Raw genomic sequence first — 55,989 nt, forward strand, 5'->3', positions numbered from 1 at the left:
AGAGGGAGCCCATGCTTTGGGCCCATTGGCCCCTAAAGTCAAAGGTGGGGAAGTGGGCTTGGCCTTCAGGGTCAAGGACCCTTCATCAGTCTGTCACCTCTCCTCCTAACAAGTGCCATGGACTCTCCAGCATCAGCCAATCACCCTCCGGAAGGAGGGAGAAGAACCCCTCCATGTCCTGGGTTCCAGGGGTAGAACTGTCACTCATATCTGGTCTATGGTTGTGGCATGGTTTTCATCCAGGAGCCAAGGCCTACCTGGTGGTATCTGTCCTCCTGCCAAAGCTTTGGCTCAAGTCCCAATCCACCTGGACTCGGGGGACTTTGGGCTGTGTGTTTGTATATTTGCATTTGGTTGTTAGAAGACATAATACAAATATTAACAATCTACTTATTAAGCTCTTACTACGTGCCAGTCTTTATGTTAGATGTTCCACGTGCACCATCTCACTGAATCCTCATTTACAGATGAGGAAACAGGCTCAGAGAGGTTAGGTTACTGATTCAAGGTCATACAGTTGAAAAACATCAGAGTCTAGATGTACAGATCTCCTGAAGCTAAGACTGTGCTCTTACCCACTAAGCTATGCACCTCCCACCTGAATGGACGTGAGGTCCCCTTCCTGACACTCAGTAAGCAAAGTGAGTTGAGGTCTGTGTGGAAAGTCAAGGAGTGGTCACTCTTAGGCCTCAGATCTACCTGTCCACTCATGATCTCCTGTCTACATGAGACTGTCCAGAGAGTCTCCCAGGAAAGCTGGAGCAGAGCCCAGGGCTACCCAGACAACGCAAGGAGGCCACCAAATCTCTACTGAGTCAGCAAACCCCATCTTTAGGCCCCAGCATGCGCTCACTATGAGAACTCCCCTAACGCCCCTTTTTAGCCCTTGCCCTCTCCATCAGAGTAACCCTCCAACCCCTTTGTTCTCTGTTACCTCTCCTACCTCCAGAATGTTCTCTGCAGCACCCCTAGGCTCTCTTCCTCCTGTAGGCCCAGACTTGTAAGGTTAGACTGCTCCAGCCTGAAAATCTCCCATTTGGGCTTCTCTTTGGGGGCCCAGCTTCAGACACATCTCTGCATCTCGCTTGTATTCTATAAATCAAATGAAGACCTGAGTCTCCTCTTGGCTCCTCTGGACCCCCTCCTCCCGCAACTTCCCCCTGCTCGCCAGCTGCACAATGCAGTCAGGGGACGGGGGTGGACCTGCAGAAACCAGCTTGTTTCTGAGGCTGGAAAACAGAACTGTAGGAAATTAACAGGCTGAGAAATGTCTGCTGGGCTCTGTGTTTGTTTTGTGCCCTCAGTCTTTCTGCAGCTCCCTCCTCCTGCCCCTGCTACCTCCATGGATTCCCTTACCCCCAGCACTCAGCGGGGGGTGCACGGAGTTGGAGGGGGGCTTTGCAGGAAGGTGTATCTTGGTGTGTGTGTGTGTGTGTGTGTGTGTGTGTGTGTTTAGGGATGGCAGACCTGCCCCTCCTTCTGAGGCAGCTTAGCCAGAAACGCCAGCGGCAGAGACAATTGTGCGGGTGGGGATGCTGAGCACAGAGCCGGCAGAGCCCGCGGGCAGGCAGAGAAGCACCACACAAGAAATTGATTCCATTAAAAAGTAATCTTAAATTTAATAAAAGTTATGATTTGATTATAGCCACAGAACCTACAGGCAAGAGGGAAGGGGGTGGATTCTAGTGATGGATAAACAGAAAGGAAAAAAACAAGGAGGGGGAGGGAATGGAGAGAGATGCTTAGGTTTGGATGGATGAGAGGATGGAAAGACCTGGGGGTGGGGAATGAGACCATTTTCTTTCACTCAGATGGAAGAAAAAAGCCTATGGCTGGTTTCCAAAGAGGAAGCAGAATGAGGAGTGAGTGAAGATTCAAGGAGATCTCAGGAGATAGAGCAGTTGTGGGAGGCTGGGGCATGGAGGCAGGGCCTGGGAGAGGTGGCAATGCAGAAAGGATGTCCCTGAGCCCTGTGATGGTAGGTGAGGAACACAAAGCATCAATTTTGCAGCCAGATAGGCATTCCTGGGTTTAGATTCTAGGTCCGCCTCTTTCTAGTAGTGGTGTGCCGTAACCTTTCAGACCTGTAGTTCGCTCATCTGCCACATGGAACTAGGGAGATAGCATCTATCACACCAGGTGGTCATGAGGGTGAAAACACTATGCAGGTGTGGTATTTGGCATCTCCTCGGTGCTCACGGAGGGATAGTTCCTTTCCCATCCCTCCCCCACTGAGGGCCATTGCCCTTGCCCTGCCCCCTCTCATTTACTTGTAAACACTGGCCAATCCCACTCCTTTCTTTTATTCTCTTTGTGGTTGTGGGACTGAGTGGCCTATGTCTCCCCTCTCAACGTGAGGATTTGGTTCTTCTGGGTAGTCTCATACTTTGTTTTCGCCCATCTTTCTAGAGCATGAATAGGGCACTCACTCTAGTCTATTATGGGGCTAAGGGACCATCTGGAGGACATTTCCCTGCCCCCCCCCATTGCCTTTTACTCTTCAGGTACATCCAGATGGGAGTTTTAGGCAGAGCTAAAACTCTCCTGACCCCTGAGAAGTATCCCTGTGGTCGGATTGCTTAGGCCCAGCCCTTGGCCATCATAAGCAGCTCCTGTTATGCACAGTATTTGGCTTTCATGCAAGCCTCCTGTTAGTTCCTTCCAACAAGCCTGGACCCTGTCTCCAGACCTGGCGTAGGGAACCAGGGGCCTGCAGAGGCCTGCAGGGTCAGCACCAGCTCCGGTGAGTGGGGCCTGGGCAGGAAGCCAGGACATCACTGAGATGCTAAGTGAGGTGAGAGCCAGAGATCTCAGCTATCCCGGAGTCCAGGAATTGGGAACCAAGAAATATAGTCACGGTGACAGGAATCTCCAGGTGACACAAGAAATCATTCTGGGGATAACGTGACCAGTTCTGCTCAGTTATGTCCCCTTCCACACTGTTTTCAGCAAAGTAGCTCTGCCTGAATTTGTTCTCACCCTTTGGCATATTAAAGATACCTGCTGGTTGGAGACATTGAGGAAGGTAGACTATTGGTATTAGTGTCTCTGTTTTACTGATGAAGAAATTGAGGTCAGAAAGGGTAAGCTATTTCCCTCAGACCACACAGCTTGTAGTAGATGGATCTGGGACTGAAAACCAAGTATTCAGACTCCAGTTGCAGAGCTCATTCTTACCAGGCCCCCACAGCCTCCCCCACCAAGCCATTACTCATCATGACTACATCTACAGGAACCTCTGTCACCATTGCTGTCACCATGTTGCTCAGCCTCACCTCTTTTGCCAAAATCACCACCCTGGGCCCTACTGGGCAACCTCTGGGCTCACACACTCATCCTCTTCCACGAAGGGCAGCCCAGTCCTGGATTCTCATGTCCCATGAAGTCCCCAGAAGGAAGAAACTATAGCCCTAAAGATTGGGGGAGGGCATCTAGAGAGAGCAAAGCACAGTGACCTGTAGCTTAGAGGCTCAGAGCACGGCTGGGGATCTCACTGGGACTATGGACACAATCTGGCCATTACCCCCAAAGTATGACCACCCCTGCCAGCTTTCCATACCCCTTCATGGAACTACCCTTCCCCTGGGCCGGGACAGGCAGGCTTCCTCCGGGGCTGGGGTCTCCAGCAGGGCAGCCCTGCAGCTTTCTGCTCGTACACACATGTGCATGCTGACTCTCCAAGACAGAGATCTCACTCTGCTACCCAACCTGAGTCCTGTCAGCTGTACCTGTCCTTGTTCTGTTCTCTGGGCAGAGCATGTGCAATCCAGCATACCCTAGGATAAAATCCAGCCATCCACTCTTTCTTTAAGGAGGATGTCCCTCTGCCCCTCTGCAAAGACTGAGAACATGGAGGGCCGCGGCTGGGGTGAGGGATCATTCAGGGAAAGGTCCTCCAGTGGATGGCGCCCAGCCTGTATTCTCAAAAGCAGATCCTTATGCGTTACTTGACATGGTGCCTAGCTCCAAGAATTGTCTGGGTGACTTTTAGAAGGAGCTACCTTAGAGTCCTAACTTCTGCAGGACATTCACTAATAAACCACCTTCTCTGGCCTCTCCCCAGAGCTGGCCTCCCGTGATGAATACAGAAGGGGGTGCAGGCAGGGAAAGGGTGCTAACGTTGGCCAAGAGCCTACTGTGTGCCAGGCTGGTGCTAGAGGCTTGACCTACAGGATGCCATTTGATCCTTGTAACACCTTCGTGAGGCAGTTCTTATGATCCCCCACTTTGTAGTTCAGGAAACAAAAGCTCAGAGAGGTTAAGTGACTTGTCCAAGATCACACAGGAAGAAGATGGCAGAGCCAGGACTTGGACCTGAACATGTAGACTTTGATTTGAACCTGAACGTGGACTTGAAAGCCCATGTTCTTTCCGCCTCGGGTGACTTTCATCTCTGATTCAGCCCCAGGGAGGGCTCCTTCACAGGAAAAAGGTCTCCACTCCAACTTGGCAGTGTCTTTCAAAATGAAAAATTCATATACATTTTGAGCCAGCAATCTTTCTTCTAGGAATGAATCCTCAAGAACCACTTCTACATGTGAACAAGGTGTGTTAGATGTTCACTGCACGGAATGTGTTAGATGTTCTTATTTGCAACCATAATAAAATCGGAAACCACATAAATGTCCATCAATAAGGGAATGGGTAAATGAACAGAATTACCACGTAGCTGTAAGAAAGGAAGAGGCAAACCTTCACTGGACGGGCAAAGCTCTCTAAAACACAGGGTTAGGGGGGAATGACAATACTTGAATATTGCATATACTTATACATATTATATTTTATATGTACATACATATTACATATATGTATTTTGTTTATGTAGTTTCCCAGTGAGGGGAAATGGGAAAGGGTAGGGAAGGGTGAAGAGGAGAATAATTGCTGGGCCACAGGAACCGACCCTCTCCATCTTTCTTTAGGGCTGTGTCCACCTCTTACCCGTGAGGGTTCTCAGTGCAGACACCAGTGTGCCTGGGACAAGGGAAGGAAGTTTCTTATCAACGTTGGGCATGACTTCCTCTTACCATCCCCATCCCCAGCTGGTACCTCCTGCAAGCAGCGCAGACAAGACCTGAGGTTGGTGGTCCCAGGAGGTAATTTCATTAGGTTATAATCAACGAGGGGTCAACACATCTTGCCATTACAGTACAGGAGGAGGGGGAAAATTGGGGTCACCTTCTCTGGGCTGCATCTCATGATGCGTTAGAGCTATGCAACTTGGACCAAGTATGAGTCAAGCTTGTGACTTAGTTCCTCCTTCTGTTTCTTGTTTATTACTAAGTTTCGTATCCTGTAAATCAGATGAAATCTGGAGACATCTGATCAGGAAGGGTGGGGCAGCAAGGATGTGGAGCACAAGTGACGAACAGGAAGGGACTGGTTGAAAGTTTTCATTGGTCTTTAAAGATCTGTCTTGGGATGAGGCTTATGTCATAAAAGCTGTTAGTAGAGACATCCATTGCGACTGGGGGCTGACTGACCATGCCTTCCTCCCACCCCTGTATAGTCACACCCTGCCCAGACGGGCTTCGGATGGACTTCTACCATTACACAGATAGACAACCTTTGTAGGAGGAAGAAAGCTTTCACCCCGCCTCAGAGTGGCCTGGAGAATCATCCTGGTAGTGCGTTCTCTCCAATAAACTCTGGTATTCTTGCTTCACTGTTGAATGCCAGTTCAGTTACCCTAATGGACCAGCCCTCCCCCTCCTACACACACACGCCTGCTTTCCCATTCGACTTGGCCCTCATCCCTGCAGTTGTCTCTTTCTCTCCTGTTTCTCTAAGCTGAATTAGAGTCTCTTGGGTGCAAATCCAGCTCAAACTGGCATAGGCTTTCTGCTCACATAACTGAAAAGCCCAGGGATAGACTTTAGGCACAGCTGGATTCAGCACTCAGACAGTGTGGTCTGTCATCTGTCTCTCTCCATCTCTCGGCTGTGCTCCCCTTTGTGTTAGTTTTACCCTCTGGTAGCCACTCCCCAAGTGGTTTAAGCAGGTCCAGGTTTAAACCTACCAATGTGGCAAACCTAATGGAAGGAAAGCACTCCTTTTCCAAAATAGTGTAGCAAAAGATCCAGCGCTGATCTTAGTGGATCAACTTGTATTGAGTCACGTGGCCCAGTGGAGGCAGGCACAGATGGGCCAGCTCCACTTATGTCCTGAGATCTGGGGTCAGGTCAGGTAAAGCTAGACCGTTCTAAACCACATGGACAGAGACAGGAAATGGGTGGTTTCCTAGGGGAAAATCTGGGTGTGCACAACAGCAGAAGGAAAATGGGAGAGTGGGATGGCAAATCAACATGACACTGACAGGATGAGGGCTTTTCTTCCCTAGGTCTTAGTTTTCTCTCGTGGAAACTTGGGTGTGGTGTCCAGATCTGATTCTGCTCTCTTGCACGCTCTCGCAGCCTGGTTTCTTTTCGTAGCCTTGGGCAAGTTAAAGCAGCTCCCAGATCTTTCTTTGTCACCACCATTCTCACCATTCCTTTCCCCATTTCTGCTCCTGGTAGAGTTGCTGTGGTACAGAGGTGAACAGGGAAGGATACGAGAGAAAGGAAGAGATGGGATGGGGAAAAAAGAGAAGGGAAGAGCAACAAAGACGAAGAAAGGGAGGGAGGCAGAGGTTCAGGAGGAAATTTCCAAGGCTGTGCTGGTGCTGGGCGCCGCGGCCCGCCTCCCCTCCCGCTCACATCCCGCAGCCTGTGAGCAGTGCGTCATGGCTCAGCTGTGCCAGCACCCTGGCCGGGCTGGGCTCCAAGCCTCAATGGCTTTGTCAGGGTATCATTATCCCCATTCTGTGGCTCTTGTCACCTGCAGGTTCTTTCTTCTCCTCTGGCCCAAACCCCAAAGCCTGCACACAGGTGCCTCTGTGCTCACCTCCTATCCAGCTCTTGGTTCCTCCTAACTGCCACCTTCTTCAGAGCCCTTTCCACTGCCACAGAGGCCATGACTTCACCCCTCTTGGTGCCAGCCCTTCCTCAAGCCCATTTCCCCCTCCTCCTATCTCCCTCTGACTGGGTTCTCCGTTCTTGGTCTAGAGAGAGCCAAGGCCTCTGCTCCAGGGAGCCTCCTTGTCAGAATTGACCAGAGGCCAGAGGTCAGAGGAGGCACAACGAGGGTGGTAGGCATGTCTAGTCAACTGATGATCCAGGGAGAACTGAACGCTCACCCAGTATCTGGTCTTCGCAGCCTTAGGTTGGCTGCTCCTTAACTGCTTACCCCATACTTAGGACTTTACTGGTTATCCCATACTGAGGGTCCACTTTTCCTAGGCCCCACATCTTTGTCTAGTTGTACGACTTTCACCTGGGTTTTGGGAGACAGCAAAGGCCCTGAGATCTGCCTCCAATTCACTATGCAAACCTTGGACAAGTCTCTTCCCCTCTGGGCTCCTTAGCTGTTCCACAGTAAAGAGATTGAAACTAGATCAGGGATGTAAATTCTGGCACGGATGCCACCTTTTCTAATCCAGCGCCCGTGGCAGACATTGCTAATCAATAACATCACTCTCTTCTCAGGACACACTCCCGGCAGCTGCTACTCATCATTGAGCTTTAGCTCGCGTCCTGAAACTTCTTTCCCATTCCTGGACTGGCTGATCTCGAAGGGCCTTTCCAACACTGACAATCAAGGGTTCTCTTGGCCTGGCTGAATCAATATCACTTTCCCTATTGCCCATTTCTCCCTCCAGCTCATGTTTTGATCACCCCCATCCCTCCCTTTCTCCCATCTTGCCTTATTTCTAGATTCCTGCTGCTGAGTCCATGAAAACCCTAGATGATGTCTGGGTCTCCAAGGTTCTGTTTACTGTCACTCAACTTCCAGCTCCTTGAAGGTTACATTTTCCAGGCAGTCACACTTACACATGTTGGGCAGTTCCGTGGCATTGGCTCGGGGAGGGAGGCTGCGAAAGAGACACCGGAGACAGTCAGAGGAAGGGCATCCATGATGTGACCAGAGAAACATTAAAGAAGAGATAACAGGGTGGGCAGACAGAGGGACTAGAGATAAACTTCTATATCAAGGCCAAACTAGTAGGAATGGGGGCGGGGGGGGGGGTTGAATGGAATTTATCCTGAACCCCCAAGGTCACAGTGGGAGGGAGGACCAGGTAGGACTTAAAAGCCAAGGACAAAGGGAACATATAAATTAGTAGCTCAGCTGACAAACATGAAAGGGGCCGAGGGATTCTTGGGTGAGGAGGAGCCATCAAGAATTGTGATAATGATGGACTTATGGGGGGTGCGTCATGAGCGTCAAAGCACCCACTAGTTACTGATCAGAAGACTTTGGTACAGGAAGGTGACTACTGGCCAGCAACCAATTAGAGGCTTAAAGCAAAGCCAGACCTAGGTCGCAGGACATGTCTATCTCGTCAGAACCGCCTGGAGCAGTTTTAGAATTTCAGGAAATCCTGCCAAGTTTATCCGAGGGCCACGTGCCCTTGTGGGACATGCACAAGGGCCAGTCAGCCGTGAGCAGAGGAACCACAGGAACGATCTGCAGGCCTGGGATCAAATGCCAGCTCATCTGCTTACTGTGACACTTTGGCCTCAGTGTTTCCTTCTGGGCACTGAGGATGAGTAGCATGGAACTCATAGGGTCGTTGCGAATATTAAATAAGAATGTGTGTAAAGTGCTTGGCACAGCATCAGGCTTGTGGTTGATAATAAACAGTAGCTCGTAAGCTGATAACGGTGGCCTTGTTATTATCATGGGTGATGCATCTGATTCACTCACTTTACATATGTCAGGTGCTGGCCTAAGTGTTTACCTGTGTTACTAACTGTAATGGTAGGAGTCTGCCAGGCACACCATCTAATTCCCATGGGATAGATACATTTTGTCTAAACCCAAAAGGCTGCAATTCAAAATGCCTGCCCTTGGGTGGGGATTGTACATGGCATAGGAAGAGCTGGACAGCTCCCCTTGGTCCTCAGAGGAAGAGCTGATTCTTTCCTAGGATGCAAAAGCCACATCTGGGACATAGCACTAGGGCCTGGCGATAGGCTGGGAAAGGGCCCCCAGAAGCTGAGCACACAGGGCAGCTTCTCAAGTCAGTGTGTGTCTCCTTCCCAGATGTGCTGCCAGCCCTGCCCAGCCCCCTGACCCCCACAGGGCACTAGGAAGGTAAACAGGGCTTCTGCTGCTGCCTGTGAGGCTGCTGCAGGAGGTTATCCGTCTGGAGTTAGCAAGAGTCGGCCAGGTCTGTGAGCCACAGTCGGATGCCCGTCAGCTGGGGACAGAGATCCAGGGATGAGACTGTTAGGGCAACTTCCCAGATGCCCTGAAGCTGGTCTTTGTGCTGCTTCCCTGACGCTTGAACTGTAAGTGGCTGGGAGTGGAAGGAGCCAGGGATCTCTGACCCCATGTGTTGTGCCCATGTCTGTGACAGGCCATGCAGAGAGGAAGCCCAGGCCAGTGCGGGAAGCAAGCCCAGCCTCCCAGCAGGCTTCTCCCCCAGGCCTGAGAGTGGCGCCGGTCTGGGCCTTGTGACCACAGTCACTTTCAATATGCCCCTCTAGCAGGGCGTCCTTCCCTCAGGCCACAGCACAGAGGCCAAGAGGAAAAGGTGGTGGAATCTCACAGGCGTGAGTTCAAGTCCAGCTTTCCATTTACCAGTGTGACCTAGGGCTAAGACCAGCTCTGTGAGAATCTGTGCCTCAGTTTCCTCACCTATAAGTTAAAGGTGATAAAAAACGGGCTCCTGACAGGATTCAGTAAGAATGATGCATGTGTGGTATTTAGCCCAGGTCTGGCACATAGCAAGTGCTTGAAAAATGTTAGCTATTCTTCTTCTAATTATTTCGATCGTTTGTGAGGTCCCCGAATGTACTGTGATTGAGCAATTAAACCAATTCCAGCCAGAAAGTCCACAAGGGCCAGTGTGAGAGTGAATCTTACCAAAGTCCAATGTGATTTGGTCTTGATCCTTCTGCCACCCCGAGGAAGTGGCCCGGGCCGGCCACAGAGGGACTGGAGAGCCCGTTTCCCATGGCCACCTGATCGCACAGCTGCGAAAGACAGAGATCTCAGATGATGTTCCCCCTGGATCCCCTTTGGCCTCTGTCCTGGCCAGGGTCCAGGAGAAGGATGGGGAATAGATGTCTCTGAACAACGTTGCTCAAAGTGAGTAGCAGAGCAGGGCATGGAGCCCAAACCTGCTGAAACTTCCTTAGATTTCAGTCCTGACCATGTGGGTGGAGGCAGCCCACCACTGCTTCAAGCAATTGCTGAGAAAATAGGAGGCGAGTAATTGCTCACAGTCTGCCCCATGAGGAGACCAGACCATCTTTGTTAGGGACCTGAGCTCAAGAGCCCCGCCCAGCAGAGTGTTGTTCCCGCTCCTATTTCCTCCTCCACTGTTGCCTTCTTTCTCTTCAGGAACAGACTGTGTTCCTGTGTTTACCTGGGAGGATAGGAGGCTGCTGTGTCTGGGTATTTCTCTGTACACTGGTCCTTCCTTGCCCCCCACCCAGAGGATGCCTGGGCTGGATTGTAGATTTCCGGAGTTGCCTACTTGAATCACAGGCTTTTATTTTTAGAAGATTACAAGTGCGAAGCCTGGGGACTGAGAGCTGGGTGGGGGAAGAAGCTCAGGGGTCTGAATATGGTCACTGTGGCATGGGAGCGGAGTCAGACACTAAGGGGAGTAAGTGAGACGGTGGGAAAACGGAGGTGAGGAAGTAGGGGGGATCCCACTCTCCTAGCACCCAGAGCAGGGATCAGAGTCTTTATTGGCTGGGTTGGGGAGGGCTGGCCTGCGGAGGGGGATGGGTCAAAGGTCACCTTTCTGGCATGTAGCTGGATCCCCAGGGAGGCTGAGGAGCCTGGGAAAGAGACTGAGAAAGTCCCTCCCCACGCCCCCCCACCAACCCCCAGGCCTTTGGGACTGGGAGAACAGCTTCCTGCACAGACAACTCCTCAGTCCCCTGGCTAGGGACGTCTTAACCCTTCTGGTGCTGGAATCAGAGAAAGCAGAGGGCAACACAGATGTGCACACGTGTTCTCATGGGCGTGGTCCCAATGCTGGGTCCCACACAGGTGGGGCCTTCTGCTTGTTGCCCTGCTCAACACACTGCTCCTGGAGTCCCAACCCCAAAGCCCCAGATTGCCTGAAGGGGCAAGAATTCTGTTGGTTCTCTTCTCCCAGAGCACAGAGAGAGGCAAATGGGGCGCTTTCCTTAGGGATGGTGGGCACAGCATCTGCTCCTTCACTAGTGGGTGGTGAGGGTCTTCAGACAGACCTCAGAGGTTACAGGGTTAGGAAGTCCCCATCTCGTGATGAATGGAAGTCCTCTGGGCTGAGGGAAACTTGCCTTCAAGTCAAGGGACCTGGTTTGTCTGCTTGTTTCTGTGTGACCCTGGGGACTTACTTCACTCCGGGATTTGGATGCAGCCCCTGGAAAACAAGAGAAAATCAGAGCTGAGATGGTCTAGTGCCCTAAGAGGGTTTCTCTTGGCCCTTCTTTCCCTGGAGTCCCCTGCCCAAGGCACATCCAAGTGCACAGACAGTTCGTTCAGGGCTTTCCTCTCCACCTGCTCTATGGAGGCAGGGAGCCATCTGCTTTCTCCACCTGTGCCCAGCTTAGCGTCTTGCACACACTCTTCCAACAAGCTTATGATAAACGATAAACGATAGATGGACCACTCAACCCTGACTAAAGGATGGGATATCATTTTCTTTTTCCATTGGCTCCTCAAGAGCTTTAGACTGGGAGTCGGAAAGACCTGGCCTGGGGTCAAATCCTAACTGTTACTCACCAGCTGTGAGGTTTTGGGCAAACCACACTGCCCCTCCAAGACTCAGTTTCATTTATTTGTAGAAGTTAGAAATATAACATCTACCTTATAAATGTGTCAGGATAAATCCAAAGAGCCTTTGTAAACTCTAAAGTGATATGCAAAAGCAAGAAGTATTGCTACCAGTATTATTGTTAATCCTAGACCTAGTTCAGGGGTAGTACAAAATGTGGTGGTTTTTGAGCTGGAGGTGTCTTGATAATTTGGGCAAGTTTCTTAACCTCTCTAAGCCTCAATTTTCTCGTCTGCAAAGTGGGGATTATACAGCAAAGAGTTGTTGTGAATGTAAATGAGAGAGTACTGTTAAGTCCTCACTGTGACTTGAAACAAAACGACTTATACCGAAACCACTTTTACTATAGGCTAATTGATATAAACAAGAGTTAAGTTCCCAGAGTATCCCAATGTTATAATGAAACGATGTTAAATGAAACAATGTTATTCAAGGAACTGCTTGCTATACACATAAAAGGTTTGCACTGTGCCTGGCCTGTGACAAACTCCATAAATAAGGTCTGTTATTGTTTTTACTGCCCCCTCGTTAATTGCTCTGGCTGCTTCACTCCCACCTGGAGGAGATGGTTGCTTCACCTGTATTTTCCATGTATGATGACAAATATTTCCAGCCTCTTTTGGATAAAATGTGTTTCACAGAAACTGCCTTTCTCACAGCCCTTAGAGGAGGCAGAGCAGGAGAGAGTGTTGTTCAGGTGAGGCCAGAGGATGAGGGCACTGTGGAGGATTGTGTGGCAGTCAGGGGTGACGGATGGGGGTCAGAGGCTGTCCCAGCACCCCCCACCCGGCCACCGGGATTGAGGCCACTCCGCCTGCCAGGCCGACCTCATCGATGTTGGGAGCTGCTTATCAGGTTAGAGCGGAGTCGCTGTCTCTGGCTGTCTCTGCACATTACCGGACCCATCCGTCCTGCTCTCCTGTGTGCCCTGCCTGCCCCCAGCTCTGCCTGTGCTAACTAGTTAATTGGATCTTGGCTAACCTGGTTATGGGCCAAGTCAGCCCAGCTCCTCTGCTTCCAGAAGCCGGGGTGGGGGCAGGGCAGAGCAGCTGTACATGTGTGTGCGTGATCATGTGTGTCTGTGTATAGGAGCCTGCCTTTATGCTCTTGTTTGAAGCCTCCCAGGATCCCCTGGATCTTGGTGCGTGGGGTGAGCCCAGAGCACCCCAATCTGCAGTGATGATTGAGAGTATGGTAATTGAGCCACAGCACCCTATTCCAAAGTTCAGCTCTGCTACTAACATAATCTGTATGACTTCAGCTTCCTCCTCTATAAACTGTATTATAAAATAATAAAATGTGCCACCTGGCGTGGCTGTGAAACTTGAGAGAAGCAGAACGTCCACCTCAGTGCCTGGCACTTAGTAGGCGCTCTGTGAATATGAACTGTGGTCGCCATCATCACCCTCATTAGGCGCATTGGGTTCCTGCCATCCGCCCCCATCCTGGGGGTGGGGGTGGGAGGGATCGCAGAGTGGGAGGTGGGAGAGGCTTTCATTCACAGTTCCTTGCAGGTGTTTCCTCTGAGGCACGACTCCAATCTCCTCAATTGTTCCTTATGCAAATATTATGCTAATGATGGTGTCCCGAACATCCCTGTGTCCCACTCCGGGAAGGTGTAGGGTGGGCTGATTCCCCAGGTTTCACTTGGGCTCAGTCCGTCCCCTTCCTCCTTCAAAGAGAAGCAAATGCCAGTCCTCAGACGATACTAGTCTTCAGGGCAGAGAGGGAGACCCAGATCCAACCGAGAGAGAAACAAAGAAAGGCCTCAGTCTTGGGAGGAGACAGACAGCCTCATCATCGCCATCATCATCAACATCCAAAAGGCCTTTGGAAACGTCAGATTACTCCCCGCCCTGTGCTGGCTACTCTGCAATTACAGAGGCCCAGCCCTGGGCCCCGGGGAGTGGGGGGGTGGGGAGTCGGAGGAGGAGCTAAGGTTTGCTGAAAGACAAGTGGCCATTCTCTGGTCCTCCTTGAGGGCAGGGGCTGTGCTCAGGCTCCGCCAGCATCCCAGCTCCCGGCAAAGGGCAGGCTCACAATAAAGTGGGGAGACTGATTAGGAAAGTGATCTCCAGTCAGCCACAGCACTTCTTGTCCCCTTATGCTTTCACTTTCTTACCACCTGTGTGACTTCACCTCTTTGTCTTGTTTTCTCAACTATAAAATGAGCATAACAATTCCTGCTTCTCCAGGCTCATGTGAGAATTACATGAGATGAATTAAATGAGATGCCGTAGGCCTGAGTAGAGCGATAGCAAAGGAAAAGCTAAGGTCCATCCCTGCTCCATGGCCCACGTTAGGGTGGTCAGACATAATTGGTCCTGCTTTGTACCTGGCAACATGATCAGTTTTCTGAGCCAAGATAAATATTAAGTTGGTGCAAAAGTAATTGCAGTTTAACAGGTTAAAAATAATTGCAAAAAATTGCAATTACTTTTGCACCAACCCAATAATAAAATCAACTGGAATATGCCCTCCCAAACTAGGTGGGTTTGAGAGTGGGGTTTCCACGAAACGCTTAAGCTGACCTCTGGGTTAATGTTGGACAAGATTTACAGTTGAACCTTAATCTTCTGCCCCTGTCCTCCGGGTGGTATAAAAATAGAGGTGGGAGAGGTGCCAAGATGACAATGTAGGCACACGCACAACAGGGGGTGGGGGTGCTGACCAGGCCAATCTGGAACCAGCCTCTTCCCTTCCAGGAACCCTCCGGGAACACTGCGGTGGTTTTCCTGAGATGTCCAGACCTGCAGGCAGCAATGCCATGACCCCTCCAGTCCCTGTAGAGAGGAATGCCAGCACTTGAAGCATACAGCAGGGCAGACCTCGCGGCCCTCCAGACATAGTAAGTGCTCAATAAACACAAATTCATTGGACTGGGGAGACAGCCACGAGGACACTGACAAACAAATAACAAATTGCACAAGCAGCAGGTCACTGCAATTAAACCAAGGAGGACAGTCAGCTATTAATATCAGACAGTGGGCAGGGTTAACAGCCACGGAGGGTGGCTGTGAAAGAGTCACCTCCTGCGCCCACAGGGCTTTCCCTCTGTGGTGGCCTTCTCAAGAGGGCTGCATAGCAGCAAGTGCCCTCCTGGCTTCAGCCTTTGTGGAGCCCCAACTGGTCTGTCTTGGGGCCCCCACGTTAGGGCCCTGGCCTCTCCCACTCCTGCCTACCTCCTAGAACCCCACAGCCTGTTATCTGCACCTCCGTTGTGATGCCTATCAGAATGAGCCCAATTAGAATTCTTTCTACCCAAGCCTATCTCTTCCCTAAGATCCTAAACTCCCCAGGGCAGGATTTGTCCTGGGCCACTGTTGGTGGAAGCCAACCCCTGTCCTGCAATGGATGCTTAACAAAGTGTTTTGAAATGGAAAATTAGGGTGAGAAGGAGAAGGGGAGTTAGGAAGAAGGGAAAGAAAGATGTGAGAGGGGAGAAGAAAAAAAGAGAGGGAGGAAGGAAGAGGGGGATAAGCAAGGCCGCTAGCCATGTCTGTTCTCTGAATCAGAGGACACAAGCCTAGCCCTATGTTTGGTGCTAACAGTCTACTTGGAAGGATACGGTGGTCACACAGAGCCTGGCTCCCGTCCTTCTGTCCTGTCGCTGGCTGTGTCACTGGCCTAGACCTGCTCTCTGCCCTATCACTCCCAAGCTCCCCTTGGCAACCCACCTCTGAGGAGGTACTCCTGGGTGCCATCCAGGGGGTGGGGGTCTGGCAGGAACCACACCAAGCCAGGGAGCACGGCCAAGAAGGAGTCTGCAAGGCAGATGCCGCCCCTCTCCTGCAGCCTTGATTAGAGAAATTGAGATGTTAATAATATTCCGAGATGCAAGGTGCTAATTAAAGTTAATTACTGTTTCCTTGTGAAGTAACCTCTCCTCGTGTTTACCAGGAGCAAGGCTGCCAGCCGCTCCCCTGGCTTGTGCCAATCACGATGCCTGCTGCTCAGTGTCCCACACCCTCACAGGTGCCCTCAGCTGCCCCAGCCCAGCTCAGGCAGGCCCCACAATCCGAGGTTCCCAGACCCTGCCTCTTGGCATAGAACCCAGAGCAGCCCTGCCAAGGAACATGGGGACAGAGGCACATGAGTGGCCCACGGGGCCTGGGGCTAGTGGCCTCAGGGCTGGCACCCCTGTCCTTTGCCTCCTTCCCTCGTTCAGAGTCTTGCCCTGTCTCTTTCCATCACTTGGACCTGGAGCGAGTAACTGAACCTCTTAGAATTTCAGTTTTCTTATCTGCAAATGGGGCTAATAATTTCTACCTTGTACAGTTGTTGTGAGGATCAAATGAGACGCTGCCTGTAAAATGCTCACCACAATCACATAGCTGGGATTTAATAAGCTCTCAATTAAGGTTAACTGTGATTATTGTTGTCTTTGTTAACCATCTCCCTCCCAAATCCCTCTCCTGTGTGGTCTGGCTGCAGGAGGGGGTGGGTCAGCTGAGTACACACAATGACACACCACCCCAGGCACACTGCATACATAACCCTGCACCAGCACACCTGAGCAGCTCTCTCCCCTTGTGGAGGGCCTCCACTCCCTGGCCGCACCCCCCACCCCCACCCCCGGCTCATCCTCTTCTTATGGCCCTGGTCTCAGCCTCACCCAGGGAAATAGAGAAGAGAAAGAAAGCTGGTAGCACTCTCAGGAATAACTTTGCAAAGCCCAGAATGTGTGTGTGTGTGTGTCCCCACTCTTGTGTTCCAGGCTTCATAGGGCTTTGGGGGAGAGGCCACCCTCTTGGGAGCCTCAGGTTGCCATGACAACCACTGCAGGTGCACACCTCCAATCTCCTCTACTCCCCCCAACCACAGCCACTCTGGCCAGTTCTTGGGGAGAAACAATTTCTCTGATGGGAGTCTCCCCATCCTTACCCCAGGCTACCTCTCTGTCCCTTGCCTGCCATATCAGGAAGCCCGTGGACCAGGGAGAGGGTCAAGGGACAAGGCAGAGCCCGAGAAATGATTCTTTTTCAACCCAAGCTTCCTCTGGGGGCTTAGTGCTAATGAGTTAAAATTGCGGTCACCTTTGATTTGGGAGGACAAAAGCTTCTGAAGGGGCCTCCGTAGGTATAGCATGGGTGATCAAAGGGTCAGAACCCCCTGCTGGCTTTTCTCTGAGGGTAACGCTGGCTAGCCCAGCCTGGAGCATTTCCTGTTTATGGGTTTAGAAGGGAAGGGGACCTGAGGCTGGGCATCCCGCCCAGATTAGGGAGTGAGGGTGGGTTGAAGGGACATTGGTGGCACCAGCAGGCCCTGGGAAACCCCCAGGGCGCTGCTGTTCCTGGTGGCTTCTGTACTTTACCCATTCTGGCCCCAAACCCAAATTCCAAGCATAGCCTTGCTGAGGGCAGACCCTGTCCTTGGCTTCCTATTCCAAGCGTGATCGCTTCCTGCCTGTAGGGGTCGCTGTAGGGGTCTGGATTTCTTCCCCCAAAGCCCATGCCTCCTGGCTCTTGCTCCTTCCTTACACCTGCCTCTTTCCCAGTCTCCCTCTCACCCCCATCCCGCACTCTTCTCCCCTCCCCCACCTCCTTCCCCTTCTCCACCACAGTCCTTCTCACCTACCTCCTTACACACCCGTGGCTCACCCACCCTCTGCCTCCCTTTTCTTGCTCTGGCTGCAAAATCCCCAAGCAGATTTTCCTTCCTTCCTTCATTCAACAAACATTTTTGAGTGGTGGGAAATAAATTAAACAAGATTCTTGCCTCCTGCAAGCTTTTACTCTAGTGGGAAGAGACAAATTGAACAAGTAAACAAAGAAATGAAATAATGATAGATTGGGGTAAGGTCAAGCAGAAGGACAAAAGGGGAGCTGTGAGAGATGACAAGGGCACCTTCTAATCTCCTACTTAGATATGGAGGAAAAGAGTCAAGGAGAATAGGCGATAGGGCCACCTGAGGCAGGGATTTGGCAGAGGCTGTCCCCCAGTGCATCTGTAAGCAGTGGACGTGGAAGCCACTGGAGCCTGCTGCTATCTGCCCATTTGCCACCCGCTCTGATGGATACCTTCCTCCTCAGTCAACCATGACAGACAGAGACATAGAATCAGAGAAACCTCCTCCCTGCCACCCCCAGCCCTGCTTCCAGACCACCAGTTTTTTTCCAACTACTTGGCTCTCCTGATAATACTGATACTATTGAGATGAGGGGCAAAGTTCCAGTCTTGGGGGGACCGAAAGGGGGAACCAGTACATGGGCAAGAAAAACGTGACCATCTCGAGTACAGCTTCAAACCTGAACCACTACAGCTATAAGAAATAAAATATGCATGTGCTGAGAGGGTTTTGGAGGGATCCTGACCAGGAAAGGGTTCATCAGAGCCGTTTTCTGTGGGCGTAGCACTGGGAGGGTTGGGGTGCATGCAGAGGGCACTGGGCATGTGGGAGAGTGCCAAACCACGTGGAGTCACGAGCGCATTCACAAACACGGCTCGAGGACTTTGCCCTCCCAGTGCTGCAGCCCCATGAAATATTTAGGCTTCTGGACGGCGCTCATCCCTTATTGTCCCCCTCAGCAAGTACACTGCCCCTATATCATTTCTGGCTGCCGGCCTCTTCCTGCTAGATGTAGAAAAGGGAAAATCAAACTGCAGACTGGAGGAGGGTCTGTTCCTACCCTGTGGGCAGGGGGCAGGATCCAAGTCTCTCAATACTCCCCCCACAGGCAAGGTCATTTTTGCTCCCAAGAAACGGAGAGCAGAATAAGAAGGGGGATTGGAAGCAGCCTACTTCAGGCTCCTGAAGGGCCCAGGGAAAGGAAAGGAGTCTGGGGTGATGATCAAAGCTGCCTTTTATTTAGCACTTACTATTTATTGTGCTAAGCAGTTTACATGCATTATCACCTTGAATCCACACTACAAATGTAGGATTTATTATCCCCATTTTATGGAGAAACTGGCGCTCAGAGAGGATTAAGTAAGTAGCCCAAAGCAATCCACAGGCCAGTGCCAGAGGCCAAGCTCCACGTATTGTGTCCTCTGCAACAAACTGCAGAGGAGATAAGGCTTAGTTGGGGGGGGGGGGGGAAGGAAGTAGAAGTGAGTGTGAGTGTGTGTGTGTGTGTGTGTGTGTGTGTGTGTGTGTGTGAAGTCATGCCAGGGGGCAGCACCTGCCCCAGTCCCTCTTATTCCCCAAAGACGAGGCTGCTTTCAGTATAATCCCCTCGCCTGCTCCTCCTTCACTCCAAAATGGATCAGCCCCAGCCACAACTCCTAAATACTTCACTTGCTTATTAGACAAACATTATTGGCCAGAGACTGGGAGACCCTAAGGAAGGGGGAAAAGGAAGGTGAGTAGATAGGGAGAGCAGGAGAGAGAGTGAGGTGAGCCAGAGTGACAGCCAGAGAGAGACTAGGGGCAGAGGCAAAAGCAGGTGAGTGTGAGGGAACACTAGTGACAGTTGGGCACGGGTGTTAGAGTGACCCACTGCCGGGACATCCACTGGATGGTGACAGGATGGAGGGAAGGTGTAGATAGAACTCCTACTCCCACCCCACCCAGCTGTCTCTACCCACCCATACCCCCTCACACCCCCGTTTCTTCCCCCCCCCCCACACTGTCCTCTCCAGAACAATTCTAATTAGACTAAGTGACTAAGAGGCAGCTTCAGCCTGAACAGCCAATTAGGCTGGGAAGAAGAGAAAGTAGCTTCCCCAAGTCTCCCACCCCCTCATCTGCCTTTTACGTAAAAGTACCATAGCCCAAAACTCAAGTTCCCCTGCTCCTGCTCCTCCCTCACTGCCCACTGTGTCCCCATTACCTGTATCCAGGCAGCCCCCAGCCCACTGCTTAGTTCCCACCTTGACCCCTCCATCCTCAAGCCCTGAGTCCATTCAAGGCTTCCTGGCAGAGGGTGCAAGGAAAAAGTGGGGGCTTCCTTGGGAGTCTATCTTTTTGAGTCTCTTTATTTCTGCTGTTTCTCCTCTCTGTCTCTCCCTCTCTCTCCTCTTCCCCTGGCACTTATTTCTAACATCCATGGACCAGGCCTACTGGTTGCCATGGAGACGCAGTGTGCAGCTGGATGGTGAGTGTGTGAGAGGAGCTGTGCGCGCTCTGTAGCTTGGGTGGCTGTGTGTGAAACGTATCGATGTGCAAGGAAGCATTCTTCAAGACCTCCCTGAAGTGACACCCAAACCAAGGGGAGACTCCAAAAGGCCCCAGTGACCCTAAACCCCTTGGCCATATTCATTTGGGACATATCCTGTCTCTCAGCCCCTGCAGGTCAGATACTAAATTCTGCTCAGTTCAGGCTTTGGATTGGCAGATTGGGGAGGGGCCCCAAACTGCCCCTCCTGTTCGCGAGGATTGGGAACCCCAGTAAAGGAACAGGAGGAGGCAGAGACCTTTCCTGTATGGGAACAACTGGAGTGAAGATTAAGCTGTGCGGATGCGCCGACTGCTGAGGCCGGCAGCCCCACACCACTCTAGGGCTTAGGTGTGGGGAGGTTGGTCCAGCAAGCCGGAAATGCCCCTCGTTTCTGTTTACTTGACCTAGTATTTATCCAGAAGGTTGGGAGAAGTGAGAGACCTAGGTTGCTGCCCTCAGGAAGCTTAGCATCTTAGAGGAATCAGGCTAATTTCTTCATGGGTTCTCATCTCAGGGCCTTGGCAGCTGTACCAGGAATCCTCTGTTCTGAGCTCGAACTCTTTAGGTTGCCTTAGAGAAGCTTCGCAGGCCACACTGAATAAGGCAGCCCCTGCCTCTCCCCCACCTCCAGTTATCCTCCTTCCTGTCCCACTGTTTGTTTCCTTCACAGCGCTTTAACACAATCTATAATTATCCCATTTGTTTGTTTATTGTCTGTCTTTTCCACTGGAATGTAAGTCCCAAAAGGCAGTAGGGACCATGGCTGTCTAATTCAGTGTGGTAATACCAACACCTGCACAGGGCCTGACACATCGTAGGTGTTAAACATGTGTTAAATAATGGGCAAATTATTTCAGTGAAGCCCCACAAATAATCCTCCAGGATGGTAAGCATTATTCTCCCTATTTTACAGACGAAGAAACCGAGGCTCAGTTACCTGTCCAAGGTCATACCACTAGGAAGTGGTGCAGCCAGAGTTCTAATGCAGTAGGTCTCTGCCTTCAGGTGTAATAGGAGGAGGGGACTATATTCTCTAACCTACACTGCACCTGGTTCCTCTTCCTGTCTGACTCTGGGTGTGTCTCCCAACCCAGGCATCCCCAGAGAAACCTGGAAGAAGGAGGGAGGAGGACAATTAGAATCTGTTGAGAATGTAAATCTGACCTTTTCTTTCAGAGGCTTAGGATCCCACAATGGCTCCCTCCTGCCCTCCTTAGGTTGACCAGTAGGCCCTTCTAGGTCTGGCTCCTGCCCTCCTTTCCAACTTCTCTTGTCCTTTTGAACTACCTCACCTTCTCCTCCTCCACCTACAGGCCCTTGCACACACTACTCCTTCAGGCTGCAACACTGACCCCTTTCTCAGTGGACTGTTCCCCATCTGCCCTTTGAAACTCAGCTCTGGCACCACCCCTTCCAGGAAGCCTTCTGGACTCCTGCTGGAGGAAACACCTCCTTTGGCTCTCCAGCCTGAGTTTACAGCTCAGGGCAGGGCTGAACACATGATGTTGTGGTCATTGTTTACCTGCCAGCTTTTCTCATAGGGACCTTGTGTCATTCTTTGAGCTGGCACAAGGGAGGGGCTCAGGAAATGAGTGAATCAACCTGGGGCAAGTCCCTTGACCCGACATCTTTTCCAGGGCTTGTCCTTAACAGAAGGCCCTCCCACTGGTTCGGTGCCTCCTCTGATGTGGAGGTGAGGCCTCTGGTTTAGGGGCCAGTCACCCTGGCCATGGCCCGGAGACGGCTGGTGAGGGGCACAGGGTTGCACACTGAGCCAGGGAGCTGACCTGATCTTGTGAATTCAGACTGACAGAGGGGCCTTTATCTTTCCTTTCCCTCTCCCCACCCCCTACCTCCAACGCCAGGCTCCGGAAGCACCTGATCCAGCCCTGATTTTGGCGGTGTCTTCTTCATTCCCACCCCCAGCCCATCCACCACAGCAAGCAGATCCAACCTCGCGTCTCCGAAGGTAGCGAGGGGACCTGCGGTGGGCACCAGGCCCTGTGAAGCCTTGCGAATGGGAATAAAGGGGCGCCCGCGACCCCAGCTGTACCCGCGGTCGATCTGGGTTTACACGGAAGCTCATCCAGGATTAGTCCCTGCACTCGGCTAATCCCTGCGGCAGAAGCGACCCCGGGGTCCGGGAGCCGGGCCCATGCTGCAGGGGCGGGGGATGAGGCGCGCGGGCCAAGCGGAAGCGACCGGCACGCGGGGGGAGGGGCGCCCGGGAGGAGGGGCCAGGAAGGCAGCCTATCCGGTCTCTATTATTCCTCCTCTCCTGAGCCGGTGTTTACCCGCGAGCCCGACCGAGGAGGCCCGGGCCGCTCGGGCCCAGAAGCAGGGGTGGGGGTTGCAGTCGTAGACGGGGACTGAGACCTTTTCGGGTCCCCAAGTCGACTTCCAACTTTCGTGCTTGAGCGTGGGAGGGAGCGACAGACAGACAGATGTCTCCCGCCTCTTCTCCCATCCAGCTCCGCAGTTCGTACTCGCTGCCAAATGGGGCTAGTGGGAATGGATACGTGCCCCTTGGAGGAAGGCAGCAGGGTGTAACCCCAGCGCCGCACCCCACCCCACCCCACCCCTGCCATCTCTAGCCTGCACCTTGGCTCCTGGTGGGGATGAGGTACTTGGAACGGGTTGGGCCTAGCAGACCGGCTTGGGGGCACTTGGAGGTGCACGGAATAAATAACCTGTCCTCAGTCTGCGTCCTCTTGCCCCCATCCCTGCTTGGTACCGATTAATCCCAGTCTGGGCTGGGTGCCTCTTATCTCAAGCGTGTCCCCTGACCCCCTCCAAGGTCTCTACTACCCCAGATTTAACCACCAGTATCTCCCCGGGACGCAGGCTGAGGGCCCGGAAGAAGCGAAGTGGGGTCCGGTTTTCACACTTTTATTGTAAAGCTCGGGAATAATTACACGGGTCTTTCATTGACAGCTCAGCAAACAAACCGGAAACGAACCGAACCGGAGGGGGTAGGGGCGGTGCCTGCGCATGCTCGCGGCTGGGGTGGGGAGAGGTCAGAGAAAGAGAAAGACAGAAAGAGACAGAAATCATTACAAATCAACGGGATTGTGCTCGCAGCGCCAGGGATGGGGGTAGAGTGGAGGCGGGGCGGGAGCCCTTCCCGGAAGGAGCGAGGCGGTGGGAAGTGGCACGAACCAAGAGAAACACGACCCCAATGTGGGCACTGAGGTGCCCCAAACCCCCCTCCCCGAACCCCACCCCCCAGCACACGAGAGAGACACGGCCCCCCTCCCCACTCAAATAACCCGAGGAGACACAGTCTCCCTCTCCCCACGGGCAGACACACCCGCCGGGGAACCCCATGGGCGAGACACAGTCCCCCCTCCCAGAGAAGTCCCGTGTGGAGACTTTCTCATGGCCAACGCAAGCCCTCCCACCACCAGGAGACAGCCCCCACCCAGGGAAGAAATGGCTCCATAGGCCAGGCCCTCAGGAAAGAGAGGTACCCCAGAACCCTAGGAGAAAAGACAACTCAGAGCTGGCTAGTCTCTTCCCAAAGTGCTACAGGTCAGAGACCCCCAGAGCAGAGATGCAGGGAAGGCCAGAAACATCCCTTCCCAGACATGCTTCAGAGATCTCCCCCTTCCCTGGGAAGAGAGATGGCCCAAGACTGACATGCCTTAAGTACTCCCAGGAACCCTGGGAGGAAAACAGGCTCCCAGAGAGCCTGGGTAGGGAGACATGCTCCCATGGTCCCCAGCGGGAATACGTGTCTCCCTAGAGACTCCCAAGGGAAGAGATAGGGGCTAGGGAGCCCCTAGAGGTTAGGGATGCTCCAGAGACCCTCCCCTGGGTTGTGAGACACACTTCAGGGACCCTAGGAGAGAAATATGTCCCCATATACCCTCCCCCTACCAAGATACATGCTCTGAAGTAGGGGGGTGGGGACCAACTAGGTCCCCTCTAGGAAGACACTGACTGGGTCAGGCTGGGTTGAGGGGGGGTCTCCTCTGGCCAAATGTCGCCTATTTGTACATAAAACTGTACGCGACACAAGGCATTGGGGAAAGGCTTCACAGATCTAGGACCAAAAGGAGTGGTCCCCAATGCTGTCACCCATCCCCTGCCCACCTTTGGTTTCACCTCTCAAGTGCCCAGGTGGTGACAGATTCAGCACCCCAGCCCCAACCAGGGGGCTAGGGACTCTGCCTTGGCCTGTGGGAAGGGCTCCTCCTCTGTGCTTCTCAGCCCTCCCAGCCATCTGGGCTACCCCTTCCTTCTGGCTTTTCCATTGTGCAAAATGCTTCTCTGCCCTTCCACCCACTGCTCAGGGGTCTCCAAGACCAAAGCAAGATGCCCAGGCCACCAGGGGCTTCTGGGAAAGGGAGTCCACTAACCCCAGGAATGTCTCCTGTCTGGACCACCCTCTCCACCAAGCAAATGGGCCTCATACAATCTTGCCAGAATCCTGACCTTCAGGACTCAGGACATCCTCGAGGCCACTGCCCCACCAGCTGGGTACCTCATGTTACCAACTCCATCACTATTGCACCTGCCCCGTTTGTGCAGGGGGAAGGGGCTGTCTCTTTAACAAGCCCCAGCCCACTTCCTGGGCCTCCCCCAGGGAAAGGAGCCTTTGGCCAACCCCTAGACCTGGTTGCTGCCACCCCAGCCCACTCTACCCCCTGCCCTCCATAGAAGGGCTGTGTATGCCGGGGCCACCAGTCTAACAATGCTCTCCTTTCCAGCACTGTTACTCCAAGCCAAGTTAGGGGCAAGGAGCAGAGAATAGGGTGATTCTTCAGCCCCCTGGCTTTTCCAGGGTAGAGGTGGGGTCTCTGGGGTTACAGGAGTCAAGACCCCAGCAACAGCTCCCAAAGGCACCAGACAACCCAGCAGCCTGTACCCACCCCTCCCACCCTTGGGCTGCCTCCCAAGCTTTGACTAAGTCAAGCAAGGGCCATACCCTGAGTCTCCAGCCTCCCAGCCTGGGCCCCTGGGGAGCTGGAGAGGTATGGGCCAAGGCAGTGGGGGTTTCTGGAAGGAAGAGGACTGAGGCTTTGAGATGGCCACAGTGGGAGATGGGGGCTGTACAGGATGCCCCTCACATCCTGGCCCCCTGAGGTGAAGAAAGGAATCCCACCTCATCATGGCTGACTGGGCTTCTCTGTCCCCCAATCTCCCCACCCACTCCCCCACAGGACCCCTGACCCTGGCAAAGGGAAGCCCAACTGGAAGAAGGGGCCCAGGAGCCCAGGGTGCCCTGAGGCAGCCCTTCCACCCCCTGAGATCAAGGCAATGGTGGTTTTACAGGCTGACGGATCAGTCATGGCAGGGGCTGGGGGGTAGGGGGCAGGGAGGAAGCAGGATGCAGGTCCCCCCTATTGGGGGCAGCAATCGGCCACCCCCTGAGCAAACCTTCCTGCTCCCAACTCACCCAACCAGGCCAGAGGCACAGTCATCCCCCCCTGTCTAGCTGCCCCCACAGCCTCAGGGCCCCTAGGTGATGCTCATCTGGATGTGGGGGGCCAGCCTGAGCGGGGATCCCCCCCAGGGCACAGCGCAACAGTTCCAAAAAAATAGAGATTTGTATTTTAAAAAAAAATTAAATAAAAGCCCAGCTCTGCTGATAGGCGAATGTTACCCCCATCCCCACCCCCACCCACCCATTGTTTCCCTGGCCTGCACCCCCATCCCGCCACGGCCCCAGGGGTATTTACAACATGGAACAATAGAGGCCTGGAGTGGGGGGGCACTGCAGCAGGGAGGAGGGGGTACAGGGCAGGTCCCCCCCCAGAGGGGTCCCCCAAGACAACACAACATCAACAAGAAAAGTTGCAAATCAGGCAGAAATGGGGACATCATTCCAAGGTCCTTATATACAGACACTGCATCTCCAGCAGGGAAGTGGGGGGCCAGATGGGACAGGCATGGGTACGTGGTGGGCAAGTGGGTCAGCCCAGGACTAGTAAGGGAAGACAAAGCCTCCACCCCACTTCCACCCACATCCCCTCCCCACCTTTGGTAACGAAAGCCCTTCAGGGAGCCCCTGGTGGTGAGGAGTTTCCTCTGGGTATTCCCAGAGAGAGGGGCTCCCCAGTTCAACCCTGCTTCAGCGCTGGAATTGGGGCAACCTGTCTCTCTCTGGTCGGCCATGAAGGAAACAATGAGTTAAAGTGTGCTGCCCGTCCTTGACTCTACCATCTGCCCAAAGTGAGGGGGTGCTCCCTGGAAGTCGAGGGATGGGAGCCTAGTCATTGGAGAAGAGCCCTCTTGGGCATTAGCTGGGGGAGCCCCATAAAGGGGAAGAAGGGGCTCCCTGGGGGCTGGGGGCTTAAGTGAGGGGAGAGGACCTGGACCCTGCCTGGGGAAAGGGCCAGCGTGGTCATGAGGCAGGTAGTCCCCTGCAACTCGGGGACCTGGCCTGGAAGTCCACGCTGGAGGGGTCAGGAGTGGAGGCCCTGGAATGGGCCCATCTGGGAGCTGGCTGGCAGCTGGGCGAGGGGATGGCCACCAGCCAGAATGGGGCTCACAGGTAGATCTCACGCTTGGCCGTCTGGGCAGATGCCGGTGTGGCTGCCGGTGGGAAGTCCGAGGTCTGGGTCAGGGGGATTTCCTCCAAGGTGGCCGAGTCCTTGCAGGAATCATGGCTACTGTGGGAGAAGGCACTGTAGGAGGGCAGGAGGCGCACGGGGGCCGTTTTGGTGTTCCGGTCTTCTGGGGGGCTGGGGCTGCCGGTGCCCGCAGGCTCCTGCCCTCCTCGGTCCTGGTAAGGCACGAAGGTGGAGAGTTTGAGGGCGCTGCTCTTGGTCCGGCGGCTGGGAGACGACTGGCCAGGCATCCAGCATGTGTCAGAGTGACCGAACTCGCTGCACTCCCGGGTACATGTGCCCGTCATGGCGACATCAGGCAAAGGGCGCAGGTCTGCAGGAGACAGCGGGGACACAGTCATCAGGCAGGAGGGCCTCGTAGAGTTCTGCTCCATGATCTCCCCCTGCCACCTCAGAACAGGTGCATACCCCTTCCTGCGCAGAGCTCAGAGGCACACCCTCAAATTAGACACACACCTTCCCACCATCTACCACATGCTCACTTTCTTTCACACACACACACACACACACACACACACACACACACACACACACAGAGTCTGTCCTTAAATAGATACATTTCTTCCATCCTCACCCACCCTCTAGCTCTGCTTGCACACCCCCACCAAATCTGCCCTCAGACAGGTGCACAAACACACAACTCATCTCCACACTCCACCATCTGTCTCCAGACAGGCTTCGACACACAAAGCTGCCCTCCTGTAGAACGGAGGAACTCCACATCCTCATTTAAGGACTCTTTCTCCCTCTGTCTCTGTCTCTTTTACACACACCCCTACCCTCAGATAGGTACAGACACACAAATCTACACTGGGCATTTCTATCCTCAGACAAAGGTGGGCACATACCTTCCTTCTGAAACCCCTCAAGCCTCACCATGCTCCCAGCTGTCCTGGAACCCCACCCCCACCCCACCCCAGGGCAGCAAAGCCCTGCTTTAAAGCCAGGGGGAGGGTACAAGCCTCTGTGTGAGGAGTTCACTTAGAAGCACACACTCACACACCTGCAAGCACACTCATGCAGCCCCTCCCGGCCTCACTCCAGCCCCCAGGACAACCACCACCCATGGCCTTACCCCCAGGCTCCCTGCCCAGAACACCCACGGGAAAAGAAGTTGGCCACCTGACATCAGCAGTAGCTGGTGTGGTTGCTGGGCAGCAGGGTCTCCATGGGAACAGCTAGGCCATGGGCACTTCCTGTCACAGTTGCCCCTGTCCCGCCCTCATTCAGGGAGAGTACCAGGCGGTGACCCCCCTCAGGGACCTGACTGAGCAGCACTGCCTGGGCCAGGGGATCCCCTGGTACCACCCACCTTGGCTTTGCCTCCAGCCAGTGCAAGGTGAGGAGGGGACAGCTCTGTTGTTAACCCTCAAAGCGCCAAGGCTCTTCAGCTTAGGGCAGAGTTGAGGGATCCACTGTGGCACGGAGCAGAGCATGGGTACTAGGTGGGCGGGGTTGGGTGCTGGGCCAAGTCCCCCAGACCCCAGACCCCAGAGTAGCTCCCACATACCTGGCACTCCGCCTCAGGGCCTGCTCCGGCCAGCCGGCTCTGCGCGGGCACAAAAAGGACGAGATGGGCATGAGATACAGCATGGAGGGGCAGGGTGGGGGCAAGGGCACTCTGGAGAACTGGGGCCTGGGAGGTTAGACAGGGCCCTGTGCTTGAGGGGTGGACTTGGAAATTTTCACCTCTTTTGGGGGGCTGGGGGAGTTTGGAGAGGATGGGGGCGAGACCCAAAGACAACTCCAAGCTGGAGAGTCTATCCCAAGGGGAGGCTTATTCAGTCACCCCTGCACAGGCTGCCATAGGTATCTTCACACACACGTACTACACACACGTTCTGACAGCACACCCACCACACATTCCCACATTGACCATTGCTCCGGCTAGGACCTCCCTTCTTTCATCACCCTGCAGACCCTTCCCAGACAGGTCTTTCCCCTCTCCAGACCTCCCCAATCGCTTTATCAGTCAAACCGTCTCCTGCTCTTACCCCCAAGGGACCACCATACCCTTCTCTGAGATCCTCACAGCATCCAGGGTCCCCTCCCTTTTCTCAAGGCCTTCGGACCCTGTTATGGGACCCTCATTACCTCAAGGTCCCCTCAAGTTTCTCTCACCACTACCTGAGCCCTCCGGCCATCATTCTCAGGGTTCCTGTCCCCAGGGTGGCAGGGTTATATAGTGCTGAATGCAAGGTCTTTGGAGTCAGAGAGGCCTGGGTTTGAATCCCTCCCAGCTCTGTCACTTCCTATGTATGATTGTTGGGTAAGTGACTCACCCTCTCTGAGCCTCAGTTTCCTCCACTGTAAAGTTCTCAGGTCAGAGAGTGGTTGTGAAGATTAAATGAATATATACCTGAAAGCACTCAGCACAGTGATTACTGCTGAACACACAATGAGCCCAGTACATGGAGGATATTTCTAAGGTCTCGTCACCATGCTCTGGCTTCTGCTCTTTCCTGGGACACCCTCACCATGCTGATTCTCCTCACCATTCTCGGGGTGCTCCATCTCTCCTATGCTGCCGTCGGGGGTGGTGCGTTCATAGTGATCCTCAGGCAGAGCCAGGGGACCGAGGCGAGGCCCCGAGGATGACTTGCTGGACGGCGTCTCAGACTCCTCCAGACCACTGTCGTAGTAACTGTGCTGGGACGGGTCCTGCAGCTCCTGGGCCTGGCTGGTGGCGGAGAAGGTGACTCGACGGTGAGGTAACTGCAGGGAGAGAAACTATCACTGCTAGCAAGCCAGCCAACCTCATGGGGCCCACCACCACACCAGGCCCCAGCCTCAGCCAGGCCCACCCCCAAAGCTTCCAGCCCCCTCAGCAGCAACCAAGAAGAGGCCCAGCCCCCTAGCACAGCATAGCCCCCAGAAGGCACAGGCCCCAAGAGAGGACTACCCCTTAATTCTAAGACAGCTCCCAGGACAGCCAAAACCACACACTGAAAGTCCTAACAAGCACAAGCTTTGATATTATTATCGCCCCCAGGCCACCACAATAAGCCTAATCTAGTACAACCTCTTGTTACCGCATAGCCTCCCATGTTGGCACAGCCTCCCTTTAATTCCAGAACAGCCAACACCAGAATAGCACAATACCAGCCAACTCTTCTAATTCCAGCATAGGCTTTAAACACTAGCAAGCCTCCAATTTCTAGAACAGCTTCCTAAAAGCAGTACAGACTCCTAATTCCAAAACAGCTCACCAAGACCACAATAGTCCCCTAATTTCCAAACAGCATCACCCAAACTCCAGCTCCTCACCTGTCTCAATGCTCTGTAACTTCCCATTGCCTCCATCCAAATGAGGTGCCAACCTCTTTCTGATCCTGCTCCTCACGCCTGGTTTGTAATGCTGCAGGCAGCCTCAGGACTCCCTGCTGAGTCTGCTCCCACTCAGCCCCCCTGTACCCACTTCATTCCCCTCCAGAGAGGCCTGGGAGTGGAAAAAGGGGGAAGGGAAGAAGATAACAAACCAGGGCACCTTGGGGTTGGGGAAGCAGAACCATGGAAATTCCCCCATGCTCCAGATCAGGAAACTGTGAATTGTAGAGCGCAGGGCCCCAGAGCCGGGGGACCTGGACATTGGGGAGGGGCCTGGCGTCCATCAGAGGTCAGGAAGGCTGGCCTCAAATAGACTCCTAGGAAATAGGAAGGAGCTTCTGGGAGGGGCCACCAGCTTGGTGGAGCCAGCACTAAGAAGCTTGCACTGGTGGCTGGGGTAGAGGGCATGGAACTGGGACAGGCTGCTTCCAGCCAGCAGCCCTGTCTGCCTGTCACGGGTTCATGGTCACCCCAGGAAACTGGCAACCTCAGTTTGGCACTTGGCGCAACCAGCCAGTCACCCATACACCCACCTAGGACTGCCACCGGTTTTCTGGCCAACCAGAAATTAGGAGTTGTGGAGGGTGCAAACCCAGGACTCCCAGAGGGCAGGGGTGGGGTGGGACCCGGTGGGGCCCAGGGCCCTGCTGATGAGTCTCCACGTTCCCTCTAATCTTCTAAGACTTTTTTGATGCTTTGCCTTTCCTCTAAAACCCTCAATAGGCGGTTATCAAGATGGCCAGAAGAGGTAGTTCTGGGATTGTAGATCCACTTCCTGACACCACCCAGTTTCCAACCCATTTAAGGCAGTTGGGGTGAGGGAGGCTGTCAGGACAAAGGGCTTTGGAGTTGAACTGCCTTCCCATCTTGGCTCCTACCCCATCTTCAGGAATAGGCAACCCTTCTTGGGATCCATGTTGTGATCCAAAACACTGAAGGATCTGGGTGATGACAGATAAGGTCCCCAAAATTGACCTGGACGTTTGGGGCTGAGAGGTTGTAAAGAAGCATCATCCCCCCGGCGTTGGGTGAACCGGCTCCAGGAGGGGTCTGGGAAGCACAGGGCAGTCTCCTTGTCTGGGTACTTCTCTTTCAGGACATTAGCCAGCAGCGCTCCCTCCCTATAGAACCCAGACTTGGTCATCTAAGGCTTTAGTCCTGCCCACTAGGCACGTCACTAGGTCTCTTTTTCCTACGATTCTTTTATGTAAAATGGAGGGTTGGGTCATACTCAATACTAAATGTTTCCTTTATACTATTAAATCTTAAAAAGCCTACATCCAAATGCTCTCTCAAACTCTAGTCCTGAAGTTCTAGACACTTGCTGGATATTTCCAATTGGCTGTCTCTACTGGCCCTTCAGATATATATCGGAAATCAAATTCTTTTTCTTCAATCATCTTGTGCACGGGCAATGATCTCATCACTAACCCATCATCCAGACTTGGAAGGATGATGTCTATCTACCTGGGAATCCTGGTAGCTCTCCCTTCCTTCCCCACACCTACCCCATATCCAATTATCCCTTGAGTCCTGGGTGTCTTTTCTCCAGTTCAGTCAAATCTATCCATTCATCATCCCCATCGCCACCATCTTAGTTTAGACTATACAGTTTCAATCCTGTACCTTCACCTCTACTACATTTAAGTCCACCATACACTCCAGTGAACTTTCTAAAACTCAGTTCCTCCAAAATGCATGTGCTTTGTGGGGCTCCCATTTCCTCTTAAGGAGCTTCTGGCAAGGCATCTGTGTTCTCTACAACCTAGTTCTTCTCCTCGTCTCATCTCTCAGCTCTCTCCTGTCCTCTCCCCTCCAGCCAGAATACTCCCCTTTCTGCCCGCCCCCGCCCCCAACGTGGTCATGCTCACTCCTGCCTCAGGAGTTGGAGAACTTTCTTCCCATCTCCTGCTTATCATTGCAGAACTGGCTCAAGTTTCGCATCCTGCTAAACGGAGCCCACTCCCCTGTCCTATGCAGGTTACCTCATACTGTCTTCCTCAAAGAAAAGGAGGAGGCACTACGGTCAAATAAATTTGGAAAACGCTGAGTTATACAAAGTTTAACAGGTTCTCCTTTTCTTGCAGGTTTTACAGAGCCGTTGAAACAGGCTAATGGGATAATGTAGCGCTTACTACCAAACCTAGCTTGATCACGGAACACCTTTTTTATGGCGTAATGGTTAACAGCGGACTCTGGAAATCCGATTTTCCGATGCTTTGTGTTTGAATGCTGACTTCATCGCCAACTAGCTTTCACTTTTGTAAATGAGCGCTATAATGACTTATGTCACAAAGAGTTATGAGCATTGAATGAACTAATTCACATAAAGTGCTTGCACCTAGTAAAAACTCAACAACAAAAAAAAGCTAAAAAAAAAAAAAGGGAAGCAAGTAGTAGCAAAAGTAGCAGTGGGGCAAGTGGGGAAAAGTTTTACTATGGCACTTCTCACTCGACACTTAAGATTCTCAATTGCCTCATCTTTTCACTTGTATGTCTTATCCAGATGTGGCCATTTTTGCTCAAGGTCTAGTACCATGCTGAGCATCCAGCAGGAACTCAGCTTTTGTGTTTCGGTGATGACAATGGTTGTGCTTTGGTTGTTTCCAAATGTTGGGAGGAGGTATTCAATATGGCTGCATGCACAGGTTGGATTGGAGCCAAGGAATGGATAATCCCTCAGACCCGGGAAAGAAAGAGATGAAGGACCTAAAGGAATAGAAGAGCTGGTAGCAGCAGGTTAGGAACAAAAGAGAAAGAACGGTTGGTCAGGAATTGCTGGAGGTCACCCTGGAGGTGCTAATTTGTCCCAGAGAAATACAATGAAACTAGATTTCCCTTCCCCGTGTCCCACTCCTCCAAAGCCCTCAGGAGTTTTTACTTTGGAGCTACCCCACACACATCAGGGAGTTTGTGGACGAAATCAGAGTAGAGAGCTGGCGCCTTGGACCTCCTGGGAGTGTCTCAGGCCTCTTCAGTTGCCATGGAGTCAGGTTGCCTCCGGCCTCAGAGACTCACCTAGGACCTGAGGCCCTACACCCAGACTTTAGCCCCCTCCCACTTAGGCACAGCAAGGACTGGGTAGACTCAAGAGAGCAAGAAGTGAGAGACGGAGAGAGAGAGAGTGAGAGCCAGCAGCCCAGGTGGCCAGAGCAAGGAGCTGAAGAAAGGGAAGGGAGGGGACAGGACTAGGTTGCTCCGGCCCCGTTTCACAGGGAGCACCCTAAGAGTGGGGATACAGAACAGGTCAATCCAAAGGACCTGAACATTCCCTCCGCGCTCCCTGGGCCCTCCTTGGCAGCCAAGGATGGTGATCATGGTGGGATGGGACACACAGGGCAGGTCCAGATAATTGCTGGGTGTTGAGTAGTGTTGGGATGAAGAGGCTGGGAAAGGGACTTGGGAAGATCTTGCCCTTTGGGAAGGTGGCTGGTATAATCAAGAGGTTCTCTGCCTTCACCTGAGGCAGGTAGGCTACACTCCACCCCCACTAGGAGCTCTGGTCTGAGTTCTGTCATGGGCTGCTCAATGTGGGCAGATCTACAAGGTCAAGTCTCAGCCAGTGGAGAAAGGACAGAACGTGGGTGCATCTCCACCTGCCCTTTCTTGGTGAAGGGTGTCATTCCTAGGGAGAAGGCCTCACAAGCATGGGGTGAGGGGACATGTTGCCCGACACTCCCATGTGAAAGCTGCTCAGAAGGGCACTTTCCCCAGACGCGGACATGGGGGTGGATGGGAAGATGGTAAATCAAGGTAGGGTTGCAGTAGAGGGGCAAGTCAGGATGTGGGAAGGGGCAGAGAGAAGGGATGGGAAAATTGGGTCAGGACCTAAGGAGAAAGGGCTGTTTCCAGTCTCTCTCGCTCCTTCTCTCAGTTCCAGGAAAACAAGAAACCAAAACTCCAAAAATAGAGAACTTTATTGTCAAAGGGAAGTGTTTGGGACTGGGGCTGGGAAACTGGGGCCCAGCCCCAGGAGCCTGGGGTGGGGAAAAGGGTTACACACAGTACATATAGAAGGCACAAATGGGGAGGCTTCCTCCCTAACGAGTCCCCACCCAGTTACCCATCAGGTCTCCCCATTTCCCTCTAGAGAAGCACCATGGCTGGCCTCAGATAGAGATCCAGGTTTGGAGTAGACGTCATCTCTATTTCCCTCCCCCCTCTGCCTCCAAACCCTTCTGCTCACCTGTCCATCAGCCCCCACCTGTATCACCCAGTAGTCCAGGGACTTGACAAATCACAGGCCTCTCCCAGTAAGGAGGGAGCAGGAGGAGGAGACCACACCCTCCCTCAATTTTCGCTCCGCCTAACCATCCATGCCTAGGTGACACAGCAGGGCCATTGCCAGGGTGCCAGCAGTCCCAGATCTTTGGTCCCACATCCCACCCTTGGCCTGGGTGGACCCTCACTTGGGCTGGTGAGTGCATAGGCCCAATATACGTGCTCTGTCACTCCCATACCTCAGTCCAGATGGCCCCGTGGTAGGGGTGGGGTGGGGGCCGGGGGGTGCTGAGCCGCAAGGGCTGGCCTACCTGCTTGCTGGGGTATTTGGGGGGGTTGGTGCGGTAGCTGTAGTCGGAGTACTGCTCCGAGCCCGTGGATGTGGTGTCCCCGGTGCCCACAAATGTGTTTGCAGGTGGCAGGTCCTGCACCACTTGGTGCTTCTTGGAGGCTGAGGGTGACTGGGGCTGCAGCTGGATGGAAGGCAGTGGGGAGTTAGAGCGGTAGTGGCGGCCCAAGTCAGGGCTGCCCGGTGGGTAGTTGAGGGGCAGGTGGATGCGGGGGCTGTCCCCAGGGGCATCGCTCATCAGGTTGAACTTGAGGGATTTCTGCAGTCCGGCCTCATCCTCATCCTCCACTGGCTTCACAGGCTTCGGGGATTTGCTCTTCTTGCCCTTGTTTTTATTTCCCTTGGAGGCTTTGCTGCTGGGCTTGGGGGCATATAGGTCCTTGGTCTCCTTCTTGCCAGCCTGGTAGCCGCTCTTGGCCTCCCGTTGCCGGCAGTAGCGCACGAGCACTGCTAGGGCGATGAGCAAGGCCACGGCCACAACACCTGCCACCACACCAAAGAGGATGTTGCCCCGCTGCTTGGAGCGCTCGTATTCTGGATCCCCAGCAATGTCAATGTCCAGTGGAGTGTCCAGGCTGTGGCCCAACAGAGTCTCCAGCAGCGTGCGGTTGGTCAGGGTCTCATTGACATAAAGGTGGACCAAAGCAGTGCCATAGCGTGGGGGCTTGCCGCGGTCACTGACCTTTACCACTAGGCGGTGCAGCCCATGGTGGCGCCGCTCAATCTCCTTCTCCAGGGTGATGGCACCTGAATGTGACCCAATCTGGAAGAGTCCGTAAGGGTTGCCACCAGCGATGCTGTAGGTCAGCTCGGCATTGACACCAGAGTCAATGTCCTCAGCCGTCACCTGGCTGACTGTCTCACCAAGACGCGTCTGGGGGGTCAGCAGCCGGTGGGAGGTGTTGGAAGGCGCGGTGATAAAGGGCGCATTGTCATTCTCATCCAGCACATTGATAGTGACGCCAACATAAGCTGAGCGAGGTGGGACCCCACCATCCACTGCCTTCAGCTGGAAGGTGTAGGTGCTTTGCTGCTCCCGATCGAAGCTCAGGCTAGAGAGGATGGTGCCTGTGCCATTCTGGATAACAAAGTCACCATTGTCCTGCTCCACCGTGAGCTGTACCCGGGCATTCTCCCCCTTGTCCCCATCAATGACCGTCACCATGCCCACTGGACTCAGCGCCGGCATGTTCTCCATCACTGAGAAGTTGTAGCCACTCAGCATGAACTTGGGGTCATTGTCATTGCAGTCCAGCACGTTAACCAGGACAGTGGCTGTGCCCTGGAGGCTAGGGCTGCCCCGGTCGGCTGCCACCACCTTCAACTCATAGCTCTCCCGCTGTTCCCGATCAAGGGATGTCTTCACCCGGATCTCTCCAGTCTCGGGTGAGATGGTGAAGAGGTCCATGGCCGCTGGCTCAGGCTCCAGAGAGTAAACCAACTCAGCATTGGAGCCCGAGTCAGCATCACTGGCAGTGACCTCGGCTACCACTTCACCCGGCTTGTTGTTTTCCGGGAAGGTGACCTCAGTGACACTCTGGGTGAAGACAGGTGCGTTGTCATTGATGTCCACCACTTGCACCTTGAGGGAGTTGGTGCTGGAGAGTGGGGGGTTGCCAGAGTCCACGGCCACAATCTCGATGGTGTAGTCTTTGACTTTCTCGTAGTCGAGTGGGGTAGTGGTCTGCAGGAAGTACTTCTTCTTGCTGTCACTTCCAGTATCACTGGCCTGGCGTAGCTGGAAGGGCACATCACCTGCCACCACACAGGTGACAGCTGCATTCTCTCCCTCATCTCGGTCAGATACCTGTACCAGGGCCACAGCTGTCTCCTCTGCCACATCCTCTGAGATGTTGGCTATCCCGTCTTGATGGGTCACGAGCCCTATGCCCCGGATCTCAATGGTGGGAGCGTTGTCGTTCATGTCCTTCACGGTCACCACCACCTGGGCCCGGGCACTCTTGGGGTTGGTGCCTCGGTCCTTGGCAAGCACTGAGAAGCGCAGGGTACTTAGGTCCTCACGGTCCACAGGGCCCTGTACAGTGATAAGGCCAGTGTTCTTGTCTAGTCGCAGAAGACGCCTCACGACTTCCGGTGCCTGGTGAAACATGTAGTCGATCTCTGCGTTGGCACCTTGGTCTGAATCGTTGGCCTTCACCTACAGGGCAGGGGAGAAAAACAAGGAAAACAGGGATGGGTTAGTCTGGGATAGCAAATTAAGGGATGTATGTGGTGCCTTTCCAACGAGCGTGACAGACACACACGACTGATCTAACACAGCACCCTTCCCAAAAGCAGCGCATGTGCTGCCCTTTGCCAATCCTGACATGGTGGCACATATTACTGATCTAGTTCCCTAAAAAGCGTAGGTAGAAGCAGCCTGGGACTCTTCAACAGTGCTATAAGCCACTACTAGAGATGGGACAGGGCAGAACGAAATTCTTCCGCACTCCTCTCCTGCACTCGTCTGCCCAAACATGGGGATGAGGATCCAATTGTCCAATTAATACAGCCCTGCTACCCAATTAAATTGGCCTGAGACCCTTCTGAAGAGCTGGAAAGGTGTGAGCAGCAGAGATGGTGTGTATGCATGAGTATAACACGCATGCATGCACATATACGTGTAAGGGACTGTGATTATGTAGGAGAAGGTATTTGTGTTTGTGCACATGTGTGTTTGCACATGAGTGGACACCCACATGTCCACCTGGAGGCCACAGGTGAGGGGATTTCTTTTGAAAGCAGCCAGGTAGGGATGTGGGTCAGAGAGAGCCCGTGAGGCCACTGCTCTGTCAAACCGGGGAAACCTGTTTCAGCAGCTTCTTCCCCTCCCAGCTGGGCTGGCGCTGGCTAGGCACCAACTTGAGGAATCCAGCAGAGCCTGTGGCCAGGAGGGAGGGGTTGGTGCAGGCCACAGAGCCTGCTGACAGCGGGCTGGGCTCCCAGCATCAAACAATGAACTGTCTGTCCCTTTGCAGTGGGCACACCCTCCCATGCCAACTGAAGCACACTTGACCGACGCACACTCGGCCCAATTCTATACAAACATGGGTGGTAATGGGGCAATAGGAATGAGGTGGGAATAGCCATGAGCTATCAGGGTTCAGGGAAAAATACAAGGGTTGGAGTTCCATCACAGAATGAGATGGCAGGTTGGGGTTGAGGGGGGCAGAAGGGCCAGGCATAACTTGGGAGAGTTCTGGGGAGCAGAGCAGAAGGGTCCTGCTCAAATCCTGGCTCCACCACTTCCGAACTATGTGACTTTGGGCAAATTATTTAACCTCCCCAAGCCTCAGTCTACAAATGTGTAAAATGGGGATAACAATAGAACCTGTTTCATGGGGTTGTGGTGAGGATTAAACGGAATGTGTAAATGCCTAACACTGCCTGGCATGTGGCAAGTGCTTTTTAAATAACAATGATCCCTCTTTTTATCCATCCATCCATCCATCCATCCATCCATCCTTCTCTGAAAATCAGTGCTAGCACAGTGCTGAGCACTGCACCGAATGGGCCTTCAAGCCACTGCTAGGCTCTTCTCCTTTCTGCTGGGACTTTCGACAGTGGTCTCTGCTCACCCCTGAGTCAAACTCTCAGCCCTATGAAAGCCGAACCGTTTCTCCTCACTCCTCCCCTGCCCCAGTCTGTCTGTCCCCAACTTTTTCATTATGATTCCAACTGTTTCCCTGTCACTAGATTTGTCACCCAGCTCTTATCTGCTTCTCTTGACATCTCACCTCCCTTTGTCTCTCTCTAGGACTCCTGACTCTGTTTCCCTCCCATCCTTGTTCAATTCTTAATGCCTCTTTACACTGCCAGTTCTCTCCCATCCTCTCTCTGTTGCCTGTCTACCTTTAGCCTCGTTTCTGCCCCACTCTCCTGCTTTACCCCACTGGGAAGGGTGCAGCTGGTACAAACACATAGGTTCTGAAGCCAGGCTGTTGGACATAGCCAAGGTGGGATCTGAACACAGAGACTGGTTGATATCAGGCAAGTGTCCTAATCTCTATGGGCTCAGTTTCCCATCTGTAAAATGGGGATAATGCTTACCTTGTACTGTGGTGATTAAATGATATAATACACATAATGTGTTTAGAGCAGTCCTGGCATCTAGGCTATTATTATTGGTATCCTCGACTGTCTGTCTCCCTTTTCTTTCTCAGTCTCTCTTCTATAGGTTCCAGTCCACCAGCCTCTAAAGAAGGGGTTGAAACTCCTTCCCAGGGCCCACTTCAGTTTGAGGATGTAGGACGAAGGGTTTCCCGGGATAGGTAACGGTGTCCAGGGTAGGCTGAGCCCTCCTCAGCTTCCTCATATAAAAGACAGACAGCTTCAGCCCATGGGGAAGGAGAAAGGAGCTGGGGCTGGCAGGAAGCCAGGGCTGAGATGACAGCGGGAGATACACCCACCTGTCTGCAGGGACGCTTTCTCTGCTCCCTCCCAGGCCCTGGCCCTACCAAGCTGCCCAGCCCCTGGGGCAGTTCCCATGGAGAAGGGTGCTGAGAACTTCAGCAGTGGCAACCGACCCCCCACTGTGCCATACACTGCACACCTATGGGCACCCTGTGCCTAGTGGAGGAGGCCAGTATACAGACATCTGAGTACAGTTTTCTAGAACTCTGAGGACTCACCTGTCTAAAATGATCTCATCTGACTTTGTCGAGGAGGGGGGCAAAGGAAGGCACTGTCCTCTAGCTTCAGAAAAATCTCATCTGGCTAAAGGTCCCCCGGTTGAAAAGATACTCTCATCTCTGGGGAGATTCTACCTGGACAAAAGGTGATTCCCTTGTTCCAGCTCAGCTCACGTGTTTGGGGGCAGCGGGGTGGGGAGATCAATTGACTTGAAAGGGGTTTTACTTCTTAGAGATTTCTCCAACTTGAGTCTGCCTTGCGGATAGGGGATTACTGTCCACATGCTGTATCACTGTCACTGAAGTAGCTTGATAGAGGACCATATCACCTGCTTGGGTGGGGTGGGGCTTGTGGGAGGGTCTCACTGGTCTGGGGCGAGGGACAAGGGGTCTCACCCCTGTACCCTCGCAGTTTTCCCCCTAAGTGATGGGAACTCTCACCAGGTAAGGGTGGGCTCCCATTTCTAAAGGTGGATCACCCTGCCAGTGAGGTGGAGGGGCCACTTACCTGGATGACCGAGTGGCCTATGGGACTGTTCTCCGACAGCTCAGCCTCGTAGGAGGGCTGCTCAAACTTGGGGGCGTTGTCATTGGTGTCAAGCACAGTGACACGCAGCAGGGCACTGCTGGCACGTGGGGGGCTGCCACCATCCTGCACCTTGATGGTGAGGTCATAGGAGTCCCAGCGCTCCCGGTCCAGACTGCCCATCACGATGAGCTGCGGCTGTTTCCCATCCTGGTCCTCCGCCACCTGCAGCCCAAATAGCTCCTGGGCCTCAGGCCCAGCCTGCAGCTCATAGGACGCCACACCATTGGGGCCAGCATCACGGTCCGAAGCCACTGGGATGGAGAAGAGTGAGCCGATGTTGGTGTTCTCAGGGATGGGCAGCGTGATGACCGGTGAGGCGAAGTTGGGTGTGTTGTCATTGATATCCTGTACTTCTATCTGGCCCTCAAGCAGCCGGGGACTGCCATTCTGCACAAGGTCCGTGATAGACACCTCAAATTCCAGGATGCAGGGCTCACCAGGGAGCTGGTTCTGGCATTCACGGAGCCCCTCACGGTCGATGGAGGTCTCGGTGGTGAAGATGTCACCAGTCTTGCCATCCACCCTCAGGTACGGGGCGCCTACCTCTAGTTTGTACAGGTGGCCCACATCTGGAAAACCGTAGTCAGCTGCGAGGCTCCCAATGAGGGTGTTGGGCGGCTGTTCCTCCTGCACCTTGTAAACCACCCGAGTGGCATGGCCTGGAGATGGGGCCAGCAGGAGCAGCAGTGCCAGCAGCAAGGGGGGCAGCAGTAACCGTTGCCCCCCAGGGCCTTGGCTGGACCTCAGGGGCCCCATCCTGGCAGGCTCCAGAATCAGGAGGGCTGAAAGGGGTAGAGGCAAAACAGAGGGTCAGCGAGGAGGAGGAATCTGGCCTGAGGGCTGCCCTGAGCCAGCCTCCCACTTTCCCTCTCCCACCTACACACGACTCTCCCATAAGCAGAGCTAAGCCCCAGCACAGAAGCCTGTGTCTTACCCACAGCTGGCTGTAGCCGTTGTGTCTGCCCTAGCTGGGGGAGCCAGTAAGGCACCTGGAAAGCTCGAGAGCAGCTCCCGCCCATGGAACGCCCTGACCCACTGACACTCCCTCCTTCCCTCCCTGCTCTCTACTCAGTGCTTTGCTCAACACCTCCTTCTCACCAGCATTCTGCCTTAGTCACCCATGGTAATTACCCTGATACTGAGATAGAGACAGACAGCTAGTGGAAGGGTGAGGCTTGGAGCACCCCCAACGCACATGGTAGGAAAGAGACACAGGTACCCCTGATTACTCCCCAGACCCCAGATCATTACTTGCCACACTGAGGTACACTCAGATTGGCTGGAGGGAGAGGGGATGACGTCTTGTTTCTCTCCTTTCTGAGATGCCAAGTCAGTGCACGTGTATGAGGTATGACGTCTCAAATCCCTCTTGTCTGACAAAAATCACCCATAATACCCAATATCCCCCGCCCCCATGAAGGGCCAGCTCGTACGGGATACCAATCAAGGCCTGAAAACAGGGTTGAGGAGTGGGTGTTAGTTCTCCCCAACCTCTACCCCCACCCAACACACATGCCCCTGAGCGGGAACTTATGTGTGCACATACACAGTTCCCCAGGCTCCTTCCCACTCCCTCTCTGCCTTCCACTGGAGTTGGCGGGGGCGGGGGGTGGGGAGTGGAGCCGGATGGAAGAGACAAGAGGTCAAGATACCAGCAGGTGTATGGAAGAGAAGAGAATGTCAAGACTGGGGTCAGGACTGACTCGCCCTGGAATTGGAACTCGGAGCTGCCCTGGCCTGTCCTTAGCCACCAGGAGCCCAGCAGGTCTAACTGGGACAGAGCTGCCAATGACACCACCAGCCTTTCCCCGACCACACCCTCCTTCCTCTGCTCACAGTCTCTCAACATCTGGCTCCTATTCGATCCTTTTCCTCACAAATATCTAGCCCTTATTTCACATCTGGCCCCTCCCCCCTTAACAGGTGCAGGCCCATCTCTCCCCGCTCACCCCCAAATCTTTCCAGTTAGAGTCCTGTCTGCCCCAGCCGACCACAAGCTGCATCCCCATCACCGCAATAACCCACTTCTGCTGCCCATTTCCGCCAGCTTTGAGGCTGTGCATTCGTAGACCCCAGCCAGCCCTGCCAGACTGTCCGCGTCTGCTTCCTCCTCTCCAACAAGACCATGGCCAGCCCCTCTGTTCACATCCAAAGTCTTCGGCCCAGAATTGTCAGCAAAGGGCTCAGGTTCCATCTCCTTTCCCCACTTCCCCATTTGCACCTGGAACACCTGCCCCTACCTGGAAATCCCGCCCCAGGCTCTGTCACAGACCACACCCACCCCACTAAAGGCAGGCTCTGGTCCCCCAGGAATCCTTTCCAGGCCTCTCCAGCCCACGGTGACCTGTCCTTCCTCCAATTCACAGCCACTTATTGTCTGCCCCAGTCCCGCGCAATGAATCACTGTGCTGCCTGGGACACCACCCGCTTATGTTCTTCACCTCCAGTACTGGGCATCTCTTCTTGTGTTCTCTGCCTCTACAGGCAAATGCCAAACATTCCTGAAGGAAGGGACAGGGCTTCCTATACTCACCCCCCACCCTTGCTCCTTCACAAAGCTGGGCACACTGTAGATGTTCATTCATGCATTCAATGAATGTTTATTGGGCACTTACAATGTGCCAGGCTTTGTCTTGGCACTGGGACACAGCAGAGAACAGGACAGATGCAATCTGCCATCGTGGGGCTGACAGTCGTTCTAACTCAATGACTATCTGTCAATTTTGTTTGATTGTACCCATTTGGCATATATCAGGCAGCAGGATAGAGAAGAGCAGGGACTATGACATCAGACAGTCTGAGGCAAATCCCAGCTGCCCACTTCCTGACTGCAGGTGCCACAGCAAATGATTTAGAGTCTCAGTTTCCTGATCTGTAAAATGGGGATCATACTCCCTATTTCCTAGGGAGTTTGAAGTCATGTGGGCTAAATGCCTAGCACACAGTGAGTACTCAAACAAATGCCCTTCAAGGCACTTATAATTGTAGTTATGTAATTGCTTGGGAAATAATCTAGGAATTATTTTGTCTTTCCTACAAGATTGAGCAGAGAGCAGGAGAGCCTCTGCTTTGTTTACTCTTAAATCCTCAAGATGCCCCCCTCCCACACACACACACAGCCCTGGACATGGCATACAATAGGTGCTCAGTAAGAGCTCCTGAGTAACTGGTTATTTTAGCTCCCCGGCTCAGCCTACCCTGGCACTTTCGGTGTGGTCCTTGCTTGTTTCCTTGCCTATTGTCCCTACTGAGAACCTGTGGGGGTCAGTTTAATCCGTCTCTGTTTAGGTCCATAGTAGACGCTCAGCAAGTGCTCATTGAACACACATATTCCTTAAACACAAGTCAAACACTTCGCTTGCTCCATGTAGCCTGCCCAAAGCACTGCCAGCCTCCCTCCCTGGTCACTCTTCAGAATGTGCTCAAAGTATTGGAGGCCGTTATCAGATTAGCGTGTGTTTGTTCCTAGCTGCAATCTTAATCTCTTTAAAGGAAGTAAGAATTTATCTGATGCTCCATTTGGATCCACCCTCCAGCCACTTCCCCTCTACCTGCGTGGACCTGGCACAAGGCTCATCTTACCATCATGCCCCAATGCAAACACACCTGTCTCCAAAGAACCTCATTCTCTTCTAGGCCCATTATCCTGCCCTCACCTCATAGCACACGCACAACATGGGATCACTGTGTGCACCAATTCCAGGCATAAGTCTTGGCAGGGTGAGGGTTGCAGGGAATTACCCTCAACCTGACAAAGGAGAAATTGGGCAGTGACTGCTTGCCTCCAGTCACTCTCAAGGATTTGTAAGCTTTTTGGGTCACATCCCCCTTTATGAATTTTATGAAACCATGGTGCCGATTTTTCCAAGAAAAATGAATGCTCATAAATTTGGGGTACAGATTCAAAGGTCTGTGGCCTGGCAGAGTCAGGGTGACTTTGATTTGGGGTCACAATCCGGGATTCTAACCCCTCAGGCCACCCAGGCAGCACAAACACAACATGACAAACACAACATGCTTGTGACCCACCACCACCACATACCACCCCCTCCACCCCCCCAACCCCTGCCCCCGAAACCGAACTCTTTTTGTTTTTAAACTTATTTATTTAAGTGTGTTTTTCCAGGACCCATCAACTTCAAGTCACGTAGTTGTTTCAATCTAGTGGTGGAGGGCACAGCTCACAGTGGCCCATGTGGGGATCGAACAGGCAACCTAGTTGTTAAGAACACTGCGCTCTAACCAACTGAGCTAACTGGCTGCCCCCAGAAACCAAACTCTTATGAGATTCCTTACCTCTAGGCAGCAGAGGAGCCAGGAAAGGACTGTGGTATCAAACTTCTGAGTTGGAAAGAGAACCACAGAGGAACATCCAAGGCAAAGAAGGTATGGGGGAGGGAAATTCCTAGAAGGTAGGAGGAAGTTGGGGGGAAATGAGGTTGGGGGAGGGTACCCAGAGTAGGGGCAAGACTTGCAGAGAGTTTAGGCCCTTGAAGCACCTGGAGACTTCCTTTACCATGAGGATTGTCTGGCCCTACCCTTCGGAATTCTGATTCTGGAGCGGGGACCTGGAGAAATCCCCAGGTGGCAGGAAGCAATGGTCCAGACCTTCCGGGAACAACTTTTGAGATACACTAGATCCTAGCAGTTCAGAAAGCAGCACAAACTCTGTCATAACCACCTTTACTCTCATCATCATCACTGCCATCACTAGGTCCCAGCTAACATTCCCTGAGATTGTACTACATGTACATACGTTATTTCATCTAAAACTCCCAACCCTCTGAAATGAGTCCTGTTTATTATCATTCCATTCCCCGTAGTACAGATGATAACATTGAGGCTCAAAAAGAATAATTAATCATCTTAGGTCACAGAAGCAGTAAGCAGAAGTCAGGATTTGAGAAAGAAGAATGACTCTTCACATCCCAGAGTCTGGGGAAAGGCTGGATGGGGGAGGGGAAATCAACAGAAATCACCTACGGAGGCTAGAATATGCTTGCTATGTCCCACCACCCCCTTCCACTGTCTCTGGGCTGCCAAAACTGCCAGGCAAGGAGCGGAAGAGAAAGAGAGTGCCTAGGGTTCCAGGACTGAAGGACCCCAGGCTTCCCAGGCTGCTTCAGGGCCCTTAGGGATGCAGGGAGAGTCAGAGCAGCAGTGAGGCGGCCTTTCCCAACCCTGCTCCCACCATCCCTGAACTTTGTCCCGGTGGTTGGCTATTGGGAGTCAATTCGCCACAGATGGCAGCCAAGCAGTTAGTGCCATATCTGCCCTTTCCCACGCCCCGGCAGCCTTTCTGGTAAGGGTGTCCCCACCTCTTGCCAGTGACATGGGCACCCAGGATCCCGAGAAACCAGAGCTTCCGCAGGGACACTGACTCACCCTTCTCAGGCCTAAGGAGTACAGTGAGGTGTGAGGGGGCAGAGACCAGGGAAGGCCAAGGAAAACACTATCTGTGTCAACATCTGGGGAGGGAGGACAGTGGAGAGGACACACCTGGAACCTACATTTCCAGCCTACCTCAGAGACCAGGGTCATTTCCTGATAAATACTATGGCCTTGATAAACACAGAGGAAACACACAGAGGCAGCTATCACTATCCCAGAGACCAGGTCAGCCCTGGACCTCCCACCGCCCACCCCTGCACTGTTACACAACAGCCACCGACACTGTCAACACAAAACACCAAGGGACAAAGTTAATGTCTGGGAGAGGAGGGTAAGCAAGCAGGGCTGCACAGGGTGGAGCTGCTCAGAGGCCTCCCAGAGTGAACAAGAGCCAGCCCTCAGCTCCTCTCCCTTCTCTTCTACAACCCTCTATTAGCCTCTCCAGGGCTTCTAGGCACCTGCATTCTTGAGTTTGCTTGTCAGGGTTCAAACCCTTGCTCCACCACTTCCTAGCTGTATGACCTTGGTAAAGTAACTTCACCTTTCTAAACCTGTTTTCATAGTGTGAAATGGAAATAATAAATCCGGCCTTTTGAAGTTATTTGGGAGGATTAAATGAGATCTGATGCATTAAAGTCTATTAACATTGTAAAGCGGATATATACTACTATATCTTTCAATCACTGAATAGAGCATTTTATTCCCAGCACCAGGCACACAGTAGGTACTCAATAAATAGATGAACCAATCCCCTGCTAACTGGCAAGACCTATGAAGGCAAGGATGGCATGTATGTTACTACTGTGTTGCATCCTCACCACACACCATGGGCCCTGGCAGATAGTAGGTGCTCAATACATTGTTGAAAGAATCTCTCTCTGCAGCAACAACTATTCTTGCTCATGGCAGGGGCAGCCCTCACCCAGTATCAGAAGGGCTTCCTCCATCTCCCCTCCGCCCAGCCCGGATTCCCATTCAGCCACACCCCCACCCTTGCAGGCCCTCTCCGGGCCCTTCCACCCCACTCCTTCCAGCCGTTAGCTCACTCTCTATCTAGCCCAGCTCCCCTGAAGAAGCAGCCACAGCAGCAGCCAGACCAGTATGGCACCTCTTTCCAGCTCAAGGCCCTTTTGGAATTGGGGACTGGGTGTAGGGGAAGCGGGGAAACCAGACCCGTTCCCCTTCTACACTGTCCCTGGCCCTCTCGGGAGGGCCTTCTCATCCCTATCCTCTTGATTCCATCCCATGTCCTGGCCTAGTTGTAATTACAGATTTCAATCCTTCCAGACCCCCGCGTCAAGAAAGGAACACCCTGCCTCTCCCCAGACACACACCCAGACCTCTGGGCTGTCACAAACACCTTCTGGGTGCCTTCTTTCCTGGCAGCAAACGAGGGTTGGCCCAGAGCAGGTAATGGAAGGCTCCCTGCGTTTTCCGGAACATCCAGAGCTCTGCCGGCCAGGGCAGCCCCTTGTCTGCACCGCGGTGGTCAGCGGGGGCTCCCCGCACACACCCAGCGCGCGGGGCGTCTCCTCCCAGAGGACGCTGAAGTGTTGGGGGCGGGGGAAGAAGGGGACAGCGACTGTCCCTCCACCATCCTAGGGCTCGGGCGGCCCCACCCCCACTCCGGCTGTACCCGGCCTCTGGGAACTCCAAGCGAGGCGGGGGCGCGGCGCGGTGAGAACACGCCTCGGCCAGCGGGCCCCTTGCACTCCCAGCCCCAGGGGCCGCCGCGGGCGATCTTTTCCTCCGTATCTCCTGCCTCTGCTGTAGGGTCCCCCGCAACCCCGCGTCGGTTGGAGAAGCTCTGCGGGTGCTGAGAGGGGGCGGGGAGGGAGACGGCGGCCGAATCACAAAGCCTCCAGCCCGGCTGGGCAGGGACATTCTCATAAAACCGACCCTCTCGCGGCGGGAGAAAAAAGGGTCTTTGCCCCGCGCTCAATCCTCAAAGACCTCAAGGCCGTCCCGAATATTTCTTGCTAGAAGGAACAGTCGCCATCACTGGGGAAACTGAGGCCAGAAGTCTGGGCTACTGAGGGTAGCTGGGGGACGGGATACGAGTTCATCTCACCTACTAATTTTGCTCCTGAGGGTGCCGCGATCTCCCTTTTGGCCCCAGGGCCTTGTCCGCGCAGAACTCTGGCCTGCAGCCGGGACCCGGCGGAGGGGGCGCCCAGGTGTGAGACGGACACAGGTGTGCTGGGGACCCAGGTGGCTCGGAAAACGCGGCTAAATGATCCGAAGAGGGCCGCAAACACCGCCCCAGGCTTGCACCCTCTGCAAAGGGACCTAGGGCCCGGGAGCCCTGGGGAGGCGCGGCCTGCCAGGTCCAGCTCGTTCCGGGAATACCCGGCCCGCCCGGCCCCGGAGTGAAGGTGGGGGAGGAGCCGGCTGGGGAAGCCGGTCCCTCCGGCCCCCAGGGTTCCCACTGTGCCAATATTTACAGTAACAATGTCGTGATTAAGGTGAGGGGGCGTTAGGGGCTCGCCTGGCGTCCCCGGCATCTCCTGACGGAATTTGGCCTCCGAGGGACAGGCACAGAGTGTGTGAGTTTGTGTGTACACGCTGCAAGGTGTAATGTGATACTGTTGGTGTAAGCTGTGTGTGACACTCACTGTTAAGACATGTGAAGCAGTGGATTCTGTGTTTGTGATCGTTAGGCGCTGCTGCAGGTGCCACTTACTGTGTTAGGGTGTGTGCCTTCAAGACGTGCGCTGAGACTGGGTTATGTTTATGTGGGTTCAGTCAAGGGGTGCAAGCCGACCTGTGATGTGTACCTACTGCTATGTTCTGGCCAAGGAGTAGGTAACATAATTTATGTTAGGGTGTGTTCCTTAAAGGAATATGTGTGTGTAAGACTAGGTTTTGAGTGGTCATCTGGCAAACTGTGGCCGTGACATTCCTACATGAGAACACAGGATTGTGTTTAGTGTGTCCAAATGTCACACCCGGTTGTGATCGGTTGCTCGCTAAGGCCGCAGGTTGTGTGTCCGTGCTGCTGAGCGGGCAGAGGCTGAAGCGGATTCTGAGCTAGTGATGGTGCCCCAGTGGGCGCTGGTGTGCGGGAGGTATGTCTGTGTGCACATATGTACGGATGTATGTATGCGTGTACATATGTCCGTGGTCTGGCCCTCCGGGCGCCCGCGAGGAGCTGGAAGCGCCTGAGTGAGCCGAGCTGGTCGCCCAACAAGTGTGTGTGTGTGCGTTGTGGATGAGGGTCCTTGCTACTTCGTCCTCGGGGAGCCCCCCCCAACTGGGGGTTGCGCGCTTCCCCAAAACCATCTCCATCCCGCGAGCTCGTAGGGTCCCCTTATCCCCGCGGCTCCGAGCGTGAGGGGTGCGGGATGCCGAGGCTGGGGTCCGATTCAGCACCTTTTCTCCTCGCTCGGCTTCTCGCCACCATGGAGGCCAGGGTGCCCCGGCCGCAACCCCTACTCCGAGCTCCCAGCCTCTCCCACCTCTGCCCCGGCGCGCCGAACACCGACAGGGCCACGGTGGCCTCGCTCCGAAGAGAGCCCCTCCCGCAGTTCCCGCCGGCCATGGCCGCTCCTGGCCAGGAGCCGCCGCCGCCGCCTCCACCGCCGCCAGATCCTTACCCGCCTCGGGGCAGCACCGGCCGCGGGCCCTGCAGTCCATGAGCCACCACCGGCCCGGGCCCGGGCTGCGGCTCCGCACGGCTCGGGCTGGCGCTGCGGTTCAGGCTCCGGCTCCGGCTGGCTCTGGGCACAGCAGCCTCAGCGGCTTCGCGTCCGCGCCGCGCTCCCGCTCTCCGAGTGTGTGAGGCGGCAGCGGCAGCGGCGGCGGCGGCGGCGGCGGCGGCGGCAGAGCCAGCAGCGAGCGAAGCGCACAGCCTGGCCCGCCCCCTCCCTCCTCCTCCCTCCTCCTGCCTCCCTCCTCTCTCCTGGCCCGCCCGCCTGCCTCCCGCCCGCCTCCCAGCCCCCCCCCCGGGAGGGAGGTGGAGCTCCGGACCGCTCAGGTCCCACTGGGAGGGGACCCCGAGCACCGCTCCCCAAAACGAGGACCCCCTTTTGCTATCTCCCCATTACCAGGAGCCCGGATACACAGGCTGTCCCCCTCACTGGCTCTTCACCTTACACTTATTCCACCCGAGCCCGGATCTGGGACCCCTCCCGAATTCCCTTCCTAACCTCACTCAAACACCTCTCCCCTACCATGCCCCCTAGGAAGTCGAGGCAGGGGTAAGTGTCTCCCCCAGTGCCTTCATCCCTCGGCATCTCCTCCTCCAGATCCATCCTCTTCCCGCCAGGACCCCCATATCACCCGGTGTGGCCCTCCCTTCCCACTGCGCTCCGGGGAAGTCCACCCCTCCCCCTCTGGCCGGAGCCGCAGAGCGGTCAGCTTCGGTGGCCGCAGCAAGCCGTGGAGGTGGGGCTGTAGAGGGAAACGTAGGAGGGGGAGGGTAATGGGACCCGAGGGCTCCTCTAGTGTGAGGATGGGGGAGACATGCTAGTGTGAGAATGAGGTAACACGCCCGAGTTGGGCTATTCGAGGGTCCCCCAATCACCTGCCCTTAGGAGGGTAAGGAGTTGTGGCGCCACACATTTACCAATGACATAAACACATTCACACAGAGTCACAAGGGTCCCTGCCCCAAGAGGCCGCGCAGTGTCACGGCCTGTGTCACACGCCTTCGCAGTGCCACACGCTCCCTGTCACACTCACCGAGTCACACACGGTGTCACACGCAGTGTCTCATACACTCCGATACTCAGTTTCTCCCGCTCAGCTCTGGCTCTCTGGCGCCATCTAGAGGTCTCTGAGCAGCTTTGGAACCCCCTTTCCTGCGTTCAGGGTTTGGTACCCCAGGCTTCCAAGTGCCCCAGTTCCAATATGACCTCCCGCCTTTCGCCACCTAGAGGCCTAGGCAGGGCGTTCTAGGTCCGAAGAATGAGGAAGGCTGTCTGTGGCAAGACCTGGCGCTGGGTGTGCAAAGGCGAATCGAATGGCTGGTTACTGAGCCTCTATTTGCCCTAGCCGCTAACTCCTCCTCATCCTCCCCCCTTTCCCCATCCCTACCACTCTTCTATCCTTTGTTTCTTTCCTGTGCTTCCTCCCCTTCTCATACCTGGCCTCTCTGTGGAACTCTCTAAGGAGGCAAGCAAGACTGCTCAAAGACCTCTCCCAGAGCAGGCCCCCTCGACTGAACTCCCTTTCTGGCCATGGCCCTGATCTCGTCTCCACCCCCAGGCCTCAGCCCCAGGAGCCCAGGTGGGGGGCTCTGGATGGGAGATAGGGTGAGCTAGTGAAAGAAGGATCTGTCCTGTAAGTGGCTTCTGTCCTGCAGTGTCCCCTGCAAAACCCATACTCTCCCCATCGTTGAGCACAGCTCCAAGGAAGTAATCAGTGGCCCAGAGAGAAGAAATCTTCCACAGAAGAGCTGCCCCGTCTCCCTGCCCCCAGTGTGTGCCTGCTGCCCACTGCAGCAAACCCTCCCCAGTCTGTTTGCTGGGAGCCATTCAAAGGCTCCTCTGTTCTCCTCCCTAGCTCAGGGCTGAGCAAGATAGGCAGCCGCAGAACTGGGCAGGAAATGCTAATCTCCCAGATGTTCTCCTCTGTCCTCCCTGCTCCACCACCATCAAACCCAAATCCTGCACCAAGTGGTAGGAGCAGAACTGGGCTAGGAAAAACCAGGGTGTGGCTACTCTTCTCCCTGCCCCCATCCCCTCCTACCCAGCTGCTAGGCTGCGCTCTGTGGGGGACCTGAGAGGCTGCAATGTACCTGTGAGGATCAAGGCTGCCTTCCCCAGGAAGGGGGGCAGGCAAAGACAGGGACAGGGAGGTGGCATCTGAAGAGGAGAGAAACCAGGCTCCTGGCCCCATACCAAAGTGGAGGGAGGACCTGGTTGGCAAGTAGAGCATTGGGGGGAGGGGGGTCCTGAAACTGATGATGCCTGAGATTCCAGCTAAGATTGTGCCCGGGGATTGGAGCCTGGGGGATGCCAGCTGTGGGAGTGGTTGGGATGCTGGTGGCCTAAGGCTCTTGCTGTGACATGTGTGTACCTGGGATGTAGCTAAGAAGATTAGAATACTGCAGGCCCTGGCACTGTAAGGGAAAGGCTGTTGCCTCTGATTGCAGCTGAGATACTATTGTGACTAGGCTACAGCCAGAACAATCAGATTGTTGGGGAGGCTGTTGCCAAGCTGTGTGTGTGTATGTGTGTGTGTGTGTGTGTGTGTGTGTGTTCGTGTGTGCATGTTAAGGGGAAGGCTGTAACTGAAATGCCTTTGGGCTCGAAGCCGTAGGTGTGAGGCTGGCACACCTGAGACTGGCGATAGTCGAGAAGCTGTTCTCTGTTAATATGATGTAGGTGGGGCTGTAGCTGGATCTATTGCCTAGGTCCTAGGAGAGGAGAGACTGTTGCTAGGAGCCTATACTTGGGAGGAAGGCTGTTACCTGCGATAAGAGCAGAGCTACTGTTGTGTGTAAGACTGTAGCTGGGATGCTATTGGTCCTGAAACTATAGCTGTGATGACAGCATACAGGGATTGGCTATAGCTAAGATGCTGTTGCCCAGGCTTGTGGCTGGGCTGTTACTGTGTGCAGGACTCTAGCTGGGATGCTGTTATGTCTGCAGCCATAGCTCTGAAGCTCAAGTGTAGCTGGCAGGCCATTTCCTGGTAATATAGCTGGACCACTGTTGTGTGGGGGCCGAAGCCCAGACTACGTTGCCTAGGAGATGAGAAGCTGTTCCCTGGGATGCTGTTCTGGGAGGCAGGATGCTACCTGAGATGGGAGGTGATCTGCTGTTGGAGCTGATCTGTTGTGCTTGGGACAGTTCCCGAGTGGATGTTGCTGCGTCTGTGGCTGGCTGGGTGGGGGAAGGCTAGCGAGTTCTGCCTTGAGGTCTGGGAGATGCCAGGAACCTGAGGGTGGGCAGGGGCTGCTGCTCTGGGGAGGCTTCAGCAGCTGCTCTGCTGTGGAGCTGGGAAGCCCTGTTTTCATTACTGTTTTAACTCTTTTTTTAACCTTGTTTTTCTCTCGGCTGCACTTTCGCTTACTCATTAATTTTGGTATTTTTCTCACGGTGCCTCAGTCCCTGTCACGGCTGCCATGGCAACAGGAGGCAGTGTGCACAGTGCCAAAATATCTGATCAAAAAATAACCAAAATAAGCAAACACCAAAACGGCTGTGCTGGGGACTATGGCCAAGGGAGAGCCAGTGGCTCAGGTCCAGGAAACCCTGCATTCCCAAGGGACCCCTTTCACTCTTCACGCTTCCCAGGGAAGCTTTGCTGAACCTTCTGATAACCTGAGAGGCCCCTTCCCAAGGGACCCCCAGAACACATTCTCCCAGGACTCCAAGATTTCCAGTGGTCCCTGCCCAAGAGGCAGCTTGCCTGAGGTGGGAGCATTAAGAGGGTAGGAGAGCTAGGGCTCACTTCCCAGGAGGTGAGAGTCAAGCCTCTAAGAAGCTCCCTACCTGCCTTAGCCACACACATCTGCACCCACCTGCCCCTCTTCTGGCCCCTCCTTCATTAGGTTTCTTCCACCTTCTCTGCTCCCAACCCCTACTTGACCACCTGTACCTTTTTCTCTCCCTCTGACAGGATGGACAGAACGAGGTAGCTGCAGCCTCCAGACCCACCCCCAGCTCCTCCTAGGTGCTCGGGAGGGATGCCACTGAAGTACCTGGTACTCCCAGGCCTTTGGCCTCCTCTAGCTCTAGTTGCCTAGGGGAGATTCCTGAACAGTCCTAAACACCCAGACCCACTTCAATTTCCCCTCCTATTTCCTGGGGCTTTCTAGTTTCCTGGGGGCCTCCTTCTCTCAAGTGGGCATGTCCCCCAGGAAGGGTACAATGATAAAGCCTCACGTAAAGTAGGAAGGGGCAAACCTCTTGGTACTACCCGTCTCCTTCCTTCTTTGCCCACTAATATCCCCTCTGAGGGGGCTTGTCTAGATGTCTGGAGCACTGAGAACTGGAGAAGCAAGAAGGAGCCCCTCAACTCTGCCTCATGCACATCACACATTTACGTCTCTGGCCCCCTTTCCTGACGCCCTCCAAATCCTCCCAACAGTGTAAGTCTCTCTCTCAAAGGTCTCCTCCCCTCTGGGAATAGCTAGATCTTACCTCCTGCTCCTTCCTTTCAATTCCTATCTCCCTTTCCCCCTCAAGGGCAGTTCTGCCCCTGGCCTCCTGGCAGAGCCTTCCTGGGCCTGTTTCTATAGAAACCCGGTAGTTGGTGCATTGCAGGAAGGGGAAGGGAGACAGGGGCAGGGAGGGGAGACCAGACCTCAGGGCAGCCCCAGAAAGGACAAGGGCACTGAGAGAAGGGGGAAAGATGCCCCATCCACAAGGAGGTTGAGACCTTGATTTGGGAAGGGAGAGAAGAGGTAGCAAAATCTTAGCGTAGGTTCTGTCCCCATGCAGCTTGCAGTGTTGCGTCCTGAGGAGGGGGCACACAACTGTTTCCTCCCCTGGTACAGAGAGGGGAGTTCCTCTCTCCCCACCCCCATAAAGTCATTCTTTACCAGGAACTGCCTGATTCGGGATGAATCTCTTTCCCAGCAGCCACCAGTCTCTAAGACAGGGATCACAGGATACCTTCCCCCCCAAGCGTGCTCTGGAAGCTAGGCAGCCCTGGACCCGGTGGCCGCCGCTGACCCCGTGGCGTGCGGCTCTCAAAGGCTTCATTCATCTCTGGGGGCTGAAGGCGCCATTGTCCCCGGCGGGGAGATGGTGGGGGCAGTGGGGGGGTCTCGACTCAATAGGAAGGAATGCGTCTGGAGAAGTTGCCCCCAGGGCTCCAGTCTCCAGGTCCCCACCAGATCTCCATCGGGACCCCTTATTGACCCCGTGCCCTTTCCCCCATTAGCTCCCAGCAGGCTTCGCGCGTCTCCTGAGGGTGGGGACTGCTGGGGCGCGGGGAAGCCTCGCCCCATCCCTACATCTCACTTCAGAGAAGCCTGTCTGGGCCTGGGAGCTGTCCAGCACCTCGGGTCCTGACGGACCGCAGATTCGCGTAGATGCCATCGGACAAGAGGGTGCTTAGGGTCCGCCCTGGGGCTCGGGAGCTCTCCTCCATCCCGGCTAAGACCACAAACCACACCTGGCCTGGGGGGGGGGGGCATAGGCGCAGCTTCAAACATGGGATCCATCAGTGCTGAGAACTGACCCAAGGAGCAACTTGACCCCTGTCTTATCTGAGCAGAACTGAAGGGTCAAGTGCCTCCACGCCACTCCCCTGGAATTCTGTCTCAACCCCAGCAGCAAAAAGAACCATGAGAGGTCAAGCCCTGTCTCCACCCACCCCACCCCGCCCCGCCCCATCTCTTGCCTTGCTTCTGTTTCTGTTTTCTTCCGTCCTTCTCTCTTTCCCTCCCTGCTGGGTTGGGGGCTGCTGAATTATCATTTCTCAGCTCTGCTAATGTGCTCCCTGCTGTGGGGAGGGATCATAATTCTGGGAGATGATTAAGTTTCAAATTGTTTTTCTTTGTGTTGTTGAAGATAAGGCTTTAATATGGTCCCTCCCCAGACAGGGTGCTTGGCCGGGCCCCAGCCTCCTGCTCCCCTCCCTCCTCTGCTAGCCCTCTCCTCTCTGATAGGCCACGTCTGGGACCATGTCCCTTGGGAGTCCCCTCTAAACTTTTGTTTAGAGGGAACTCCCTCTAAACAAAAGGGGGGGTTTGGGTGGGCGGGTATAGACCTACATATGTGTTCCTTAAAGAGGAATACATATAACGTAGTGGTGAGAAACATTGGTTTTGAAGTCTGACATATCAGAATTCAAGTCCTAACTCTGCCACTTACTATATCACCTTGGATGAATTACTTAAACTATTTGAGCCTTGGTTTCTTCATCTATTAAATGGGGATAATTTAATAATTGCCTCAGAAAGTGCTTGTGTGGATTTAAAGTGATAATGCAGGTAAAATACTTAGTAGAGTGCCTGCCTCATTGTAAACCTTGGCAAATGTTAGTGGTTATTAGTACACCTGTACCCCATTCTGTCTGATCCTGCCTGCCCCATTCTCCCTTTGTTCTTCAGTTCAGTAAATGTATACATAATACCTACTATTTTCCAGGCACGGTGTAGTAGAGATTAAGTTATCTAGGAGTGAGGAGGTTGGTTTTCTTGTTTATCTGCCCTCAGACACCCCTTCATTCACTTCCTTCCCTCCTTTCAATTTAAGTTCACTCCCATTATACTCTCCCACCTAATTCAAGGTTTTTCTTCATTATTTGCACTCCATTCTTCCTTCTTTCACTGCAGTTTTATCATTTCACTTTGATTCTTATCTCCTAACACACAGGCATCTTGTACCCTCTGTATCATTCTTTATTCCATTTGAGGCCATCATAGTGAATGAAGAGGTTGAATTTTCAAACTAGGAGTGAGAATCCCGAGTCATAGTGTGTGTGTGTGTGTGTGTGTGTGTGTGTGTGTGTAAGGGTCACACACATTCATTCACATTGTGTGATGGGCCTATAGCCAAATTCTGAGCTCCCACATTTGAGCTGTGTGCTTATTTGCCTATCTATACCCTATGTATAAGTCATACAGCCTTTGAAATATGTCTATTTCTTTGCCTGCCTACCTACCTGCTCTGCCCCTGCCTCTATCTTTGTTACACTCTGAATGGGAAAGCCTGCTGATTGTTCAGTAAGACAAGCTGGTTTAGGGTCATGTATTTTTGTCTCTGCTTACTGACTTCCTACCCTGCACCATTCTTGCTTTTTATTTTCCAGTTTCTCAAAGAAGTCATTTCACAACTCCTTGAGGGCTTGGTTCGGTGCAGAAAACAGAAACTACTTTAGGTATTTTAAACTGAAGGGAATTTAATATAGGGAATTAAGTGTTTACAAAAACATTGAAAAGACTTGTGGAAGGGACTCCTAGAAACTGTACCAAGAGAGTTAATAATACCAGGAGAACTAATACTTAGGCCATTGTTAGAAAGATGGGGTTTCAAAAGTCCACCACTGGAACTATTGAATTAAAGAACACATTGCCAGAGATTTGCT

The 55,989-nt window shown here is 53.9% G+C and overlaps 1 protein-coding gene and 1 long non-coding RNA gene across 6 annotated transcripts; one reads left to right on the top strand and one right to left on the bottom strand.

The window, feature by feature from the left end:
* Positions 1–9,923: 9,923 nt before the first annotated feature.
* LOC117017086 (uncharacterized) lies at positions 9,924–22,759 on the top strand. Its single transcript, XR_004422008.1, has 3 exons — positions 9,924–10,131; positions 14,524–14,666; positions 21,783–22,759. It is a non-coding gene; the product is annotated as an uncharacterized LOC117017086 (long non-coding RNA).
* Positions 22,760–22,796: 37 nt separating this feature from the next.
* Positions 22,797–48,824, bottom strand: PCDH1 (protocadherin 1). 5 transcript variants are annotated; one of them, XM_033097005.1, is made up of 6 exons: positions 47,072–48,359; positions 39,529–40,391; positions 34,352–36,547; positions 28,988–29,207; positions 28,003–28,041; positions 26,670–26,805 (listed from the first exon to the last, which is right to left on the bottom strand). In XM_033097005.1, the coding sequence occupies exons 1-5, from the start codon at positions 47,502–47,504 to the stop codon at positions 28,016–28,018; spliced, it is 3,738 nt and encodes a 1,245-aa protein (XP_032952896.1). In that variant the 5' UTR covers positions 47,505–48,359; the 3' UTR covers positions 26,670–26,805; positions 28,003–28,015. The 5 variants fall into 5 exon arrangements, with proteins under 5 accessions (XP_032952897.1, XP_032952894.1, XP_032952895.1 ...); XM_033097006.1 differs by lacking the exons at positions 28,003–28,041; positions 47,072–48,359 and adding an exon at positions 48,597–48,824 and having other exon boundaries at positions 22,797–26,805; XM_033097003.1 differs by lacking the exon at positions 28,003–28,041 and having other exon boundaries at positions 22,797–26,805; positions 47,072–48,360.
* Positions 48,825–55,989: the final 7,165 nt, after the last annotated feature.

The sequence above is a fragment of the Rhinolophus ferrumequinum genome, chromosome 24 (assembly GCF_004115265.2).
Source record: "Rhinolophus ferrumequinum isolate MPI-CBG mRhiFer1 chromosome 24, mRhiFer1_v1.p, whole genome shotgun sequence".
NCBI classification, from domain to species: domain Eukaryota; kingdom Metazoa; phylum Chordata; class Mammalia; order Chiroptera; family Rhinolophidae; genus Rhinolophus; species Rhinolophus ferrumequinum.

Coding starts and splice junctions, on each gene's coding strand:
- PCDH1 (XM_033097003.1), bottom strand. CDS start 47,504: ATGCCGGGGACGCCAGGCGAGCCCCTAACGCCCCCTCACCTTAATCAC. Junction 40,392..47,071: donor CTCAGGAGCAAAATTAGTAG/GTGAGATGAACT, acceptor TACCCCTTTCAG/CCCTCCTGATTCTGGAGCCT. Junction 29,208..34,351: donor CCAAATACCCCAGCAAGCAG/GTAGGCCAGCCC, acceptor CTCTCCCTGCAG/TTACCTCACCGTCGAGTCAC.